General features: G+C 39.9%; 5 protein-coding genes and 1 pseudogene across 6 annotated transcripts; 3 read left to right on the top strand and 3 right to left on the bottom strand.

Moving 5' to 3' along the window:
* The first annotated feature begins 12,718 nt into the window (after nucleotides 1–12,718).
* LOC144707027 (ninja-family protein AFP3 pseudogene) lies at nucleotides 12,719–13,634 on the top strand (annotated as a pseudogene).
* A 1,261-nt stretch (nucleotides 13,635–14,895) lies between these two features.
* On the bottom strand, nucleotides 14,896–15,605 carry LOC144707028 (ubiquitin-ribosomal protein eS31 fusion protein). Its single transcript, XM_078580141.1, has one exon. The coding sequence runs from the start codon at nucleotides 15,532–15,534 to the stop codon at nucleotides 15,058–15,060; it is 477 nt and encodes a 158-aa protein (XP_078436267.1). The 5' UTR covers nucleotides 15,535–15,605; the 3' UTR covers nucleotides 14,896–15,057.
* Nucleotides 15,606–22,599: 6,994 nt separating this feature from the next.
* Nucleotides 22,600–25,122, bottom strand: LOC144706544 (putative LRR receptor-like serine/threonine-protein kinase RPK1). The gene is made up of 2 exons (XM_078579545.1): nucleotides 24,508–25,122; nucleotides 22,600–23,920 (listed from the first exon to the last, which is right to left on the bottom strand). Exons 1-2 carry the CDS (start codon nucleotides 24,533–24,535, stop codon nucleotides 22,821–22,823), a joined length of 1,128 nt encoding a protein of 375 aa, XP_078435671.1. The 5' UTR covers nucleotides 24,536–25,122; the 3' UTR covers nucleotides 22,600–22,820.
* An 18,794-nt stretch (nucleotides 25,123–43,916) lies between these two features.
* LOC144707030 (putative inactive purple acid phosphatase 1) lies at nucleotides 43,917–53,633 on the bottom strand. 2 transcript variants are annotated; one of them, XM_078580144.1, is made up of 13 exons: nucleotides 53,375–53,633; nucleotides 53,093–53,280; nucleotides 52,075–52,166; nucleotides 51,696–51,762; nucleotides 51,484–51,606; nucleotides 51,136–51,228; nucleotides 50,169–50,298; nucleotides 49,641–49,722; nucleotides 49,392–49,524; nucleotides 48,471–48,676; nucleotides 48,205–48,330; nucleotides 45,181–45,490; nucleotides 43,917–44,449 (listed from the first exon to the last, which is right to left on the bottom strand). In XM_078580144.1, exons 2-13 carry the CDS (start codon nucleotides 53,264–53,266, stop codon nucleotides 44,144–44,146), a joined length of 1,842 nt encoding a protein of 613 aa, XP_078436270.1. In that variant the 5' UTR covers nucleotides 53,267–53,280; nucleotides 53,375–53,633; the 3' UTR covers nucleotides 43,917–44,143. The 2 variants fall into 2 exon arrangements, with proteins under 2 accessions (XP_078436270.1, XP_078436271.1); XM_078580145.1 differs by having other exon boundaries at nucleotides 53,093–53,274.
* A 4,603-nt stretch (nucleotides 53,634–58,236) lies between these two features.
* On the top strand, nucleotides 58,237–60,096 carry LOC144707032 (asterix-like protein). The gene is made up of 3 exons (XM_078580147.1): nucleotides 58,237–58,488; nucleotides 58,680–58,780; nucleotides 59,834–60,096. Exons 1-3 carry the CDS (start codon nucleotides 58,336–58,338, stop codon nucleotides 59,901–59,903), a joined length of 324 nt encoding a protein of 107 aa, XP_078436273.1. The 5' UTR covers nucleotides 58,237–58,335; the 3' UTR covers nucleotides 59,904–60,096.
* Nucleotides 60,097–60,231: 135 nt separating this feature from the next.
* LOC144707031 (UDP-glucose 6-dehydrogenase 1-like) lies at nucleotides 60,232–63,496 on the top strand. Its single transcript, XM_078580146.1, has one exon. The coding sequence runs from the start codon at nucleotides 62,005–62,007 to the stop codon at nucleotides 63,337–63,339; it is 1,335 nt and encodes a 444-aa protein (XP_078436272.1). The 5' UTR covers nucleotides 60,232–62,004; the 3' UTR covers nucleotides 63,340–63,496.
* Nucleotides 63,497–72,089: the final 8,593 nt, after the last annotated feature.

The following is a 72,089-nucleotide window of genomic DNA, read 5'->3' as shown; positions in this document are numbered from 1 at the left end:
GTAATGACGGGTGACGGGTGACGGGTGACGGATGAATACAATGATGGATGACGGATGACAGATGACTGTAAGCACAAATGACTGATGAATGTAAGGAAAGCTGACCGATGATTGTAATGATGGGTGACGGATGAATACAAGGACAGATGACGGATGACGGATGGTATATGATGTTTTTTTATGTCTGCCATTCATCAGAGAGTCTGCAGTTTTGTAATGTCGGCTCTTACCCATCCATTGCAATATCCGATTTTGGATAATGGATATTGGATATTGGATAATGGTCTGGACATTGATGATGATATTGGATAATGGTCTGGATATTGGCACTAAAGAGAATCTGCAGGATAACTTAGAAAAATTTCTAAATTAGCCTTATTAAGATCAAAAATAAAATAGTGACTAGCCCTTCACACATTATTTAGGTGTTTCTGTTTAGGGTCAATTATGAAATTTCTATCAAACTAACGTAGTGGTGAGTTTTTTTCCCATATCAGCAAAATCAGATGCCAATATAAATTTTAGGTTTTCAAACCATGATCAAACAATCTATCTTAGTGTCCCATATTCCCCATTAGGCCTTGAGCCCACGACTCAGCGTCATCATTGTCTTGTCATCAAACTCTGTCAGGTTGTGTTAGTTGTTGTGATCCATGCTGAATATCCAGAAGATGTGTATAGATGGCTGCAGACTGGCTAGTCATTTCATGTTATAAATGCCCATCCCCTTTTTCATCTCAAAATTTAAGAAATTCCCTATTTTTCTCATTAAATAAATAAATAATATGTGCCTTAAGGCTAAAAATATTACGAAAAAATGGGAAACTAAAATACCTTTTTAGACCTTCATGAGAGTTTATGCTCTTTGATCTAAAAGACTGGTCAATCATTTTTTTATAAAAAACGTATGTCACAGACAACCACAAAATAACATTTAGCTTTTATCGTGATTAATATATTTGTTTTTCACTTTAATAATCAGAAATGCATGTTATTAGGGCTTCAAATGATTTCTTACATTTTTTCTAATTAAGTTCAGATTTTTCTCAAATTTATTGTATTTCGTCATCATTTTGTGACACTATATTCGTAAAGAAAATACTTTTATGCGAAATAAAGTATATATATATTTATTGAAATATTTCTAGGGTTTTACTATATTTTTCTGAATGGACATCTAATTTTTCCTGATATTCCATATTTCTGGTTCATTATAGAATTTGTTGACATTAAATTTATAATTCATCATTAAGTAAAAAAGTTTATAATTCTGAAATTTATAATTTTTCATTTGTTTTAATATTTAATGTACTTTTTAACTTTTTTCTGTATTTTAAAAAAAAATTCAGATTTTAGCAACTAACACATATCAATGAGGAGAGAGAAAATTGTAGGAAAGAGAAAATTAGATGACTCAAATTATTCCTACTTTGAATGAAGATATATAACGATCTGGGAATTTTGAGTTGAAATTTTGAGGGTAGTTCCATCTTTACCGCCTCTACCCATTCACCACTTATATCTGTAAATAAAACCCTATCCTTGAAAAAAGGAACCCTTTGATTGTGTTCCGAATTATGATTTGCAGTTTTTTTCTCATTCAAAATCTCATTTGGGGTTTGTTCTTGCGTTCCAAGAGAAAATAATTATATGAGTGTCACTCAGATCGAGACTCATGAAGAAAAACATCACTTGGCCCCGTTGAGCACATGAGGACGAGGTTAATGTGATCTTCATCTTTGCTAAACATATCTTCATCATTTTTCCTAGGTTATCATCATCAAAGGTAGCATAAGTTTTCACTATCACTCACCCCGCCACTAACGCCACCACTTGTTGTTGTGCATCTGCCTCCATCTTTGTCGCCACCACCAATAGTAAAACATGCATCATTGTGTTCCACTGCTTACTGGTGCATTTTCACATCCATCTCTGCCACAATTTTCAAAGATAGCATAGGTTTCTGCTCTTTGTTCCGAAAGACTGGTCAGTCATGCTTGTATAAATACTGTATGTCATGGACAGTCACAAATCACATTCTAGTTTAATGTAATTTCATATATATATATTCATCTAAATGATTATAAATGCATTTTTTTATGGCTTAAAATGATTTCTTACATCTTTTAATGAATTCCATATTTTTCTCAATTTATGGTATTTTATCATAATTTTATGACATTGTACTTATAAATAAAATATTTGTATACGTCATAAAATATTTATTTAGATTTATTGAAATATTTAAAGAGGTTTACTGCATTTTTGGAATGAAATTCTAGTTTTTCATTTTTTTCCCCTATGTTTGGTATTTTATAGAATGTGTTGACATTAAATTAATAGATAAAATAATTTTAGTAATTCTCAAATATATAATTTTGAATTTATTTTAATATTTTAACTTTTTTTTTACTTTTTATTGTGTTGTTTTAAATTTTTTCCCATATTAACAACCAGCACACATATCGATTGGGAGAGAGAAAATTGTGGGAGAGAGAAAACTAAATGACGCAGATCATTCCTCTTTCGAATGAATATATCTTAAGATCTATAAGTTTTCAGATGAAATTTTGAGGGTAGTTTCATATTAACCTCCTATGGCCATACACCACTCAGATCTATAAATAGAACATCTGTCATTGTGAAAAGGCACCCTCGGATAATGTTCCAAATTACTGCTAGCAGAGTATTTTGCTCATTAAAAATCTCATTTTATTCCATTCTTGTACTCCAAGAGCAAAGGATTAAATAAGTGACATTTAGATCAAAACTCATGAACAAAGCACCACTCAGCCCGTTGTGCACATGAGGGTGAGGTTAGTGTGATCTTCATCATTTTTCCAAGGTTATCACCATCAAAGATAGCACAGATTCTCACAACCATGCACACTACAACCGACTCCACTTGGCAATGTGTATCGGCCTCCATCTTTTTCACCACCAACAACAGTAAAATATGCATTGTCCACAATTCGCAATGGTTAAACTCATCCACTCACTACACATGTCATTCCTATCAATTGTCACCTGGCGCTGTTAAATCACCGGCTAAGGTATTTATTTATATTAATAATATATTTATATGAAAAAATTCTGTTAAAATAACCAAAATAATTTTATAGAATTTTGAATAAACCAAGTTAATTGTGAAGTGTATTTTGGATTATTTTTCACATGTTGATTTTATTATAATAAATTTACTTGTTTTACTATATCATAAAATTAAAATTAGTTTTATAAAATCATAAAATTAAAATTGAAATGAACGTATTCAATATTTTATCCCTGTTGAAGAGAGAAGTTGATCAGAATTTTATTTCGATCAGGATATCAACATGATCGGAGTTATAATATGACTTCTATAAAAGTTTTTTCTGATACCTGTTCTGATTATAATTCAATTACAATTAGGATTCAACTTTAATTTTAATTCAACTTTAATCAGACTCACATTATGATTTAAATAAGTACTTGATCAGAATTTCTTATCGGGATCAAATACTCATTAGGATCTGGCTTAGTCTAGAGATCCTTATTAGACTTTGAATCTAGTCAATTTGTGAATGTATGTTTCAGATTATTAGATAAAAAATTATGATCAAACATTTGATCTGATCAATATTTACCTCTTATAGTATTTGACCTGATATAGTTGGGATTTGACTCTGACGAGATATCTTGATCATAGTTTTTATTCAATCTATGATATAAAAATAATGTTTTTATATTTTATTACTCCAACTTTTTCTACATAGAGGACGATTCAAGTTCCATGGACAGTTGATCCTCATTGAAAGTGCTAGATTCATATGAAAAGCATACATTTGTTGTGATGGATATTATGTGGTCAATAGGCCAATCATACTTCTGTGTCATATTTATTTTTTATTTACCAAAATATTTATTTTTTATTACTCGTGTGATGTTTATAATAAAGTCCTTGAATACATCTAATGAGTTAGAGAATTACAATAAGATGAACCTACATTGATTACTTGTCTATAAACATGTATGCTAAAATATTCCTATTCAATGCATTATCTAGAGGCCACTGATAACACACATTTTAGTATGTTAATATCACCATAATTACATGTTTATTTGCATTAAGTAAATTATATATGTGTGTTGTCAAGCCTAAAATGATTCAATTTATTTTTAGAACAATATATTAAATTTTATAGAATTTTAAGTGTTTTTTATGACAGCAAATTCTGAAGGAACATAATATTTCTTGAACTTCATGGCATTATATTCAAAGAGATATGATTTTTTGAGTCAGAATATAACTTTTCTTTAACTTCATGACATTATATTCAAAGAGATATCATTTTTTGAGTCAGAATATAACTTTTCTTTAACTTCATGGCATTATATTCAAGGAGATATCATTTTTTGAGTCAGAATATAACTTTTCTTTAACTTCATGGCATTATATTCAAGGAGATATCATTTTTTGAGTCAGAATATAACTTTTCTTTAACTTCATGGCATTATATTCAAAGAGATATCATTTTTTAATTCAATATATATATCTAACATTTTTATGAATTAATATATATATATATATATATATATATATATATATATATATATATATATATATTGGAACTATTTAATAGATCTTCGACTTTCCTGAAATCGAGGAGAGAGAAATTCAGAGGGTTGAGAATGATCCAAATTGAAATCACGATATCTGAAAGAGTTTCAGGCTGAAATTTTGAGTGGGGCTTCCTTTTTACGGCCTCTTCCATCCATACCGTTGTATCTATAAATAGAGCTTTTGATTTTTGTAAAGACCATCTTTGAATCACTTCCTCGTGGAGAGGCTGAATGAAAGAGAGTGAGGGTTTTGAAGGTCTGTCAAGGTGTTATTGGTGTTTTGAGTGATTGGGGAAGATCAGCAGAGAAGTGGAGAAGCTTACCTGTAGTACAAAATCACCTTGATCCCAGCACAATATATGGATCTAAGGTTAGTTTCTTGCCTTACATTGTTTTCTCTCCTTCACATCCCTTTAGTTAGATCTACAACCGTATTTTCATCATCATCTCATCACCATCTCCCATCATCTCACCCTAAAACATCCATCTCTGATCTCAATCTCATGACCTTCATCTCAAATAATAACCCTAAATCATCTAGTCCATCATCATTTTCTCGATATCACAACCACCTATCCATTCTTCCATCGCATCCATTGGTTAGATCATTATCATTCATTCTTGTGCCATTCTATTTCACCAGAATACATCCACATCCATTCACCCATTTCATTATCCCATCTTATACTTATCCATCATCACTTTCACATCTTCATCTATTTCATACTCTCATTTCCATTTAATATATCCACTTCCTCCCACCTATTCATCATATTATTATTCATATCATCCTTATTAAATAATTATTATCACCCTCTCAACACCTTGAATTTTTCACGTCATAATCTCCTAACTCACATGTATCTCCTATTATCCCTTTTGAATCATCATTGAAAACCTAATATATGTTCCCTTTGGAGACGACCCTTGATCACCACTGATAAGCCAAAAATAGGGGTGAATTTTGCAATATTTAAACCCCTTGTCGTTGTTAATTTTAGCTTATACAATATAATTTATAAAACCCTAACTTAAGATGCATAGTGATAAGTAAAGGGTATTGTCCAAGGGAAGCTAGTAAGTTAATTCAATTGATGATCTAAATGAATAATTTGACACTAATTAAAGTTAATTTGATCTTCAATGAAGATCAAATCACCCTAATTAGATGAGAAATTTAGAAAGGGAGGTAGGAGAGATGAGAGGAGTAGATGAAATAAGTGGGCTTTAAGTTGAACTAATTGATCCAATTGAAAGGATTAAAGAATTCAATTAGAGAGATTAAGAAGAAAATCTAGAAGTGTTTTGGTTGGTTCTTTAGGTTTGACAATTCAGTAATAACTACTCTATTGGATAATGAAATGGAAATTTAATATCCTAGAATGTTAACCCTTTTTATAAGTTTTTTAATAGTTTTCTTTGATATGCACTTGGAATACCTAGGAAATCTCTCAATTTCTCCTCTCAATCCTAGTCAGGGCTTGTACATTCCGCTCACGCCAAGCGATTTAGAAGTTCAGACAGGGATCAAGAAGAAAGATTAAGAAATTCAACTAACAACATCTAAAATACACTAAAAGTTCAAATACAAAGAAGAAAAAAGTACCAAATAGGTTGATCCAAGCTGGATCTCCTCTCTGTCTTGCAGCTGTGATAGAGCACCATCAAGAATGAGCTCCCCCACTCGAAATTTAGCTTTTATACTTAGGTTACATGGTAAAAATCATCATTTTACCCCCGTTTAGTAATTAATTTTTATCTATCAATGTAGACTGGATCTGAATGATCCAATCATACATATAGAAATAGGGGATCAAGACGAGCAAATCCATAAAAGAATCGTCTCAATAGGACTTCAGGATCAAAAGTTATTAATAAATGAATTTTAAACTAATTTAATCCATTGGATTAAAATTCATATATATATTTGTTTCTTTTTTTAACACGCCATGATGTGTCGCTCTTTCATTGGCTGGCGCATTTTGAATTCTCCTTTTTGAAGAAAAGTCCTTAAAAAGTCTGGAATTGTTGCTGGACGCCGCCCAAAAGTAATTGTGTATATGCCCCTTGCGCGCTCTCTCTCCTCTGGTTTCTCCTAAAAACATTAAAACAAATATTAAATAATTGCAATAGAACCCTGGAACAGTTTAAATAATATCTTTACGCCTGCAACCAAGACCGAGAGCTGTTTTTGAGGGCAACGTTGCAACTAAAATTTACGAAAAGCCCCTCAAAGTTTGAAAATAATCTGAATACTCATTTTTTCCTTATAAATATATCCTTTTTCTTCATAAAATGCATTTCTTCCTCAAAAATCTCAGAAAATTCCAATAACATCCTAAAAAATCCTAGAAAATTCTAGAAAATTCCTTGATTCATCCTCGTACTAATACATCTTGAAATTAAATATTAAACCAAAAATAATTATTTCATGCTCAAATAAATCCCTTAAAATTCATAAAATTAACAGAAAATTATGAAAAAATCAGAAATCACTTGGAAACATTAAATTTATGGAAATATATGACAACAACCCAATTTTAAGTTGTTTAAATGCATAAAATTGTGCTAATAGCATGAAATAAAGAGCGAATTTAGGGTGTTATCAACCACTATGATGGCGCGACACAGTCCGAGACCGTAGGACCATCACTCAAGGAGTCGACATTGTCATCAACCCCGCCACCGAGTCGCGTCCAGCCCGCACGACAAGCCAAAGCGACGACGCGCACACCCGGATTCAAATATCCCGGGTAACCACGCGCCATCTTCGACCCCGTTTACCGCTTTCGTTTCCTGCTTTTATGTTTCCTTTCATAGTTTTCTGTTCTTCGTACCTGCGTTGTAGCGAGGGGAAGTTCCCGTATGAGGATTTCTTCCCCTCCCGCTAATGGGCCCTAGCCCTTTAGTCATTTCCCCTTTTATTTTTGTTTCAAGCGGCCCATCCACCTATTTCCTATAAAAGGTGGGGGTGGGCGCCCTCCTTTAGACACTCTTGAATTTTAAAGTTGAAAATTAACGTTTAGAAGTTGAAGAGTCCATCGCTGAAGAAGGAGGAAGAAGGAAGAAGGAGGAAGGAGGAAGAAGAGAAGGAAGAAGGGAAGGGGAAGAGGGGAGCTACTGCCGCCGTCGCTCGCCGCCGCCTCCGCCGCAGCCGCCGCCTCAGCTCGCCGCCGCCAGCGCCGCAACGCCTCCCTCTCCCACTGCCATGCACCGCCGCCACGAACCGCCTCCGTGCGCCAGCCCGCGCGTCGCCGCCTCGGGAGTGACCACACCTACGCAAGCCGTGCCTCGTGCACCATCGACGCAGGCCAACGCGCATTGTCACCACTCGCCTTCGCGAGGTGTCGCGACCCACGCTCTCGCGCGTAACCCTTGCGTGCCAGCGCGCGCCGACGCACCCCGCGCCGGCGCGCACTGTTGCCTGCGCGCCTCGCAGTCACATGCAGCCGTGCGCCCCCGCATCGCAAGGGCACGCCGCTGCCTCTGCGTCCGCGCGCCCGCGCGTGCCGACGTGCCTCGTGCCCACGCACACCGCAACCTGCGCACACCCAGCCGTGTGCACTCGTGCGCCTCGCACCGCCAGGGCGCGCCGTCGCACTCCGCGCCCGCGCACCGCCCTCTGCGCGCCCGCGCGCGCTACCGCCCGCCTTCGTGTTGATGATTCCCCCGTTATCATCCTCAGTGGTACCGCCGAGATCGTTGTTGCTGGAAGCGACGAAGGTACCCCTTCACTGCCCTTTCGTCTCTCATCTTTTTCAGTATACTTTCGATTTGCCTCCACCGTGCTCGGGTTAGACGTAGGTGAGAGGGACAGATTGAGAAAATGACGCAGAATTACTCGAGAGTCTTACCTATTTGGTACGAGTCAGGTTCGCCTGTCGCATATGAGCATCTTGGCGGGATATTCCCGTTCGGCCTCATAGTCGTCCTTGACCCCCCTCGGAGGAGGTTTGAGAAGTCTGGACTACCCATTCCTAGGCGACCCCGTTGAATCCTGGGAACGGCACGCCTCGCGAGTCGGCACTTGCACGTACCACATCTAGGATTGTTGCATTTCGTCTTATTTCATATCTGTTTATCGGCATTATCGGACGATGCTCATCTCCGTGGTCCGATTGAGTTTCGTTATCGATACCGAGCCACTATCCTCGGTGACGACCAGACAACGTTTCAACGACGTCCGGCATCACACTAACTAGTCCAATTATTTTATGACTAAAGGTTTATAGATTTTTATTGATTAACTCAAATATCAATGACAAATCAATGCCCTAAATTTGAGTTCTTCAAACACCCGACTAACTGAAAAGAATAACACTAAAGATACTACATATACAATTAGCATGGATGATCCTATGAGCATTAGTATAGGAGTTCATTAAATTGATCCATATGAATCCTTGAATTGTATTATTTCTAAACATCAATAAGGTGGATTCATTTGATGGTCCATATACCGAAGACATGTATGGATGGCTATATGTTAAGTATGAATATATGGCTCCCTAATCACCAGACTTAAATAAGTATTTTCTCGGATATGACAACAAGTACACCAAGGTGACTGAATAGTCAAGATGGAATCATCCACCCTCGGTATAGAAGAAGATTAGCTCAAAGAAGAATATACATTGAATCCTTGGATAAGGTAGTAGAGATATTGAAGAAAATGTTTCCAATCATCCCCATTACACATTATTTCTAGCTAGAGTGGAAGATTAAGTTTTGAAAACTAACCATACCATAAGTCATGAGAAAATGGAGTCTTCAGAAAATGGAACCTTATATGTATACAACAATCAATAATGGTAAGGGTTCCATGGCATAGTTTATTTACTTCTCTATATCTTTTATGCATCGATATAATTAATTAATAAGGTTATTGAAAAAGTATTATTAGGCAACTGAAGTCACACACAAAAGATATATGGATGTTAGTGGATATATCTAAGTTATAAGAACTTTTATGAAAAGTTGATAAAATAAGCAAAAGTAAAGGAGGGGCAACAATTTTAGGTGCACATGCCAGCCAAACTTGGGTGCCCTCTATTCTTCAAACCCTTGAGTCTGACTCGATGGTGAAAAGATCTACGAGATCTTCAAGAAATTTTGGAGAAACTAAAGAGGAGAGCAGTATATAATTGATCACATGGATACATCTAGATACTAGACATGTGAATGACTTGAAGAAACTATTCAAATAAAAAATGAGTGTGGAAAAATTTCCACATGACATGATATGATCTGATTTGTATCATTTTTTAATGATCAATCAAGCCTATGAATACTCCAATATGTTGATCATAGTTAACGATCTAATTAATGTGAAGATAAAGACAACCGACAAGGTAAACCACATTGCTTAGGATCAAATCATGTGACCTGATGATGTGATCCATATAGATGCACAACTATCCATGGATGTGCCACAATTCTCTCAATAGCTATCTCTCATCATTAAGGATCATTGTTTGTACACCCTCGTTGTGCAAGTCCTCGAAAACTCAACAAAATCGTCCCATTTCTCCATAGCAGTTTTGAGCATGTTATGAGTTGATGAACCAGAAATTAGGGTAAAAAATTTCATTTACGGCTTATAATTTATACAAAAATAATAATATTCCTTACAAGTGTAGGGCGAGTAAGGATCAAATCCACAGCGAGTAAGTAAAATAAACAAAACTGTTTTTTTAGTTCTATTTTTTGGTTTTTAGATTTATTTTAAGAATTCAATTTAATTTAAATAAATAAAAATAGAGAAAATTTCATAAAATTATAAGAAGGTCATAAAATATTAATATTATTTAACCTAATTCATTCAAATTTTGTAGAATAATTTTGACTATTTTAATATGATTTATAGTATAAAAATAATTATTAATTTTAATTTAAAATACCTTAGGTGCTTTGGGAATGTCCAGTGATAGTAGACGAAGATGCACATGAGTGGAGTGGAGCAAATGAAAGAGATATCGTGCAAATTGCGACAAAGATGATGCCAGGTACGAATTGACGAGTGGCAGAGTGGGGGCTAGTGATGATGATTTGACTGTCAATGGTGCGACAGAGAGTGGCAGAGTGGCAGAGTGGAGTGGATACACGCCGATGAGTGGTGGAGTTAGAGATGCTGTGTGTGATAGTGAAACATACATTACCAATAACGATAACTAGGAAAAAGGAGGGAGATATGAGCTAGAAAAAGACAAAGATCATACTATGTTGTCGTGCGCCCAACAGACCAAATGGTATTTTTCTTTACGTGTCTTGACCTGAACATAACTCCTTTAATCCTTTGTTATTAGAGTACAAGAATGGACCCATAAGAGATTTTGAATGAGCAAATCACCCTGCTAATTGTAATTAAGAACAAAATCCAAGGGTGTCTTTATTGCAATTATGGGGGGTTCTATTTATAAATTCAACATAACGGATGGATAAAGGAGCAAAATGTGGAACTACCCTCGAAATTTCACCCCAAAGCTCCTTCTAGATCATTACATATCTTTATTTCAATTTGGACCAATCTAAGCCATCCAATTCTCTCTCTCCTCCGAATTGTCAGGGATTTCTAGTACGGCACAAACTTCTCAGAGCAGAAAAAGTCAATTAATTCATTAAAAATATTTAAATAAATTCAAAATTATATTTTCAAACTTATAAAATCATTTTCATTATGAATTTAACTTTGGGAAATTCCATACAAATACTAAAAAATCCATAAAATTCATAATATCATATTAAAAATATAAGAAACCACTTAAATATTTCAATAAATCTAAATAAAATTTTGATGACTTGTTAAATTATTTTATTCATGAAAGTAATGTCAGAAAATTATGTTAAAATATCATAAAATAAATAAAAATTGGAGTTTCATTTTAAAAGTTGCATTAATCATTTAGATTTTAATCAGTTGTCATGTTTTGAACAGTCTCTGTGTGACCTGCTCGCGCTCTGTACTTTTATTGTGAGGACTATTCTTACTAGAAGTGTTATATGTCATCATTGCATAGACCTGAAAAAGTTGTCGGTAATGCAAATTTAATAACTACAGAAAAAAGATATAGTCCTCTAATAAATAGAGTATTATTGAATATTGTCACAATTGTGTCCGTAGACAAGCTGCCAGGTGGCTAGAACTCGCGACACAATGTTTAATTTAACAACAACCTCGCAAGCACTTAAGATTTTAGATGCTTTTAGCTGGCATATCAAAAATTTGGGCATGCCTTATTCAGATCCCCTCACTGATGGTCATGTTATTAATGTTGGCCATGTCACATATTAAGGCCGATGGTTTTCAAGCTGATGTCAGATATCTGTTGCTACAGTACCGATATCAGGCATATGCCTCAGATATCTAGTTTTGGTTTTGTCATATGTTGTTTCTCCCCCTTCAAATATCCGATACTTGAGTTGGGCAAATAAGAATTAAAAGTCTAGAAGACTGCATTTACGGAGGATGGTTGTAAGTCTAGAGTAAATCACCAGCACCCGATGACGAATCCCTTGTTGGTTTGGTTCCGTCATCCGTCCCGAGCCCTAAAGTTTAGTCACTTGTTGGGCCCCACGGCTTCGACCCAATCCAAGAATTAGGTTATTTCGACCCGATAACCCGTTAACGAGAAAAAAAACTCATAAATTAAATACCAAAAATAGATGCATTTATTCAAAACAATTATCTAATAGAGACAGTATTCAACTTCGCATCCTCAGGTCTCACTCCTAGCCATGCATTCGGATAAGATTCAACTCCGCCCAGTCATCGCCCAACACCTGGAAAGCACATTTTAAACAGTTACTAAATAAATAAAAAGGCCAAGTGGACGATGGTCCAATCAGACAACGCCACGTCAATCCACCCGCAGTCCCAGCCAATTACAAAATCAGCACGTGGCCGTTTGTCAACGGAATCCCCGGCCGACACGTAAACCGCTGACGTCACCCGACGGCGACGTGGCGGGAGAAGATGAGGAGATGACACGTTCCCCCGGGAGACCCCTTCAGGCCGACACGTGGCCACGTACGGATGGCACTTTCCGAATTACGAATCTCCCCCAGGGGCAAAACGGGAAGAATCCCCCCACAAAAACGATAGAAATTAAACGGTGAAACCCTCTCCCCCCCCCCCCGCTCTTCTTCTTCCTGTTCTTCGTGTTCTTGATCGGCGATGGCGATTGTTCGAGACGCGGAGGAAGACGATGTTCATTAGCGAGATCGGATCGGCGATGGCGGAGGCGAAGGATCTGCTGCGAGGATTGTCCGGAGATTTCTGCAAGGCGATTCCGGCTTCCGAGGAGATCGCCGGCGAGATCGAGCTCTCCCTCGGCCTCTCCCTCGGCGGAAACCGCGAGCACGACGCGAAGAGATCGAGATCTAGCCTCCTGCGATCCTCCTCCTTCTCCTACCTCCCTTCCCTGCAGCACCGCGAAGAGGACGACTGTAGATCGGGAACCGCGCTGGCGAGGACGAGCTCGCTGCCGGTGGAGACGGAGGAGGAGCAGAGGAAGCGCAAGGAGCTGCAGTTCCTCCGCCGGCTGGAGGCGAAGCGGAAGAGATCCGAGAAGCGTAACGGCTGCTCCGGATCTCGATCGTCGGTGAGGAATCGGACGGCCGACGGCGAGGAGGAGACGACGAGCAAGGGCCAAGGTACGATCCATGGCGATTTCGGAAAGGATTTCTCGCTGCGGAGTGTAGGATCGGAGGTGAAGGGGATGATGGAGGAGATGCCGTGCGTGTTCACGGTGGGAGGCGGCGGGAAGAGAGTGGAAGGATTCCTCTATCGCTACGCCAAGGGCGAGGAGGTGAGGATAGTCTGCGTCTGCCATGGCAGTTTCTTCTCCCCCGCCGAGTTCGTCGAGCACGCCGGCGGCGGCTCCGTCGCCCACCCGCTCAAGCATATCGTCGTCAACTCTGGATTTTGAGATGATGTTCTTCCGGCGAGATGAGATGCTAATGTATTAATTTGTTCGCTGTCCATTGTTTTCAGAAAAAAATACGACTCGGTATCCCAGATTTTCTGTTCGGAATTCCATCTTGTTTCGTGGTTGGATCAAAAACATAATTGAATTTATGATGTCTTGAAATCCAAAAAGATGATTAGAGGAGTTTTATCATCATCACAAGGATAATCAACGATCACAAGTTTCATCCTCTTTCACTTTAAACTAAGATCCTAGTAAATATGCCGCAAGTTTATTGTACGTTAACAGGATTGATCGAAGACGGTTATAATCATCATCCGAGACCGACGTCGAGGATAATCAACGATCACCCTGAAGATATTTTATTAGACGTTATATTAAAATCCAACCTTAAATGTAACTAGTTCGTTACATTGACATGATTGATCAGGGTCAGAAAACATCATCCAGGAGCATGGTCGACAATAATCAACGATCACCCTTAAGTTGTTTTATTTATCATTGAACAAAGATCCAAGATAAATGTAACAAATTTATGACATCAACAGAATACACCAGGGGCAGTAAGTATCATCAAGGATCGTCGTTGAGCACAATCAATGATGTCCCTTTAATTTTTAATTTGACGTTAAGTTAAGATCGGAGTAAATATTTAACGGTTTAGTTACATCAAAAGGATTAACCTAGGACCGTAATAATCATCAAGGACCGTCGTTGAGAATAATTAACTATCACCTCAAAGTTACTATATTTGACGTTAAATTAATTTTCGAATTGGAATGTAATCAGTAATGTTCCATAATTGTTTCAATAATAGGATCAAGGGTTCTCGGATAGCGGCGTCGAAAAGCACAGTAACTATTAACAGGGGTTAATTGCTCAAAAATCTGCACAGTGATGTATCAATCACAATCCAGATGAAAAAGGGGATATAATTGTTTCGTTTGTGGACGAATCCCCTCTAAAACGAAACCAGTTGATGTCAAGGACAAATCATTGCTCGTAAATCGGATTCTAATCCGAAGGAGTATATAACAATACTTAGGCAGCGAGTACCAAATTAGATTCTAATCCGAAGGAAGGATACCAAAGGCATGATTCCGCATAGAACACAAACAAGTTAATTAACTAAGAAGAATATAGTAGTTGCTTTCATATTATAGAACAGACACAATCGACATCATTGAAACAAATTATATCTTGGAATCAAGTCACAGATAGATCACTGATAAACAGTTAAGAGACTGATCAACAAGACTAGGGCAAGAAATATAAATCCAATTGACTGACTTAGAAGTGGAAAAAAAACCATAACTGAGATCAATATATGAGAAAACGGACCGCAAGCAATCTGACACATTCAAAGTTACAAAAAGCACGATAATAAATATATGAGAGTCTGGATCAAAAAAAAAGGAAACACAATTGACTAAGATTTGAGAAAATCGTCTCATCTAAACATGGAAAATAACATGCTCAAAATCAAAATCCAGGGATTATAAGTTCACCACATCGTCCTCACCAGACTCTACTCCGCCGTAGCCTTGTTCCCCGCGTACACGTACGTGAGGCCGCACTTCCCGCAGTAGTATCGGTCGTGGTGGTGCGCCATGAAAGTACCGGCACCGCACTCGGGGTTAGGGCACTCCTTGCGGAGCTTCACGATCTTCCCGCTGTCGTCGACCTTGTAGAACTGAAGAACGGCGAGCTTGACCTTCTTCTTCTTGTGCTTGATCTTCTTCGGCTTGGTGTAGGTCTTCTTCTTCCTCTTCTTCGCGCCACCGCGGAGGCGGAGCACGAGGTGAAGAGTGGATTCCTTCTGGATGTTGTAGTCGGCTAGGGTTCGTCCGTCTTCGAGTTGCTTACCGGCGAAGATGAGACGCTGCTGGTCGGGGGGGATTCCTTCCTTGTCTTGAATCTTCGCCTTGACATTGTCGATCGTGTCGGAGGATTCAACCTCGAGCGTGATCGTCTTCCCCGTCAGAGTCTTCACGAAGATCTGCATCGCAACAATCCTCTCCAGCGGCCGCTGCCGCCGCTCCCCGAGAAAATATGAAATTAGGGTTCTTCGATGAAGGAAACTTGAGGTATTTATACCTTCGGCGGCGTTCTGCGGCTCTTTGTGCGCTTTTTAGCTTAACCTGCGCCGGCCTGACCTGACCCGAATCCAACTGTGTACGATATTTTATGCCGACTACATGTGATGAATAAATTAGAAATAAAATTATAGTTCAAATGTTTTGATTATATCGGTTTGATGGATTTTCAAGCTTAGACTGCTTGGTATAGACCCACATACCTCTCTCTAGAAGATTTATGCAAACTCTATCTAATAAAAGAATTATCAATAATGTTATAGGTCTAAGGTTTTAATTATATGGGTTTAATGTTGTTTCAAGATTAGACTGCTTGGTATAGACCCAAACCCTACTATTCTATAGGATATTTGTGCCAACTATATCTAATGAATAAAATTATCTATAAAGTTAATAGTTCAAAGGTTTTAATTATATGGGTTTAATGTTGTTTCAAGCTTAGAATGCTTGGTATAGACCCAAACCCTACTATTCTATAGGATATTTGTGCCAACTATATCTAATGAATAAAATTATCTATAAAGTTAATAGCTCAAAGGTTTTAATTATATTGGGTTTAATGTTGTTTCAAGCTTAGAATGCTCAGTATAGACCCAAACCCTACTACTCTATGGGATTTTTTTTTTTGGCAAAAAACACGGTGCCGAGTACGGCCAACCCTGCGGTTGTGCCTGTAGACCGATCCAGACGTGCCCTAGACACAACACAAGGGGATTTTATTTATAAAGTGAAGTGTTTATCAATGTTTATAGGCGTGGAGCGAGTATAAATATCCTAATTACACTCGGATCCCACTCGTCCACGCCCATGTGCAGGAAAGGAAATGATACATAAGTGATACCTTGTAGGTGCTCGGAGAAGTGCTCGCGTCGACGCCCCACCGGAGCCCCCCCCATGATGATGGTGGAGAGATAGTGGAGCTGTCCCCGCCTTTAACAAGTGCATCGATGAAGTGTGTGGCGAGGACCTCATCCGAGGTGGGCATATTTCACCCCGCTGTCGTGATCGTCGGATCAGGTGTAAGCGCTCCCACCTCGAGTGCACCACATGACCCGCCTCTCCCGCGGGGCCTCCTTCAAAAGTGTGCAGTGCGTGCGGAGGTTCGGCAAGCCGAGACGTTCGACGCGATAACACCACCTAGCGGTCGAAGGGAGCGACTGCCAAGAAAGGAAAAGGGAGGAAGGGAGTTGTGTGTGCACCGCGTCGTTGGCGAGGGCATCTGCTCTCTAGTTTCCTTCTCGCAGCTGATGACGAACGCTAGTCATGCGAGGGCGGCACCGCATGATATCCTGCAATACATTGTGTAGTCAGCACTGGGAGCATGTACTTGGACGAAGCATGTTGACTAACATTGGTGAGTCCGATTCTACGACGATATTATGAAGGTTTTGTTCCTCACAGAGGAGTAAACCATCATGTATCGCCATAGCTTCGGCTACTGTGTTAGTTTGTACGCCATAGAAAGAGGAGAAAGAAAAGAAAATACTCCATGTATGATCCCGAAGGATACCACCTCCCCTGCTGGCCCCGGGTTCCCTTTGGACGCACCATCCACATTTAGTTTGAGGCTGCTAATTAGTAGTGGGTGCCAATGGATGTGATGGCGAGGATGCCAACATCTCATCGGGAGTCAACCGAAGTCAACCCACCACGGTCAACTGGAGTCAACACTAAAGCCGACGCGCCACAACCGCCAACTTGCACATCTCCACCCGCGCACGCCTCTACGCGCGTCATGACACGACGCCAAAGGCAGATCCACAATTGCCCTTTGGCGTGACATGGCGCACGTCTTTATTTTCTCGTCTTTACTTTCTCGTCAATTTCTCTTTCCTCCAAGGCCTATGTAAAGGCCATTGTTTTCAAGAAATTCTTAGGCAGTCATTAATTCAAGAATTGAGTTTTGTTAACTCTTCTTGGAGGACTGCCCAGCCTCCCCTATCCTTCTCAACCCTAGCCGTTGTCGCCGCCGCCGCCGCCGCTACCGCCGCCCCGCGACGTCGGCCTCACATCTCTCTCTACTCCCTCTCTCTCTCTCTCTCTCTCTCTCTCTCTCTCTCTCTTGTCCGCCAACCTTGGCCGCCCAAGCAACCCCGCTAGGGCCGCTCAGGCAGCCCCGACCAGGCCGCCCAGGCCGCCCCGACCAGGCCGCCCAGCCAGAGCCTCCCAAGCAGCCCTGACTAGGCCGCCTAGGCAGCCCCGACCAGGCCGCCCAGCCAGAGCCGCCCAGGCAGCCCCGACCAGGCCGCCCTAGGCAACCCTCGCTAGGGCTGCCCAAGAGCGCCCAAGACTACCCAAACCGGGCCGCCCGAGGCCGCGCTGAGGAGGCCCGTGTCCGGGCGTCACCCGCGCCGACCGCGCGCACGCGGCGCTGCGCGCGCTCGCGCGCACTCCGCGCGCGCGGGTGTTCGCCCACGCTTGACTCTGCGCCCACGACAACTGCCACTCAACCAGGGTCGTTCAATGCCTGGAACGTCCATCCTCGTTCTCGTCCAGTGGGCCGCTCAACGCCCGGTCTCCCCCAGATTCGTCACAATCAGAATTGCCCGCGACCTCCTCACGCACTACGGTGTCGAGGTACGCCTGAACTCTTTGGTGTCGAAGTGTTCCTCGTTCAGTGTTTTCTCGAAAATTTTCCACCGCCATCAGAAATATATTTGGTTTGGATTTTCACATTCTTCTCCCTCTTTCTCGAGTGTTTCCTCGCGACACGAGTTCGGATATTGATTTTGGTGCTTAGGCATTGTTGCGGTGGGGGAAGACAGTACTCCCGCCCTCGAAAGCGTCGGAGCTGCACCACCTGATTTTCATCGATTTTTTTAAATCCGAATCCAACCGTGAATTTATGTGGATTGTTTTATCCCTCACACACCCATCCTACCCTTAGCCGGTACATCCTGTCTTCCCGCCCTTCCTCGCCTACCCCATAGTCGTCCTACATCAAGATGACTTGTATCTGAATGCGGATAGGGGCAAGGGTCACCGGAATGCCCCAAGCACGAAGCAGATCGCATCCGAGTGCTGAGCGTAGTCGCGAGTGGGGATGAGATGGTGGATGCGTTGTATCCGCAGCTTGACGCAACGCATGATATCCATGGCGCGCATGGGAGTCCCTGCAAAACGAGAAGAATTTTTCCCCTTCCATATCTCCCATAGTAAATAAGCTATAGTGATGTGTAGGATGGGGCTCCATTTAGAGCATATTGGCAAGAGAAATATCTTGCCAAAACACTCCAACGGGGTCAGTGGAATATGAAGGATTGGGCGCCAAAGGTGCGTGATTTTGCTCCAACATTCTATGGCTGTCTCACAATGGAAAAAAAATGTTCCATAGTCTCAATATGTGGAAATAGGGGACAGTAGTTGCAACGTGAGGTGACAGAGTGGCCTAGACGGATCACCCGATCATCAGTCGGGAGGCCACGGTGTAGGAGTCTCCAAAGGAAAAAGGAGATGCGGGTAAGGATCGCTGGGTGCCAAATGCGGCGACCCCAGTGCTGGATGGGGGATTTCTCACGGAAATACTCCCAAGAAGAACTGCATGAGTATGCGCCGTCGAGTGTGAGCGTCCAAATAGCACGGTCGGAAGCAAACCTGATTGAAGTGTTCTGAACATGGGGTAACATGGCAGAGGAGAGGCCATGTTACTCCCATAAGTGTGGCGTGTTGCCCATAAGCAGCTGGGCCTCTATGAGGCACACTCGATGTGGTACAAAGCGGGGATGGCGAGCAAAAGGCTCGTCAGCGTGCCAAGTATCAAACCAGGCGCTAATCGTACCTCAACATATACGCCAACATGTGACTTGGGCGATCTCAATCCACTGTCGCTGCCACGCCCGCCATCTCCGATGGCCCCAGATATCCATCTCTCGACGAGCCCACTCGTCGTACTTGGCGGAAATAAAACTTCCCAATGGGGAGTGTGTGGTGTGCATACACCACACGAGTTTCTTTTGAAGCATGTCTTGGACATCTCAGACATCTGAGAGGCGACATGTCCGATGGCCCCAAATATCCATCTCTCGACAGGCCCACTCACCGTATTTGGCAGAAATAAAACCTCCCAATAGGGAGTGTGTGGTACGCATGCGCCATACGAGTTTCTTTTGAAGCATGTCCTGGATGTTTGAGAGACATCGGTCGACGGGCCCACTCGGCCTTCGGCCGACATGCTTTCTCCAAGAGACACAATGATGGCGACGCTCGCCCTCGAGGTGACCGGACCATAAGAAACGTGCGCATAGTCGTTCCACTGAGCGAAGGACTGTGAGAGATAGTGAGTGGACCGCAAGGGTATGCAGCGGGATACTCATGAGGACATGTCGAATAATTTGGATGTGTCCACTAGGAGAGAGAAAACAGAGTTTCCATCCCTCAAATTTCTTTCTCAATTTTGCCAAAAGGGTCCAATAAATTATGCCAACTATGTCTAATGAATAAATTACAAATAAAGTATGATTCTAAGGTTTAAATTCTATCGGTTAAATGTTGTTTTGAGCTTAGACTGCTTGGTATAGAACCATACCATACTACTCCATTGGAGATTTATGCCAACTATATCTAATGAATAACATTTTAGTTCTGATGTTTGAACTATCCCGGTTTAATGTTGTTTTGAGCTTAGACTGCTTGGTATAGAGGCATACCCTACTATTCCATTGGAGATTTATGCCAACTTTGTCTAATGAATAAAATTATTGTTATAAGGTTCAAAGAATCCTGTTTTAATATTATCTCCTGCTCAGAGTGCTTGGTGTAGACCTAAACCATACTCTAGAGGATATTGATCCCTGCTATATCTAATTAATGCAATAATAGTTATAAGGTATCTTCGTTTAATATTCTTTCAAGATTCGACTTGTCTGTATAGACTTGTTAAATGCCATTGAGAGTGGAGATCAACTCAGGGGCATTACAATCAAAGGTTAAATTAAATTTATTTTCATTACAAAAATGAGTGCTATCACTATCCTCACTAGTATCTAGGGAGTGATCCTTCTGTCTTATTTATTGATTCAAAATCAATCTGTGACATTAGACAAAAAATTACATGGTTTTTTGAAGGTCCCCCATGTTAGTTAACAATAGGTTTGAATCTTATAATTGTTGATGTATTTTTCTCATAAGTTACTAGTGAGTCAAAAATTATACATTCTCCTTTTGTGAACAAGTGTATAAACAAAATATGTAAACATTATAATTTTAAACTTTCTATGATGATGCTTTTTATTGATGAATCTTTTATTTTGAAGGACTCACCAGTATCCCCTGGTTAACAATGCAATTAACACATGAAACAATAATGTACGCCAATCATGCTGCACATTTATGGATATGCGCTTGAAATATGGGGCTCTTTGGCTCAATTCTCTTCATGGGGCAGTTGCATAGAAAAGTAAAAACAAAGAAGGAATGGAAAACCTGTATAAATATTTTGGGTTTTGCTCATATACAATGAAGGAGTTGGGAGTTTCCTTTTGGAAAAAAGATGCCAGAGTCAACATTGGGCTCATGGTCATCATATAAGCAATAAGTCGCTACCTATAAATAAAGCAATGGTAGTTAAATGTACCATTAATATTAGATGCTCAACACTAATAAGATCATGAGAAAACTTAACATCACACATGCCATCACTATATAAATGAAGAAACTATTAAATTTTTGAGTAACCTCCAACATTCTGAAATCTCACCAGGGGAAGTTTAACAAAAAAGGTAAATGTTTTCCATGTTGCTCTATGCGACCCACTATTAAGGGATCATTAATAGTTATGAAAAAATAGGAAGGGTAATATCATGCAAATGAATAAACCAAAAACTGACTTGATTACTCTATTGAATAACAATATTGAAAATATGGGAAGACTTTGGGACTGTAGCAATTATAATACATTGGAACAGATATCATCATCCAAAGACCATGACAGATATTGAACATAATATGGGATATCAGATATCAAATATAATATCCGAATATTCGAATATGGAAGACAATTGGTGAAACATGTCCCGTATTTTATAAGGTTGTAGGGTTTAGGGTCCTTTTGACAATATATATGCAAATAGTTAATGGACAAAAAGTTAAACATGGCCGTTAGAACATATCTTGACCTAGTATATGTTAGCCGAGCACTGCATATGTTTCTCCATCTCTCTATTTTTTCTATGGTCAACACATACGTTGACTTAATGCTGTGGAGGACTTCAACGATTATATCATTGGAGAGAGACAGAGCAAGAGCCATATAAGGGGGCAGGGGGTTCCTCCAACCCAACCCAAGGTAAAGATTATGAAGCATGAACATAAAATGTAATATCACAACATTACTGAAACATAATAAAAATTATACTTTGTATATTGAAAATTCTGATATGTGAGTTGTTATCCAGTGTCAGGATGTATATAGATATTGGATATCAGTACTGTAGCAACCGACCTCCGATGTAGGCATCCAATATCAGGATATCAGTTTTCCCCAATCCAATGTCTATTTCATCTTCCAGAGTGTCGGTGTCCAACATTGGCATTTGGGACGAGTGAACACTACTATTAAACAAAAAAAGTAAAAAAATGACACACAAGACGTCTGCTGCTGTTAATTTGACCCCCAAAAACATGGGCTTTGATCATCATTTCATTGAAAAATAATATTCAAGTATGAACAGTTTTTTTATATCGCAATTAATTAAGTTTCATTTTGTTATTTGTGAAAAATAATTCAGCTTGCTATCATGTTGAGAACTCAAGATTCGGGAAAATTTTATAGGTTTTAACAAAAAAAAGGCGATGGATACTTCCAAAATGCAGAAGCTCACTATGGTCCAAGGATCTACAAAAGCCAACACGCTTAATCATGAGTCAGCGTTTCCTTCTGGATTCAGAAAGCCACGAAAAGTAAATGCTGTCAATTACATAAAAACAAACACAAGGTCAAAACCCTGCTGGTGAAGAAGCTAGAAAAGTGCTGGATGTCCTCTAAAGTCCAACTACTACACAATAAACAACAAAAGTCGCTCTACAATTCCAACAGCCATTAAAAAGGTAGACTGTTTCCTCAAAGTCAGAAGTCAATACATGGTGACTAGAGACCAGGGAAACAAACACTAGTTCTAATAACACACAATTGGCAACAACAACACCTATAAAACAAAGATTACCATAAAATAAAGAGACCTGACTCAATCTCTTAAAATCATAAGCCAAAGTCAAACAGGGGGCCTAACAAGAGCTGCTTCAGCCGCTGAACCACTGTCTTCATCGTCGGCCGGGCAGAGGGCAAAGCCTCGGTACACTCCACCCCCAACGCCATCACCTCCAGCATCCCCTGCTGCGGACCCAGCTTCCACATCTCCGCCGCAAAGAACTCCTCCTCCCTCTTATCCTGCACCAGCATCCTCACCCAGCTCACGATATTAAACCCATGCCCGTATGCCGAGAACGAAGGGTCCAGCACCCTCTTGCTTGACACCAGCTCCAGCAGCACAACTCCATAGCTGTACACGTCTGCCTTATCCGACACCCTTCCCTGAGTTGCATACTCGGGAGCGACATACCCAAACGTCCCCTCCACCCCAGTGGTCAAGTGGGTCTCAGAACTGTTCAGCAGTTTTGCCAGCCCAAAATCCGATAACAGCGCATGATCATCATTATCAAGCAGAATATTACTCGGCTTCACGTCACGGTGTATAATTCTGTCGGTGCGGTGGTGCAAGTACTTCAACGCGCGAGCCACGTCTAAGGCTATCTTCAAGAGCACCTTGAAGCTAACGCTGCGTTTGGACTTCTCTCTGATGAGCTTCTCGAGATTGCCGCCGGGTAGATAGTTGTATATGAGGAAGGTCTCTGCCTCGCTGAGGTGGTAGCCGATGAGGGTGACGAGGTTGGGGTGGCGGCGGCTGCCCAGAGCTCTGATCTCTGCATGGTAATGGCTGATGCCTTGCACTTTCCCCACAGAAAGTCTTTTAATTGCAAAGATGACACCGGGGGCAACTTCTGCCTTGTAGGTGGCCCCGTAGCCGCCATTGCCAATGCAGTTGCTTCCAGTGAAGTTGCCCGTGGCTCGGACGACTATCTCGTAGGTTAGTGGCACTTGGGTTTCCACGAAGAGCGTGACTTCTCTTCTCTCTGAGGACTGGACGGCGCAACGGGGGAGGCATTTGCGCGTGTAGATGTAGAAGGCGGTTAAGGCCAGCAGCAGAGAGAAGATGACAGCGGCGGCGGCAATGGCGGCGATCTCAATTGCATTGAACTCCGCCTCGGCTTGAGAAGATTCCAAAAGAGAGTATCTTACTCCTGGTGAAATTCAAGAATCTGAGATTTCGTGTGTTGCAAAATGAACTTACTTTACAATCAGCTATAGCTTTTAGCACAGTGGTAACCACTCTAATTATAACAAGGAATTAGCGCAAAAGTTGCAAAAACTATGCACTAAGCATCTGAGCATGTACAGTCCAGCGTAAATGCAGAGAATTGAAGTAGTACAGAGGTAACAGTTCGGATTCTAACACGGTATTAAGGCTGAAGAACCTACACACCAAGTGCTGGGCTATAAACAGGAAATCATCCAGCCTAAATGCTATCAGTTTTTAAGGAATTAGCGCAAAGGTTGCAAAAACTATGCACTAAGCGTCTGAGCATGTACAGTCCAGCGTAAATGCAGAGAATTGAAGTAGTACAAAGGTAACAGTTCGAATTCTAAGATGGTATTAATCCTGAAGAACCTACAGACTAAGCGTCTGGGCTATAAACAGGAAATCATCCAGCCTAAATGTTAAAAATTGAAGTGGCTAAATGCTATCAGCTGCAGTTTTTAAGACAGTGGTAAGGCTCAAATTCCAATTTTTTTGTTCTAGTTTGTTCTAGTTTGAAAAGGATCTTACCCCAGAGACGATTCGATTCCATGATCATCCGATAATGAGAGAGATCCAGCAACTTGAGGCTGCGAAGATGGCCAAAGAAATTCGAAGCTTCGCCTTCGATTCGATTATGAGACACATTCAAGACCTCCAGCAACAATCATCTTGAAAGAGAGTCAGGAATCTTTCCCCCGATCTGATTAGACGCCAAATTCGAAACCCGTAATCCAGGCGGAAACCTCGACGGCAGCGATCCAGACAATCCGTTCCCCCCGAGATTAATCAGCTCTGGATTCTTCAATTTCCAGATCTCCGCCGGAATCTCGCCGCGCAGGTCGTGGAATGGCAGGGACAGAACCTTGAGCTCCGTCAACAACGCAATCGAAGAAGAAAGCCAACCCTTCAATCTCGACGATCGCCCATATCGATTTCCTTCGCCAGAAGCATTAATCCCAACAATACGACCTCGCCGGTCGCAGAAAACCCCATGCCAAGATCAATAATCTCCCGATTCCGTCCACCCGCGAAGAATTGCAGCGTAATCGGGCTCGATTTCTCGCTTGAACTGTACCAATACTTCAAATTCAGAACCGGAGAAGCAGCAGATCGATAAGACGAACAGAAGAAGAAGAAGAAGAAGAAGAGGAAGAACGGTCGTATGCGGAGTCCATCGAGTTGATCTCATCCGTCAAATCGGTGGACCCTTTAAATTGCACGGCGCTGAGCCCGCCACGTCATCGTCTCGTCTTAATTGCGCTTGCTGACTTAAGTCACAAAAGAAATGGTTTTTAATTAGCTTTCTTAAATTGCATTTATATGGTTTTTAGTGTTGTCCCCCACCATCAATCTCTCACTTGTTGACTCTTGGTGTAAAATAGCCTATCTTTTGTCATAATTGGCGGCTCATCTCTATCTCCCTCTGCTTGATCTTTATTTCTGCCTGTCTGTTTATCTGGAAAATGTATGGACAGATGTGGGTATGTACATTAATTTGTATTTACATCAGTACATCTGTAGGTATACACCTATGTGTGTATTTAGGTATGTACATGTATATTTATTTGGAACTGTTCAGATCTAGGCATGTACATTTATGTACATGTATGTATATACATATGTAGTATGTCCATACATCTGTATTTTCATATGTACATATATATGTGTGTATATTTAAATTAGTGCAGATGTAGGGATGTTAGTATGTATAGATCTACTGATAAAGATATGTATATACATATGTAGGTATGTCCATACATCTGTATTTTCAGATGTACATATATGTGTGTGTGTGTATTTCGATCACTACAGATGTAGGGATATTAGTATGTATAGATCTACTGATAAAGATATGTATATACATATGTAGGTATGTCCATACATCTGTATTTTCAGATGTACATATATGTGTGTGTGTGTATTTCGATCACTACAGATGTAGGGATGTTAGTATGTATAGATCTACTGATAAAGATATGTATATACATATGTAGGTATGTCCATACATATGTATTTTCAGATGTACATATGTGTGTGTGTGTGTGTGTGTTTAGATCACTACAGATGTAGGGATATTAGTATGTATAGATCTACTGATAAAGATATGTATATACATATGTAGGTATGTCCATACATCTGTATTTTCAGATGTACATATATGTGTGTGTGTGTATTTCGATCACTACAGATGTAGGGATATTAGTATGTATAGATCTACTGATAAAGATATGTATATACATATGTAGGTATGTCCATACATCTTTACATCTGTATGTACATATGTGTATATTTAGATCAATACAGATGTAGGTATGTACATGTATTTGTACATACATAATTAAAGGTGTAGTTATGCCTACATATATGTATTTATATATGTAAGTACAGTGCATCTATCTATCCACCCTTAAATATAGGCATTGATGATGCACATAATATGTGCTTCGTGCTCATTGGGTTTTAGCATGGAGAGATGTCAATTCTGACAAATTTAGTTAAAACAACAACATCTACCATTATATGAATTTTTGGTGAAGCCCTTGATTGGTACTGATTTTGTTATTTTTGTCAGTCCCTCCAGCTGGATTCTTCTTTTAGGGAAAATTCTACCATTAGACTTCCATCTCAGTGTGTCCAGTCGTCGATGGTTTTTTGGTGTCTCCATTACCTACTGGCCAGTCCATAGTAGTTTTGTGGCTGTATTTTGATTTAGTTATTCGGTGTCTAAACTTTCAGTTGTCAATTTTTGAACAGTTTCTTTGTGATCTGCATTTAAAAAAAAAATGAATCTCAAGGCTTATGTCGTGGATGCATTTCTCAAAATGTAAATCGATATCAGTTGAGGTAGATTAAATTTTTTCTATTCTATATTTGTGTGTGATGTTATCCTTTTTTGAAAATAATATAATGCTCGAGATATTGTGTTTTTAAAATTTATGAGTCTAGGAGATATAGATATGAAATACAAAAGTTCTAGTAAAAAACCTCCAGCTTGCAAATGTAATATCCCTTTTATATATTTTGTAGTATTCTTTAATATATTCATATTTCTCCTCATAACTATGATTATTAAAGGCACTTCTAAGGTATTCTTAAAAAAAATTACAAAGGTGAAATTGCTGTTGGTTTTTCTGTGAACCTTCTATTGTGCCACCTGATGTCTCATGATTACATGTTGCGGCTTTTAATATTATGTACTAAGGGGTTCAATTTTATGTGTCACTTGTTCTCTTTTTTCATATATACTTACCTTATTATTTTTTAAATTTATGAATCATGCTTTCATGGAATAAATGTGATCCTTGAATCCTTGAACTTTTTTAGAGATTACCTTTCCCAAACCTAAAATCAGACCTATGATATCTATAAAGGATTTTCTTGTCTCAAATATTTCTAGGAGTTTCATCCATCTTAGACCATTGGTGATTTGGTGCTTGTGTGTGATATCTATCACCTGGTCTCTATCCATTTTACCCAGTGTAATTCATACTAACATGAATTGGTCTTGTTTCTTGATAAACAGTGTTTGGGTAGTTTGATATGAAATGCACATTCTATTTTTATAAGAAAAATATGATGGAAGTATACTTGGTTGGCATGCAATTCACACATACCATTTCTTATTCAATGTTCATTAATACAACTGATACTTAGCGCACATGTGATGGTTATGGTAAAATCGGTTAATGCATGATCCAACTTAGTGAACAATGATAAGATCAATTCATTAACCCAACCGACTCAATTAAGGCATTTGCAGTGTGTATTCTATAGACAAAAAGATTGTCTTTTTAAATTTCATTCAAATAAGATATATTATACAGAATATTATGATTCAGTGGAACCGGTGAATAGATTTCCTAGCAGTGAGGGAATCTGGGACAAAGGGCTTGTAGTACCCGCTAACGCAGCTATTCAGTGGAAGGGAAGGAGCCTAAACCCTAATTTTTTTAGAAACAAAAGCAGTAAAACTCATACTTAGCGCACATGTGATGGTTATGGTAAAATCGGTTAATGCATGATCCAACTTAGTGAACAATGATAAGATCAATTCATTAACCCAACCGACTCAATTAAGGCATTTGCAGTGTGTATTCTATAGACAAAAAGATTTTATTTTTAAATTTCATTCAAATAAGATATATTATATAGAATATTATGATTCAGTGGAACCGGTGAATAGATTTCCTAGCAGTGAGGGAATCTGGGACAAAGGGCTTGTAGTACCCGCTAACGCAGCTATTCAGTGGAAGGGAAGGAGCCTAAACCCTAATTTTTTTAGAAACAAAAGCAGTAAAACTCATATGAGACTAAGCAGTTACCATTCCGACGCTCCCCTAATGATTAAGACCGAACTCTAAAATGGAGCCTAGTTGAATTGAAGCTGTCATTAAAAATCATAGAATGTAAAAAAGGAAAATGGGTGGGATATGGATGCAAATATGGAAGTCAAAGACGAAGAAGAATGAATGCAAGAACGACTCAATTAGTTTGATATGAAATGCACATTCAAGGTTATGTTAATTTTTGCATAAAACGTTCTCTAGGCGTGAGGTGCAAATTTATGAGTAGGAGCGAGGTACCGACAACACCCTAAATTTGTTCTCTAATTCTAGTAATTAGCACACATTTATCCATTTAATGAGTTTAAAATAGGGCTGTTATCATATATTTACATGTTAATTACTACTCCAAGTGAATTATGCTTTTTCCTAATTTTATGTTAATTCGTGAATTTTATGAAATTTATTTAAGCTTGGAATAACTATATTTAAATTGAAATGGCAGTTTTAAAAACTTAATTTAAGTTTAATTAATGTGGAGATGAAGTTATGAACTTTCTAGCATTTTATCAATTTTTAGGGAATTTATTTGAGAAAGAAATGAATTTTTAAATAGAAAAATGATATAATTATAAAGAAAATAGGATTTTAAAACAATTTTCTAAAGTTGGAGGGACTTTTCTTATAATTTGGTTACAAATATACCCTTAAAACAACACTCGGTCGCGCATTGCAGGTGTAAATATCTAATTAAAATTTTTAGAGTTTTATCAAATTAATCTAGATTTTTCTATGGTTTTTTCAGGGAAATATGGAGGAGAGAGAGAGAGAGGAGGGGCATATTTCCAATTACTTTTGGGTGGCGTCATTTTACACGAGCGAATACAAGCAGGGACTTTCGGGCGAGATGTCAAGAAATGACAACACCACATGGCAAAATCTCGACCATCGGAAGGGAATCTGACGGTCTTAATGCGGATAGCAGAGGTGTCTCTTGAGGGCAGTAAGTGCACCGCCTGTGCTGTGCATACAAGACACACACACAGGAGGTGATGTGGCGATGCCTGAGTGGGTGTTGGTGATAAAACACATAAGTGAAAATCAAAATATATTTGTTTATTTACTCAATTCCTGGATGGGTACGTGGTACGCCGAGAGAGGAGCCACCAAAAGTCAGTACGATACATCAGCCAATCGGAAATTACCACAAATTTTTGGTACATAAAAATTTAAATTAAATAAATGACATATTGATCCAACGGCTAGGATTGGTCAATATATATTTATTAATTATTCTTAAAAAAGTCAGATTGAGCTCAAATTTTATGGGTTTGCTTATCTTGACCTCCTCTTTCTATCTACAAGTTGAATCAATCAGATCAAGCCTACATTGATGGATAAAAATTCATTAATTATTGGGGGTAAAATGTTAATTTATACCATTTAACCTAAGTATAAAAACCAAACTTCGAGTTGAGGAGGTCATTTTGGAGGAGGCTCTTTCTCATCTGCAAGATAAAGAGGAGCTCCAGCCTGGATCCACTACATTTGATATTTTTACATCATTGTATTTTAATTTTAGTGTACTTGAAATTATTTGTTAGCTATATTTTTATTTTTCTTCTTGATCTTAGTCTGAAACTCTATATCGCTTGGCTTGAGCAGCAAGTGCAAGCCCTTACTTGGATTAACATGAGTGATTATTGAATTGAGCTAACTGTTCCACTTGCACACTAAGAACAAAAAAATAACAAAAAAAATAGTTTGATTTCTATGTAAGAATAGATTAATTTTATGAAAAAGTAGTGAGTTAGTTTAGATACCCAGTTCCCTAAAAAATAAATGAAAATTAAAATTTCTTCTTAACCCCTCTACTTGACTCCTTTGATCCTTTTTATTGGATCAAAGAAGTCAATTTAGAGATCCTTAATTTTTCTATTCTTCCCATCTCCTCTAACCTCCTTTCTAAATTCTTCATATAATTAGGGCAATTTGATCTTCATTGAAGACTAAATTAACCCTAATTAAGGTCAGATCACTCAAGTGGATCAATAATTGAATTACCTTACTAGCCTCCCTTGGACGATCCCTATACTCATCATTATACATCTTGAGTTTGGGATTTTAATAAATTTTATTGCATAAGCTGAAATCAACAACGATAAGGGATTAAAATTGGAGAATTCACCCCTTATTTATGGTTTATCAATTGGCGCCATTGCGGGGGAGGTAACGCTAAGGAATTTCAATTTGTTTTCATTTCTATAAATTGAATGTTGTAGGATGTATTTCAAAATATGGATTTAATTGTTTAGAAAGTTCTAATCATAAATCTAATATATTCTTGCATTATATTTTATTTCTTATAATAGATAATCATTTCTAAGCATATGAAGCAACCATGTCTTACTATTATGGGCATAGTTCTCATTATCATGAGTTGCATCAAAATTATCACCATTATCAATGTTTCTATGAAAGTTCACAATCTGAATAATTTCTTGATCATAGAGATTCGTTGTATCATGGTGAAAAATTACATTATGGCATCAGTCCTTATTTTATGGTTATGAACATTCATACGAGGCCTTCCCCAATTATCATGCACTTTCGTATTATCTGAAATCTACAGAGGCAATAATCCCTAAATCTTCATTCTATAATACCCATGATCATGGCTTCCACACTCATGTCATGCCCCTTTTTGACCATCCACACTATGAGTGGGGGAAATCACCATCATTAGGATCTTCCTCTACAATTCATTGCAAAATGCTTCAGCTTCATTTGCCAAAGAGCATCATGTATTTGGTAATGACTTTAAAGTGATACAAGAGAAAATTTCTCAGCTTGATGACTCAGAGGAGAGTGACCAGTTTTTGAAGAATTATTTTCTTGAATATGAGGATGAGTTCAAATATGAATGTCTTTCCAACATGATGCAACTCCGTAATATGATTAGAGAATTTCCTCCTAAAATGAATGATTTATGGAGAAAGATGTTTGTAAAATTTTGAAGGATTCATTAGCAGAAAGTGATAAGCTTGAGGAACATTATTTTGTCAGAAAAATAAAAACTATTAAGATGAAGATTTCTGAAAATTATCATTTACATTTTAGTGAGGAGGAAGTACATGGGAATGAGGAATCACAATCAGAATGTTATACTGCTTCTGAGTTAATGTTTCAGGATGATATGGAAGAAAATGTGAAAAGAGATGAGGAAGTGGTGAAAAGGTCAGGTTGAACACACCCATTCTCAGCTTGAAGAATATTAACCATATCTTCCTTTTCCAAAAGCACTGCAAAATGGAATTGTATGTAAAGCCACATATTATATGAGTGGAGAAGAGATGAATGAATTTTCAAGACATGATTCTTTTGTCAAATCATGGAGGAATAATTTTAAGGAATCGAGCATCTAAATGGAAGAAGTGGACGAAATAATCTGTGATGTTTACATGTTGTTTCGTGAAGACAGAAATCATGTGAAAGAAAGTATCAATGAACAGGCTTCAATGAGGATGATGATGATAAAAATAGAAATGGAAAGAGAATTTTGCAGCGCGCCCAATGAATTATTTAAAGTTCAACCTAGGACAAGGATGAAAAAAATTTGTAATTAAGTTGAGGTTGAACCTTTTTTGTGCAAAATTCTTTTCACATATTGGCATTATCATTTATTTGAATGGAAACGAAAAATTTTAGCATGTTTTCTTTATGTCAGCTCCTGTTAACATTTTACTCTTGTGGGTCAAAATTACAAGGAAACCCATTCTTAAATATAGTTATGTATACATGGGCATTGAGTTTCTCATACATGATGCTTTGTAATTAGCTTTATGCTTTGGGATAATCTTCAACTTGCCTTATTTTCTTTCCCTATTGGGAACTGGGATCCTTTTCCAGTTCCCCTTCATGTCTTTTATCCTATTTTCTTTAGTTGTCATAACAAGTAGGTGGTGCCCACATGGAGGAATTGAGGGATGCAACCATACCATAAGGAGGAGTGGTTTGGAAGAGCTATCCATGGCCTGATCTTTTAGGACCCAAGTCCTCAGCCTAATTTCCCTCTAGATTTTCTCTCTCGTCAAAAACTTGAAATATTTTGTTCATGTGGAGCCTCAATCAGTCTAGTTTTTGTGTTTTTCATTTTTTAACAGGATGGCATCCCCAGCTGCATCCACAATGTATCCAGGATCTTTATATTTACCCTCTCAACGGCGAGCCACAACTTCCATCCCCACTGATTGCCATCATCTCTCTCAATTTTCCTTGCTCTTATTGGTTCAAATCTGCATTGAGGACCATGCTTGTTCTTGTGTGCGTGTGGGGGGGGGGGAGCTAGCTCACTTTATACGGCAAACTGTGATGTATGCATTTAATTTTGAGGAATATTTCATGAATTGAACATGCCCATAACCGTAATCAACCTTCATCAAAATTTTCATCCATTGGCTTGGGAACATGTGTAGAGAAGTTAAGCTCCTAGAGCGGATAAAGAGCATGTTTCAGGTGGAACAATGTGTGATTTTGAGCAATGTGGGTTCAATTTCAAAAGGTAGAAGCTCTATGCTCCAAAGGTAGAGTGATGAGTGAATTGAGGTCCCCCACTCCATCAACTCAAATTTACCAATCCCACTAATGTATCTTATCCCACCACTAGCCTACTCTTATTTCAAGATAGGAGTGAGTCATTCTCCAAGTCCTGTGCACGTAATACGTTGCCTTCACCAACCTCATCATTCCCACACACTTCACATCTTACCCATAATCAACATACTTTCACTACTGAGGATATATCTATCTCCCAAATACGTCTATCTTCCTTTCCTCGATATCACTCCGATATTGCCTCTCCGCCTATTTTTCTGTCCATGATTCACTCTGCAATATATCAATCTTACTCTTCTATCCCTTCTCTCTTGACCAATGTGATTGCATTCCCCATTTCCATTTATTACTTTTTCAAGAGGAGATTGTTATGTCATTCATTGCTAGTTGTGATGAGATCTTTAGAAATAGTTGTGATAAGGTTCTATGATTAATTATGGAACTTCAATAAATAGAGTTTTTTGAAATATAAGGTAAATCAAATTAGTATTTTAGTAAGGCGATTTCTTATTTCACACAACAACAAAGCAGATCTCGAGGACACACCATTGTCCGAGGGCACCCTGTCTTTTCCTCTTTCTTTTAAAGAGAAACCCTGTTTGGTTTTTATGGATTCGAGAATTGAGTTGATATTTAGAGATTTGGTTCAAGGTGAATTTTTGGATTCTAAGGGTGGTAGTCCTCCTATCATAGTTCGAGGGAACGAGGGGGTCACGTTCATTATGCTATGCTAAACTCAAGCGATCCTATCAAAGTACAGAGATTACTGAATATATTGTGGATTTTTTCTCTATCTTTTTATTCCAAAAAAAAATTCAAAAGACGTGAATAATAGATAAATTACATAATTAGGATTAAAAATTCCATAAATAATAATAAAATATTTATGCTGAAGCACTGAAGATGAAATTTTAAGGTACCCAACTTGAAGAATTGAATTAATGTAAACATGTACGTCAAATTCTTCATTTTGAGGGAGAGAATGATATATATCACTTGATGTTGAGAAAAAACATAAGAATGTACAGTTTGTGGAATCCCTTTGAAAGGTATTTCCACCTTTAACCTATAATTAAGATTTTTAGTCTAAGTTTAACTAGTAACTTTTTGGAAGCGCTGTAAGTTTTATTTTTCAATTTGTATTATGGGTAACACTTTCCATTGTAAATGATGGAAATATATGTGGACGACAAGCCAATCACACATTCCACATCTTTTTCCATGTTCATTAATAGAAAATGTTCATTATAGTGCACATGTGATGCTTATAATGATGCCCATGAATACATGACCGGACTTAGTGAATTATGATGAGATCGTAACACGGAGATCACTAGTATTTAAGCATGTGTTCTAAATATTCCTGTTTGAAGGATACTCGATAAGGACATCGAAGTCCCCATGGCGCCAACATCGACGTCGAACCCTCACTACTCGCCATCATAATCCGGCGATGTCGTCCAGCGACCTGGTAAAGCACCAGCCAAAGATAGCTCAGAGTTCCAACCGCCTCCCAATGTGTCACCTCAACCGTACGAGCCACCAATGTGCCCCTATCAGCCATGGCAGATGCCATGGGAACAGCAACCACGACGACAACCTTCGACTGGACGATATCATCCTCCACGATGCAACGAGGACCGATACTACTACCAAGAGCGAACACAGAACTATCCGGAGTGGTGATTCCCGCCCTGACAGGAGGCATCCACTACGGCCGGCCATCGTCTGAAAGGACAACATCAGGATTATCAGGGCCGACCTTACGAGCCGGCCCAAGCTCAGTACTCAACGCATGGTCATCCTCCGGCATGAGAGGAGCCTTATTAACCGCCAGTGTCCCATGCGAACCTGGCACCGTATGGATCCGTGCCGACCCATGCGTCTACCTATGGCCCTCACGATCACTACGGGACACCTAGTGCACCAGTGGCGATGATGCAGCCGACTTATGCCTCGGCGTCGACCCACGCACCGGCACCGACGTATGCCTCGACGCTGACCTACGCACCAGCACCGGCCTATGTGCCAGCGCCAACCTACGCGTTGATGCCGACTTACGCGCCACCGCCAACTTATGCACCGCGTGAGCCTTATACCACCTCGGCACCCCCTGCCGCACCACCGGTTGCTCCCGCAGCCTACGTACCGTGGGTGGGCCCCACACGACATGGTCAATATACGCAGCAGGCACCACTGGCCTTGAGGACAGTCGACGTACCACCAGGACCTCTTGCGCCACAGGATTATTGTCCCGACTCCCACCTCGGAACCCTTAGATCCGTACAGACCACACGACATTCGTTGACATCAGCCAGCCCATTGTCATTATGAGAATGATGATAGAGATCATAGACGGGAGGCCCACCGAGCCATGGTTCAAAATAGTGTTTGAATCAAAGTTCCCATCTACGAGGGCACGCGGAATTCGAAGGATTATACAGACTGGGAGTCCAATCTAGAGAGTTACTTCTAGTGGTATGATATGGATGACGACTTTTGTGTCGCATATGCCGAGGCAAAACTTGGAGGCCAGGCCAAGATATTCTGGAAGAACGAGAAGAATGCCGCGAGATGACGAGGAGATCCACCTATCACTTGGGAAGTCATGTCGAGAAAGCTTAAGGATAAGTATATCCCTAAGCTTTACATGACACATCTCCTTCTCAAGTGGATGGATCTCAAGCATGGCATGCGCAAGGTTAGTGACTACATCGAGGACTTCGAGGAGTACGGTGTGCGCTGTCGCTTTGTCGATAGCCCACATGTTCAGATTGCGCTCTTCATGCACAGACTACGTCCCGAGCTAGGAGCAAAGGTGTTGGAACAGAACCCAACATCAGTAGATTAGGCGTATAGTATAGTGGAGAGCAACTCGTACTCTGTCCACTGCCACAACCCACACTGCGAGGCCCACCTCGACTATCGGATTACCGAGAGGAGCTCCGCCTCCCACTAGGAGCACCACTCCTTCGCCAACGATGGTTTCTGCGGTCCCAACTGCCTCGTCCGTCGTCTCAACTGCTCGCGCTCCGACTACAAACCGCGAGCAATTATAGTGTATCAAGTGCAAGGGATTTGGACATCGACGGTCTGACTGTCCATCCCTACTTTTTTTGGATGTTAGTGGGAACCCTATCGATCTACCACCTGAGGATGACATAGAGGTAGATGTCTATCCAAGCGAGTGCCCCGAAGAGGAAGCCTACGAGGAATCGTTAGGGTATATCCAGATTACCCCTGTGATTCTGGCGCCCGTTTCTAAGGTAGTGAACTTTAGAATTCTGTAGAACACTACACTTCGTGATGTCCCTAGGGCACCGATGACTACTCTGGTCGAACCAGCTGCACCACCAGCTAGGACTCCATCGATGTCCGCACCGACACAACGAGTGTCCCAGACTCGAACTTTGACTCCGACAGTCATCTTACACCCTCCGCATACACAGTCGGTACCCAACCCCAATGAACTTGTGCAGCGCACGTTGATCTTTTACGTCTATGTAAAGATCAATAGACGAACGTGCAAGTTGATTATAGATAGTGGGAGCTGCATCAATGCAGTCTCCGAAGATACCGTGGCCAAGCTAGGCCTTACTTTGACACCACACCTTACTCCTTATAGTGTATCATGGATTGACGCTTCGACCCTTCCGGTACGATCGTAGTGCCACGTGCCATTGAAGATGAGCACCTACAACAAAAAGGTGCTATGTGACGTCCTGCCTATGAGGATCGACATTATCATATTGGTTGTTCGACAACGACGTCCAACTGTCAGGATGAGAGAACACATGTTCATTTATGTATGGTGGACGTCAATTGATATGGTACCCAGAAGTACGTGCACCTACTCAGCTAGCGCCGATCGTATCGACACCGGCTCCTCAGCCGAAGACACTATTGATCACCAACGGTTGTATATTCCAACGAGAGCTTGAACAGGAACAAGAAAACTTACCCATATGTTTCGCTCTCGCGCAAGTTGTTCCTTTGGAGGAACCATCACAAACGCTCGGCGTACAAGAGGCGCCTGAACTGACTGAGCTCATGACTGATTACGGGGATGTTTTTCCCGAAGAACTCCTTGATGAGCTCCCACCTATGCGTAGCATACAACACGCCATTGATCTCGTTCCTGGAACCTTGCTCCCAAACATAACGCATTACCGGATGGACCCAGTAAAATATGAGTAATTATGTCGCCAGGTAAAGGAACTCCTGACTAAGGGCCTCATACGAGAGAGCCTCAGTCCATGCACCGTCCCCGCACTACTCGCGCCGAAGAAAGATGGGACGTGGCGTATGTGTTGCGATTCCTGCGCCATCAACAAGATAACGTTGAAGTACCGTTTTCCCATCCCTAGAGTGCAGGACTTCTTTGATCAGATGGCCGGAGCGACCATATTTTCAAAAATCAATTACGTAGTGGATACCACCAGGTCCGCATTCGACCAGGGGACGAGTGTAAGACGGCCTTTAAGATTAAAGATGGCCTTTTTGAGTGGAATGTTGTGCCATTCGGGCTCTCCAACGCCCCAAGCACGTTCCAACATTTGATGAATGAGGTCTTACGCTTGTTCATTGGTAGGTTTGTAGTCGTATATTTTGATGATATATTGATTTTTAGTGGGACCCGTGAGGACCACCTACGACACCTCCGAGAGGTGTGTGCTGCGCTTTAGAGAGAGAAGCTCTATGCCTACTTGAAGAAATGTAGTTTCTTCATGGCCGAGATTTTCTTCCTCGACTTCCTCATATCAGCTCACGGAGTTTGTGTAGATCCAGCCAAGGTCGAGGCCATCACGTCATGGCGCAAGCCCAAGGACGTTCGTGATGTGCGTAGTTTCATGGGCTTAGCAACTTTCTACCGACATTTTGTTCCCGGGTTTAGCGGCGTCACTGCCCCTATCACCGACCTTATCAGACTCAATAAGTTTGAATGGATGAAGGCGGCCGACAAGGCCTTCGAAGAGATTTAAGTACCGCATGACCCGCACTCCCATCTTATAACTGCTTGACTTCAACAAGGTGTTTGCAGTCGCTTGCGACGCTTCAGGCGTAGGTATTGGTGGCGTCCTTAGCCAGGACAGACATCCGATCGAGTACTTCAACAAAAAATTGAATGATACGAAGTGTCGTTATGATAACTACGATTGAGAATTTTATGCCTTAGTCCAGTCGCTTTGACACTGGCGACATTATCTTCTTCCAAAGGAGTTTGTGCTCTACTCAGACCATAGTGCCCTCCGGCACTTGCATGACCAGAAGAAGGTCAGCAATCAACACGCCTAGTGAATTGCTTACTTGCAGGACTATACGTTCGTGATACGACATAAGAAAGGGAAGGACAACGTCGTAGCCGATGCTCTCAGCCGGAGACCAGTCATCCTAAACATGATGAAGACCCAAGTTTTGGGATTTGATCAAATCCCACACGACTACGATGACTGTACCGACTTCGGGAAGATTAGACATGCCAATAGTGATGGCCCGAAGTCTGAATACCAAGATTATTATATCTCTGATGGTTACCTTTTCCATGGGAAGAGGTTATGCATACCTCGTACATCGCTACGAGATTTCCTTATTTGGGAAACACACGCTGGTGGTTTGAGCGGACATTTTGGTGTCAACAAGATCATCCAATCGTTGGAATATCAATTATACTGGCCGTCGTTGAAGAGGGACGTTGGGAAAATTGTCTCCCGTTGCTTGGTTTGCTCAAAAGGCCAAGATGACGAAGTAGAACACTGGGCTCTATACGCCCTTGCCCGTACCGATGCGTCCCTGGGATGACGTTAGTATCAATTTCGTTCTTGGCCTACCAAAGACGGCCCGACAACACGACTCTATTATGGTCGTAATCGATCGATTCTCCAAAATGGCCCACTTTATACCGTGCTCAAAGACTGCTGATGCATCACGCGTAGCACATTTATTTTTTGACAAGATCGTCCGTTTGCATAGTGTACCACAGTCGATCGTGTCGGATCACGACGTGCGATTCACTAGCTATTTCTGGAAGACCCTATGGGTCTTGATGGGGACGAAGCTTAAATTTTCCACATCCTATCACCTCCAAATGGATGGGCAGACTGAGGTAGTGAATCGTAGCCTAGGGAATTTACTACGCTCGATCGTCGGAGAAAATCTCTCCGCTTGGGAACGTGTCCTACCCCGGGCTGAAAGCTAGATCCACGCACCTTGCGCTCAAGATTTTCCATTTCCGAAGGTTTTAATTTTTTAGAGTAAAAGTTCAGTACGTCTAAGAAAGATGGGCTTGACCTTTACGATCTACACTGAGATCTACACTAGTCCGGATTGCCGCTTGGCTCAACCACAAGTCCATTCTTGCCTCCGCCATCAACTCTGCTGAACGTAGAATGCTCCAAGCCTACAGATTCTAACCCACATGATCTATATCCAACTCCTCTCCGTAAGTCTACGGTGTTGTTACATCTTTCAGTGCTGATGTCGATTGCTCCTTTGCCTAGCGAGAATTGAATGTGAAGTTTAGGATAACCACCAACTTCTGTGATAGTTAATTTTCTTTGTAGTAATTGATCAGTTCGTAATCGACGACGGTGTGGATGTCCACGGACGGTAACATTCCCTACCTCGTCGGCCTCGAGCTGAAAACTCAGATTATTGGGAGCTTGGTCATGTCAAAACCTGTCACATGTCATATAGCTGGTATGCTTCTCAGGTCATTCGACGATCGTCGTATTTCTCATTAAATTTTTCTCATATCATATACGTTAACTCTCATCATTTCATTGCATTTAGAATCCACCTTCCGGGCGTAATACGAAGTGTCGATCCCGACTGTCATGTTACATCAAGTTCACTGAATTGATCTGTACGAATCCCTGAATGGTATTATACCGAACTGTCAATCAGGTTGATTCACGTCACAGTTGTGTAAGTGATCCTTAGACCTGGGACACCAAAGATGTCTTGTGGACAAACAGTTGTACCTTGACTATGACTTACGCGTCCCTAATCATGGGATTCTAAATAGTCTTAGTCCGGGTACATCAAAAAGTTCACAAAGATGATTAAGTGGTCGAGATGGGATCGTCCACCCTTGGTATAAGAGGTGACATCTCAAGGAAGATGATGCAATGAAGTCCTTTCCCACGGTAGTCAAATATCAGAGAAGAGTCCTCCTATGATTTCTTAATGCGTTAGTACTAACTCAGATGACCGATACCCTAAGTCTTCCAAGGAGGATCAAGTGGATGAGGGATTATACTACATGGTAATCGATGATGAACATGTTCCATGAGTGAGTTGATACACAATCCTTTGTATCTTCTAAAGCACAAGGTGTAGCTTGGCACCCCACACGTTGGAGACTCAACCTATCGATTGGGTAACCGACGTTAATTAATCTATATGATGATATAATATATTAATTTGGAAGGCCAATAAAGGTTATTGGGCCACTAGAGTCGTTAACTAGACTAGAGGGTCACACGCAATTGGTCTTTTGGACGTTGGAAGATATACTTAAGTTTTGGGGGTTTTATGAAAAATTCACACATAGTATAAATAGGATAAGGCCCTGAACAAAATTCACCTAGGCTAGAATTGTTCAGGGGCCTTCCCCTTCTTCTCCCTTCTCCCCATGACTCTTCTCCATGCTCAATGCGATCGGGATGCATAATGACGATGATGTATGGTATAACGGGGCTCGTTAAGAGAAGGAGGAGATCCAAGGTGCCGAGGACCACGTGGATACGTCTAGAGGCTATACACTTGAGCAGCTTGACTCGTATCACTCCGGGATCTAAGAAATCATGGATGAAATCCAGGCAGAGGTACTTCATTTCAATGGTTTTATCGATGTCGTTGCGATTTTGCTGAAGTCTTCTACTGTAGATCGTTTTGATTTCTTCATCCATGTCAAGGCCTATAGAGCCCAACAGTAAGTATATGCGGCTTGCAATACAATCCCATATTCCACCCTTTGTTTAATATTCATTAATATAATATATTAATTATAATGCATGTGTGATGCTTATAATTGAAGTCCATAACTAAGTGAATTATTATGATATAATAATATGTGGATCATTAGTCTATAAACATGTGTTATAAACTTTTCTATTGGAAGAATACTCAAGAAGGACATTGACATATTTGGATAGAATAACATTGTCGATCCCTACTCATATGACGAGTAGCCATTAGAGTGGAGATATTATGTACAAATAATGGGGGCTCTTTGGGGAAAGGTTTCACTAAATTGATCCATTTGAACCCGGAGTGTTATTAGGCATAGTGTCATTCAGCTTTATTCATGTCACAAGTATGTAAGTTGTCCTTAGACCTGAGACACTATAGATGCCTTGTGAATAAAACTCTATGTACTAATTATGACCTTCAAGTCTATAATTAGGGGATTCCAAACCATCTTAGTTTGGATGCAGTACCAAGTTGACAAATGTGATTGTGTGGTCAAGATGTAATCATTTTCCGCTGATATTAGATGAGATTGAATCGACGAATATGATGTCATGATGATGGAAATATTGGAGGAAGTGATCTTCGATGATTGCACCACACATTATTACTAATATGAATGATTGATTGTGATTTGTTGATTAACCATGCCATAAGTCATTTGGGGGGTCTTGTGCGCATGAAGGATTATACATACATGATAACTAATGACAGTAAGGGTTCCATGAGAGATATAACAAACTTCTTTGTATCGTCTAGGGCACAAGGTTTAGCTTGGCACCCCATGGGCCCTTGATAAAGTCAAAATTTAGGTAAATATTATGTCGTCGAGAATTTGAGTTTAATCAATAAATTTAAACCTATAATCATAGATAATTTAATTAGATAGCAATGAGTAAGGGTCATTTTCACAGGGAACGGATACTAATCTCAATTGGGTGAAGCACGAAGATGAGAAGAGTTACATAGACGTTAGTGAATGTGTGATGAGAGTGAACGATAAGATGAGAGATGGTTGATTAGGGTTCTACTAATTAGGTTTTAAGATAGATGAGGATGGAGAAACAAGATGGGGTCGTAACGACGACGTGTTAGGTGGTGGATATGATGAGTGAAGTAGAGGTATCTAGAAGGGATGATAAGTGAATAAGGAGAAAGTAATGTAAGCTTAAATGGGAAAGATATAGGTAGGTGATGAGATCATCACTATGTAAGATGGAATATGAAATGGGTGAGAGTGGATGATAAGGATGATGACGGAGTGGATGAAGGTGATAAATTGTGAAGATGATTAAACTAACTAAATGTGTTGGAGATAATTCAATGTAAGGCGAAAGGCTAACCTTAGATCTCTATATTCTGCAGGGATCACGACGTATTCCTACTGCAAATCAACCTCCCCACTTCTCTATTGAACCTCTCCAAGCAGTTGAGAGACCAATGAACACTTGATGGGCCTTCAAAACTTCACTTTCTTTCAATCAGCCTCACTTGGAGGAAGTGAGTTTAAAGATGTTTTTTATAATTATCGGGGCTCAATTTATCGCATGAACGGATAGAGGACAAAAAGATGAAGTTGCCCCTAAAACTTCAGCTTGATCTGTGTTTTGGATCGTCAAATATTAAACACGGAAGTTGGATGATTTATAGATGTCGATTTAATTCAAATATTTCTCTCTCCTCGTCCTCGTCAGCGCCATCACATCATTTGGTTAGAATTTTGTCTCGTCTCAGCATTAAATGTGATGATTGGGTGAAATTCCTTCTCGTCATCTGCAATTGATGGCTCTCGTTGCGCCACGTGTCGCCCTTAAAAAAAGACTGAAAAGGATATACTAATATTTTATTAAAATATATAATAAAATACTATCTCGCAGCTGACATAGCGGTGCATCAGCTCGCGCCACGTCAGCCATTTGCCCATTTTTATCCAATGGAAAATTGACATGTCAGCTCGCGCCACGTGCGTGCCATGTGTACATGTGGCGCTATGTGGTGGTGCCACGTCGCCTAGCCTTACCATTCCAAACAGAGAGAAAGAGAAAGAAATAATATTTTAATCATCTCTTACTCGGTCCACGGAGCACATGTATTATGAAAAAAGACTTTTTTGTGATTAGTCCACGTCACTTGCTCTGGGAAAATGAAAAAAAACCAAAAATTATATTCTAAAATTCATATTTAATAAAATAAAAGCCAAAAAATACAAATAAATATATATTTTGACTTAGAAATATCATATCTTTCTGAATTTAATGTCTGAAAATTTCCAAAAAATCACATTCTGACTCATAAAATTGTATTCTTTCAGAATATGCTGTCAGAAAAATCTTCAAAAATACAGAAAATTCAGAATATCATTCTATAAATGAATTTAATCATTTAAGCTTGCACATATATAACTAATTTAATGCAAATAAACAAGTAAATATGGTCATATTAAGCTACTAAAAATCCATATTATTATAACACATGTATATTCTATCTCAGCCTTACCCATTTTCTCTATCACTTCTTTTCACACAATCAGCTCAAGGGCAGTCGATCAATGTCAAGGCACCATAGATGACAAAGGCTGCTATGCAAACTCTCTCTCATATTTTCCTTACCCATTCTCCCTATCACTTCTCATCTCACAAGAAGCTCAAGGGCATCCCATCAAAGTCATTTGACCATAAACAACAAAGGCACCCATGTAAACTCTCTCATATTTTCCTTACCCATTCTCTCTCTATCACTTCTCATCTCACAAGAAGCTCAAGGGCAGCCCATCAAAGCCAATACACCACAGACAACTAGGGTTTGACAGTCCCCGTCCGGTTCAGGTTTTTAGCAAAGACCTAAATCTTACCTAAAATCGGTTTGCTCCGTCCCGGGCCGGTCTGGACTGGTCCGGTCTAGTCAGCTTGACTAGTCAATGCCAAAGTGAAAGTAGAAAATTTATGTTCATAGTAATGTTAAATTTTTTTTGAAGACAAAAAATATCCTCTATATCAAGTGGGTGCCCCCAGGTGAACAAATATATGGCATCTACGCTGAGCTCAATAGAGACCTCTCCGTTGAGTTGGATTTGATATTTTTATAATTTTATAAAAAACATTAAATAATATACTTCCAGTTCTGGTCCAGTTTGACCCTTGGACCTAAACCTGTTTGACAAATTGGTCCACCCTCAAATGGAGGACCTACGGTCCTGGTTTGGTTTGGTCAAACCGGTCCTCCATCTTAAATGTCCAACCCTACAGTTTTAACCGTAGGGTTAACAAAATTATAATTGTAGGGGGGTGTCTCAATTCTCAAGACGCGAGAGTAGTGCTGGAGCAGCCGTCATGAATGCAGGCGAGGATATTGCGGTAGTGGCGGGAGATGGTGAAGGAGTCGTGGACCTCACCGTCGCGGCTCTTCAAGTAGTGAACGCGGAGAGTGGAGCGATCGAGCGCAGTCAACTTGACGAAACCAAAGTCATAGTCTCGGACAAGGCTCCACGACGTTTCCACGGCGGCGAAGTCGGCCAGGGAGGCGCCACCGCCACCGGCGACGATGTGGATGGTGCCATTGAGCGCGCCCTCGTAGTGGGTCCTCTCCTTGCTTGTGCACATGTTCTGCATGGCCCGGATTGGAGATGGGACTGAGAGAACAATCATGGAGAGGGGGAGAGAGAGTCTCGAAAAAGAGAGAGGAAAAGGAAGAGGAAGAGGGGGAGGGGGGAGAGAGAGGAAGAGAGAGAGAAGGGGGCAGAGAGAGTGTGTAGAGAGAGAGTGTTCAGAGAGGTAAAGAGAGAGAGAGTTCAGGGAGATAGAGGGTTCAGAGAGATAGAGATAGAGAGAATGTCCAGGGAGAGAGAGGGTTCAGAGAGATAGAGATAGAGAGAGAGAGATGGTTCAAAGAGAGAGAGACAGAGAAAAGTTAGTCTAGAGAGAGAGAGGGTTAAGAGAGATAGAGATTTAGAGAGAGAAAATGAGAGAGAGTGTCCTGAGAGAGAGAGAGGGTACAGAGGGAGAGAGAGAAACAGAGAGGTTGGTAGAGATATAAGATAGATAGATAGAGTAATAAGAAGAAATAAAAAAAGAAAAAGATTGATAGATAGAATATATATAAATACTGAGAGAGGGGGTCCAGAGAGAGAAGGTTAGACAAAGAGAGAGGAAGAGAGACAGAAGGTCCACATAGAGAGAGAGAGAGAGAGAGAGAGAGAGAGAGGAAAACAGAGCGGATGACAGGGTGAGGAAAAGAGGTAGAGAGGAAGAGAGACACACACGAAGAGAATGAGAGAGAGAGAGAGAGAGAGAGAGAGAGAGAGAGAGAGAGAGAGAGAGAGAAGACGAGATGAGACCTGGTAGATGGGGCAGGATCTCTCGTAGTTGTGGACGTGGCCGTAGACTGCGAGATCGACGCGGTAGCGCTGCCAGAGCTCCTGAAGCGACTCCCTGCCCATGGGCTCCTCAAAGGAGCCTTCTTCCACGTAAAACGAAGCCGACGAGTAGCCAAGAACGCGGTGGGCCAAGAAGACCAGCCATGGCTGTTTCTCTCGGTCTACGCTCGCCATGCAACGCTCCAAGAACTCGTACTGCTCGCTGCCCCGTCGCCAGTCCTGCTCCGTGTCTGCCACGCAGAACCTAAACATCCCGTAATCCGCCACGTACCTGAAAACCAAGAAATGGGTTGATATTTATCAGAGATGGAGATAGAGATTCTGTGATATCATGGGACAAATATGAGATAATGTAGAGATGGATAGAGAGATTGAGATGAGGTCGATAGATATTGAGATAGAGATTGACAGATATTGATGTGGGTGTAGAGAGTGATATCATGGGACAAGTATGAGATAATGTAGAGATGGATAGAGAGATTGAGATGAGGTCGATAGATATTGAGATAGAGATTGACAGATATTGATGTGGGTGTAGAGAGTGATATCATGGGACAAGTATGAGATAATGTAGAGATGGATAGAGAGATTGAGATGAGGTCGATAGATATTGAGATGGAGATTGACAGATATTGATATGGGCGTAGAGAGTGATATCATGGGACAAGTATGAGATAATGTAGAGATGGATAGAGAGATTGAGATGAGGTCGATAGATATTGAGATGGAGATTGACAGATATTGATATGGGCGTAGAGAGTGATATCATGGGACAAATATGAGATAACGTAGCGATGGATAGAGAGATTGAGATGGGGTCGATCGATATTGAGATGTAGTTTGACAGATATTGATATGATTGTAGAGAGTGATATCGTGGGCCAAATATGAGATAATGTAGAGATGTATAGAGAGATATTGAGATGAGGTCGATCGATATTGAGATAGAGATTGACAGATATTGATATTGAGACAGAGATACATAAATTGGGATGTAGATAGAGATAAGAGAGTGATATCGTGGGCCAAATGTGAGATAATGTAGAGATGGATAGAGAGATTGAGATGAGGTCGATAGATATTAAGATGGAGTGTGACAGATTGATATGGGTGGAGAGAGTGATATCGTGGGCCAAATATGAGATAATGTAGAGATGGATAGAGAGATTGAGATGAGGTCGATAGATATTGAGATAGAGATTGACAGACATTGATATTGAGACAGTTGCATAAATTGGGATGTAGATTGATAGATATATATATGGGTATAGAGATAGAGAGATAGAGAGATAGCGATAGATATGGAGAGAGTGATATCGTGGGCCAATTATCAGTTAGTGTACAGATGGATAGAGAGATTGAGATGAGGTCGATAAATATTGAGATAGAGATTGACAGATATTGATATTGAGACAGAGATGCATAAATTGGGATATAGATTGATATATATATATACACATATGGGTATAGAGATAGAGAGATAGCGATAGATATAGAGATAGAGGTAGCTTGAGATTATAGTTTCGGATCGTCCCAGACATGGACGGGACGGGACGAATTTCATCCCGTCCGACCTCCGGATTCAGTTTAGGGACGAAGGACGGGACAAATTTTCGTCTGACGGTTAGAAAACCGTCCCGTCCAGTCTTCCTGGGACGAATTTTTGTCCCGTCCAGTCCTCCTGGGACGAATTTTCGTCCCGTCCCTCGTCCCGGACGAAAAAAACCTATTTTATATTTTTAATATATTAATATAGACTTTTCTAAGTTTTTTAGGGAATTATGGAGGAGATAGAATGCGAAGGGCCATATGTACAATTATTTCTGAGCGGCGTCCGTTTGCACGCACGTAAAAAAACAGGGACTTTGATGCAATTTGTCATTGCGCGGCCACGTGACTACACCTCAACCATCAGATGTGAATCTGGCGGTTTTCCGTCCAGATTCGTCCGACCAACATCCGAGACCTCTGGACGGACGGTTTTCTCGTCCCATGGGACGAAAACCATCCCATCCACTGGTCCTCGGGACGAATTTTCATCCCGAAATTCGTCCGTACCTTTGGACGGGACGTTTTTTTCGTCCCAGGACGAAAAAATCGTCCCGTCCGCGTCCCTGCACTATACTTGAGATCATGATAGATTTGAGATAATATAGAGATGGGTGTAGAGATTGAGATGAGGTGGATAAATACTGCCATTGATATATATACTGCCATTGATATATATATATATAGATAGATAGATAGATATATATATAGATATATATATATATATATGTATATATATATCGATAGAGATTGATAGATATTGATACTGAGAGAGAGATACATATATTGGGATAGAGATTGATTGATATTGATATCGAGATAGAGGTAGAAATATTAGACATAGTGTTAGAGATAGAAAAGAGAGATATAGAGATTGAGGTACAAATAGGTACAGAGCTAGAGATTGAGATGGGGTTAGAGATAGAGATATAGCAATATATATAGATAAAGTTAGACATGGAGCTATTATAGAGATAGAGAGAAAGAGAGAGATAGTGATAGAGAGCGAAGTAGATTGAGACATTGAGATATGGATGGTTATAGAGATAGACAAAGAGAAGGAGATGGCGATAGTGATGTTTACAGAACTAGATAGAGAGAGAGAGATAAAGATAGAGAGATCGAGATAATGAATAGTTATTGAGATAGACATAGAGAAGGAGATGGAGATAGTGATATTTATAGAACTAGATAGAGAGAGATAAAGATAGAGAGATTGAGATATGGATAGTTATTGAGACAGACAAAGAAGGAGATGGAGATAGTGATATTAATAGAGAGGGAGAGGAAACAGAGATAGAGATAGAGATAAAGATTCGATAGGAAGAAATTTATAAGATTGATTTATATACAAGTAGATGGCGATACAGATAACTTTGTATCCAACTAGAAAGATTGAGCGAGTTATAGAGATAGAGATAGTGTGAGAAAGTATACCATGGCTTCGCCCTGTTATCCGCAGGGACATAGAACATGGTCTGGGCCAAGACGCCACACTCACCGCCAGAATCGGTAGTCGCGTAGAAGGAACCGCTTCCCGGCCAGTCCCTCTCATGATTTCCGCTGCAGATTCCAGAAAAATATATCACAGAAAAACCAAAAAAATAACCGAACCCGAAATTCTTGTTGACATCGATAGAAGAACTGTTCTGTGAAATAAGAATCATGGCACATTTTATGGCCTTAATCAGTGAATTCTAAACCTGGCGATCATGTAAGGCACGGATGAAGCGATGGGCACGATCTGCTCTGTGAATTGATCCCACTGAGAAAGATACCCATTTGCATAGACGATGTCCCCAATGTGAAAAACCATGTCGATATTTTCCAAATCACGTACTAGTTGCCGGGTAGTGTTCAGAGATCCAAATTGAAAGGCGTTGTATTCATTGGATCCATCCTCCTCTCCCTGAAAACAACCCAAAAATAAACAAATAAATAGACAAATAGACATATAATAAATAGATAAATAGACATATAATAAATAGATAAATAGACAGTAACAGATGAACAGACATAGAATAAATAAATAGATAGAGATATAGATAGGTAGAGATGTATAGATAGATAGGGGAGAGTGATGGGACGGGACGAGCTGCAAGCTTCGTCCCATGAGAAATTCTGGATGACCCCCAAAACTTTAAATATAATATGGATAAAAATAATGTGATGTAGGCTTGTGGACGGATGACGGTTAGTCATCCGTTCAGTCCCTTACTGTCATCTGTCATCTGTCCTGACCTAGGAAGGGAATGAAATGAAAGCATTCATCCCTTCCTTTCCATTCCATCATCGGATGTTGGTGAATTATTATTAGTTTACAACAGTCTTCCGCCCTTCCCATCATCCGTTCAGTCCAGCCCCTCGAACAGAAACACGACACTGCAGACTCTGTGACTGATGACTGACCTAAATGATGTTCTTTCTTGTTCCGTCCCACCCCATCTGTTTCTGTCATCTGTCCCGACCTGTCCCATAAAAAGATGTGGATGTGATGAGGGATGGGACGTAATTGGAAGTATCCTGCCCCGACCTGTCCCATCCCGCAAATCTCGGCGAACATCATTGTATTTCTGGGTTTCACTCTTTCTTTCTCATAAAAAGATATAGAGTGAAATTACCACCTTGCCCATGTCCCCAAAGATGATGACTTGTTGCAGTGACTCTTGTCCAGGGAAGGGAAATGCCTTGAATCTGTAAGTCTGACTCCAGATGTAAGACCCATCCCCCAGTCTGTGCCCCAACTTGTATTCATATCTGCATTTTGCATGTTTGATGAATGAATATACATGCAATTTTCCATGATTCTTTTCTGGTGTTCAATAATGGAACTTAATGGTGTTTTTTTTTGGAAGAAGATGAATAATTCTCACACTTGATTGGGCCACAAGTTCTTCAAGAAGCTACTGTGAATGAAGCCTGGATCTCTCCAGCCCACTGTCCTTGCTGGGGGACCTATTTTAATGTTCCACGGATCACAAAATAGATTCATTGTTATTTGGTTTTATGACTCATGAAATTCGAGGAAATATTTGAATACGAGTAGATTAATTAAGGAAAATGCAGCCAAATATTTGAAGAAAAGAGTTTTTTTCCTTATTATAGAGAAAATTTATTCACACATTCCTCTTTTTGAAAGCAACATTATCTGTATTTGAAAGATATAGCGTCTCCAAATGATTGAATCAAGTTGAATCAGCTGGCGCAGCAATTGAGGAGATCACGATTTAGATAACATAGAAAAAACTAAAAGAAATCTGACATCTACTTCAAGTATTAACGAAATAATACTAAAAATCAACTAAAAAATAACAAAATAAAAATGATCGAACAAATATTAGGAAAATTCATTGGACGATGTATTTATCAATAAAGCTTGTGACTCCAAAATTTTAACGTACCGCACATGCTACTTCTTGTGAAAGTCAATGTCCCAGCCGGGGACTGTGTTGTTATTCCACCTTTGAGACCCCATTCAACAAGTGGTATTGCCTCGTCGATATTGTACCCACTAGTCCACGTCACAACCATCTAGAAGTCAACAATCAAAAGTAAACACCTGGTATAACGTAAGCAGTCGAATGATAATTGCAGCATAAGTTTATATGCTTAATGTACCAAATGAAATTTCTTAGACGTAAGTGACCTTAAAATGCAGATATTTTGTTTAGATGTCAAGGACTGGGTTAAATCTTCTCACGATTACGAATTTGGGCCCTATAGCTTGGGTGATTCCTTTTTACCCAACTTCGTGCAAGAAGTCCAAGGAAAATGGAATTATGAATTTTCTTTAATTAAAATATTTTAGTTTATGGTTTCAAATTCAGGAATTTGCCCAATTATTTCTTTGTCGAAATTAAAAAAAAAAACATGCATTTGCCTTATTACTCGTCTGTTTCTCCTCGAATTGAGAAATAAATGACAAATAAATCCTCATTACTTCAATTTCAGCCTCATGGTTCAATAACTTCAAATAAAGTTCTGATTTCATATATAGCACGAGAAAAATATAGACCTGAATTTTCTTTAGCTGTATAACTTTATGATTTCAAATTGGAAATGTGACCCATTAATTCTCTGTTGAAATAAAGAGCATGCATTCACCTCGTTAATTGCCCGCTGATTCATAAATTGAGAAATCTATGCTTAATACATCGTCATAGTTTAAATTATACGAAATTTCCATCTCATGGTTCAAGAACTTCTAATTAAATAATTAAAAGCAATATTTATTTATCTCGTTTCATCTCTGGCTATTTGATGTTACAATACATATCTCAAATCTTTGCAAGATAATGTAAAAAATAAATATAGAATTGCCAAAAAAAATTGGAAAGACAGAAAACATGCAAGGACGTTTCTGCTTACTTCGTTCCATTCTTTCCCTTGAGACAGACGTGGGTAAACAGGAGCTTTGGGGTTCGCAAAGCTTATTCTGCTGGATGTTCCAAGCAGCTTAGGCTGAGTCATAAAGAGAAAATATTAATACTGTAGTTAAGTTAGATTGGTGAGTATGAAGACAAAAAATGTTATAAAATCTTACAGCAACCGAACTGGTTATTATTACCATAAATTTGGCATTAATATTAATGCATCTTTAATATTTTTTTAAGCATAAGAATGTTAATGCATTTTGACGCCCTGACATCCACCAAACACTGATGGATGTAAAAAAGGTAAAATAACAATAACATAAGAAAAAAATGGAATACTTGCATCGTGTAATCCTCCAGAAAACAATGCAAAGGCAAAGTCTTCTCTCTGATTTATCAATCTGAACATCAACCTTCCCCTCCCTGTGATGACATAGTTCCCATCTGATTTGTTGGCATACTGGTACTGCATGACGATAAAAAACCAAAAAAAAAAAAAAAGAATAAAATAAAATTTTCTCTGAGAAATACATATTTTCCTATATCTCTACTAACCTTTATAGGCGCGGTACACAGGAATGGAGGATATTCTCTTTGGTTTTCAGTCTTACAGATGGAGCCACTGGAGAATTTTTAAAAGATCATGCAGAAACATTCAGTTTGCAAACATATTAAGAAAATGACGGTTATACCTAGTCTTGCACATCTATTTCATGTTTTGAGAAATAGCCCTATTTCCTTTCTTTTTTACCAGTTGTCTCTAAAAATCAAAGTTTTTATTTAACATTATGCGGCAATAAAATACATTCCAAACTTATGAGCAATTCAAAAAAAATATGAATAGGATCATTTTGCGCAATAGTATAATTAGGCAAATGTACGGGAATCAATGAAATTTGTTTTTTTTTCCAAATACTTGAAGCAGGAATAGAACCTGAAATTTGCTGGAGAAAATACCCCAATCCAGTCCTCATTCGATGGGTTTGCATTGGTATAATCCAATGTAACCCATTCAGAAGTTTCACCCTGGAAACACCAGAAACCAAATTACCTAGGACAGCCTTAAAAAAATAAAAAATAAAGGGCAACCTTTACAATCTAATGTGTCGAAAGAGATGAAATGATAATCTCACAGTTCTAAAAAAATATTTTGAACGCTAGATAAAAATCCAAGTATTTATTTCCTTTGGGGATATTAAAATATTTTAACTATTTGTAATGAATAAAATGACGATGCAAAGCAAACAATGGAAGCATCAATTTTGAAAATAATAAAAATTAGACGAACAGATGAATAAAAAAATTAGATGAACAATTCACGTTACCGAGAAGGCTTCCGCAAAACGGGAAAAAATAACAGCCAAAAAAATAACGCTCAGAAGAACTATAAGAGATTCAGTTTTTCTGGGGAATCTTTCTAACCTAATGATCCAAAATACAAAGTAAATATCATAATATTATAAACGGAAATGTTAGAAATGATGAATAGTTCATTATAGAATTCGTATTTAAAGTACATAAAATGATGATAACAATTTGAATGAGCCGATAGACATACAGTGCGCGTCTGAATTTCAACAACGGAAGTAATTTTATAAAATTTAAATAACACATGGGTCAATTATATATTCAGGGCGATCCTGGCCGCTCAGTGTGGCAAGAGATGCAGAAAACTTGTGAAAAATCGAATAATAACAAGGAGAAGAAAAGAAGAAACGGCTCATACAATTGAGTTTCCCCAGGATTTACATCTGGTAATAACGATGAAAACAAATAACGCAATAATACAGATCGACCCGTTCGGTTTTTCACCAAGAATTGTGCAATACACAAATAACCACGGACAAAGTTCCCAATTCAAATGTCTTTCATCATCATAAGAACACGGGACAATGGAAAGATTGGGTTGATGATTTATAATTCGGGTTGAAGGCGGGATGCGGAGGATGAACCTTCACCCCGAGCACCGGCGGAGAAGCCTTCAGAGATACGGAAGCTTGATCGGCAAGAGTTATCCTATGGATCGCGATTTTGGAAAGAGCCTGTTCTCCGCCCTTGTGAGCGCTCACAAGCAGTGACAGCGCCAAGCATATCAGGATCAAGATCAATGACGAGACCCGGATCATGATCGAAACTGCAACTGGGTTCAAACAACAATGCAATACTGTTCAGAAAATCAAAGCCCAGGGAACGCAAATCGGGAAAAGAATGTTTCTTGGGGATGGTATCACAACCCGTCTTCGATTTTCAGCACAAATTGAGAAGATTTAAGGGAATGGAAGGTTGAAGGGCTGGTGGGTTCGGATCAACAGGACAAGAGGAAGGAAAATAGCGGGTGAGTCGAACATGTTGGAGGGATATGGAAGGTGGGCAGAACTGATGGGACTTGTCTGGGATCAGTGAAAAAATACTCATCAAAGGGAGAATATTCCATTGCGCTGGTCACTTCCCCGCATTGGTTGTCTCTAGCTACTGGCTACTCTCTCTCTCTCTCTCTCTCTCTCTCTCTCTCTCTCTCTATCTATATATCTATCTATCTATTTATTTTCCTCTCTCTCTCTCTCCCCCCACTATCTATATATCTATCTATCTATTTATTTTCCTCTCTCTCTCTCTCCCCCCACTATCTATATATCTATCTATCTATTTATTTTCCTCTCTCTCTCTCCCCCCCCTCTATCTATATCTCTATCTATCTATTTATTTTCCTCTCTCTCTCTCTCCCCCCACTATCTATATATCTATCTATCTATTTATTTTCCTCTCTCTCTCTCTCCCCCCACTATCTATATATCTATCTATCTATTTATTTTCCTCTCTCTCTCTATCTACCTATCTATTTTCCTCTCTCTCTCTCTCTCCCCCTCACTCTCTTTTTCTATCTATCTATTTTCCTCTCTTTCCCCGTCTCTCTCTCTATCTATCTACCTATCTATCTATCTATCTATTTTCCTCTCTTTCTCTCTCTCTCTCTCTCTATCTATCTATCTATTTTCCTCTCTTTCTCTCTCTCTCTCTCTATCTATCTATCTATTTTCCTCTCTTTCTCTCTCTCTATCTATCTATTTTCCTCTTTCTCTCTCTATCTATCTATTTTCCTCTCTTTCTCTCTCTCTCTCTCTATCTATTTTCCTCTTTCTCTCTCTATCTATCTATTTTCCTCTCTTTCTCTCTTTCTCTATCTATCTATCTATCTATTTTCCTCTCTTTCTCTCTCTATCTATCTATCTATTTTCCTCTCTTTCTCTCTTTCTCTATCTATCTATCTATCTATTTTCCTCTCTTTCTCTCTCTATCTATCTATCTATCTATTTTCCTCTCTTTCTCTCTATATCTATCTATTTATCTATCTATCTATTTTCCTCTCTTTCTCTATCTATCTATCATAAAACTCATTATATGAGCTCATTTCCCTATTGCTTTCCCAAATATCATGTTCTCATCCCAAATTTTATTATGCATTATCCTATCCTCATCCCTTGATTTTCCTTTACTTTTTTATGCTTCCTTCTTTATATGTTGGAACATTCTTGTTTGATCATTATTGCGCTCCTTATTTATTAATTACCTTGAATACGTATTAATAATGTACTTCCCTCATATTATTAACTTCACATATTCTCACTCTCGTTCATCCCATTCTACAATTTTCTTTACTCTCTTATCGTTAATAAAATATATTTTATTCACATTATCACTTTTCATGAGTTCCTCTTGAAGATCTATGGTTATATATAAATTCCCTAGTCAGTCAACCTGAACTCACTGTGCTACTTATTCATCTAAATAATCATTTTATGCTTCATGGATTATTATATTCATATTAACTTACTTAAATGTTTTTGAATGACCGCGAAATCAATTTAGCAGCAACACAAATGAAAAAGAAAACCATGGGTTTGAGGAGAAAACAAATATCAAAATGATCAAGACCATATGTCTAACTATAAATTTTTTTCCATATTAGAGATTTTGAAAGTTAATGAAATGAGTTAGTTCCGAAAATGTTTGAGGTATATTTCTATATAAGAATACTGTAAGGCTGTGGCAATCACTTGGTGATTTATACCTAAAATGAGATTTTCCCTGAGTTTTTTGGCTCATTTTCCCTTATCTCCTCACTATTCCAGTGCCCAATATATATTCTAGCCCACGTAACCCTTATCTTCTTTGATAAGGAATCAAATAAACCATATAAGACTAAACTATATTGCATGTGTTGTCTGCATATGAAAATCATTGGTCTCTTTTATCTAGGCCTTCATGGATTGGATCTCACTGCTTCTCTTCTCTGAGCACCAAGCTACCCAGTTGTTTCCCATCCTAGCGTTGGTTCACTTTTTCCAACCCTTGACTCATTTATCAAAGTATTGGATACTAATTTCTATTATGCGAATAACATGAGGGTTGGTTTAAGCAAATGAAAACTGGATATTTATTTAGTAGGGTTGCATCCTATCTTGGTAGTGGATACATGAGGCAAAGTGTGTAAAATAAAACTTTATAACATATTCATGCTATTTCACAATATTATATTGGGAATTCTCATGTCCTACATAGTTATTTGGGAGCACTGACCCCAAACTATCACACTATCAGGTTTCTAGGCCTCCAAAGCCAAATCCCACTAAACTAGACTAACAAAATATAAGGAAAAAAAGAAAATTTATCATTGACAGTATACTTCCATGATTTAAGTTTACTTCTACTCATCATCCTATTCCATACTACCAAGCTTAATGGCTGATATCTTCTTCCGCCCCCATCTTGATAAAACATGTTAGTAAGAAAAATATGCGATGTGATAATAAGTTGATCCAAACACTGGGTCACTCTCCACTTTGTTCCACTTTTTCATTGTAATCCCAAAATTTGCGCTTCGCAAATATATACTGATTACATTAAAATAAATATAATCGATATAACTTTAATAATTATCAAGTCAACTTTAGTCCGTCCCCTCTTGAAACTCAGATATGTTACAAAGTTCAATTCAGGCTCAGATGAACTTCAAAACAATTTAATTGATTTTAAAATGTCATAAAATTTTTTAATGAAAATATTTTGATTTTGGATCCAATCTAAGCTGATTTATCTTCTCTCTCGATTGTTCATATAGTCACATAATTCAATGACTCATTGGTAACACATTTTCAATTTTTTTGACCTTGATCATGCCAATACAACAAAATAGGGAGACCACTGATCATTAAATTAAAATCTACCAAGTGGTGATGCAGATGAGAGAATATCTATAACTTAAACCAATTTGATATTTTAATTTACGGAGGAGGTTAACTGCCTTTGTCTGGTCATTCTAGGTTAACCATTAACTGTTTGTTCATTGTCCAATTATACATATGGTAAAATTTATCATGATTATCAATTTTCTGAACAACAAATTATTATTGAAATTAGATGAGTCAATGTCTAAGCCAAATTGGGTGCAGTGACAGCCCACCAACAACCAGAACCTAATTAGTCTATAACAGGTCAAGCCAGTTAATGCAATTTCCAGAGGTTTTTTTCGAGGGGCCCATGTCAGTGTTTGTACTTATAACTCATCTAAAACTAAATTTAAACCATTTTCTAGATAGAAAAGCACTCAGACATAATACTAACCCCCAAAAGGCTGTTACCCTTTTGGAAACTAAGAGATCTTCAATATCAGGGATGCAACAGTTTGCCCATGAACATAGACGACAAACCCAATCCGTCGCAGGTCCTCTCCATCAACCATGTTTTGTCTATAAAAGACAAACACTGGCTCCATCATCTCATTGTTAATCCTTTGATAATCCAGCCCCCAGAACCCATCCCACTCCATCAACACTCACACTGCATGTGCTCCGCTCGCTGTTTGTGTCCCGCGCCATCACCACCGCCACCACGATCTGGTCCTCCGTCACCAGCAGACTGTAAACCGTCACCACCTCGCCCTCCGCACCAGCCCCTTGCAAACACTCGGTTGTCACCGGTGTCGTTCTTCTGCAAACCATTAATAAATATTTGGACTCATCAAACCATTTCTGATCTCCCAACTACTAAATATTTTCATATTGACTTTTCTTCTTTAACTTTGACATTGACTAGTCAAGATGATCAGACGGAGGCACGACCGCAACCAGACCAAAGCTTATGGTTACAGTGCAGCAACGCTGACGGGACGGTTTACAATATGCTGTTGGACGAAAACCTGGAGGGAAATTCGTCCCGAGACGAATGGAAAGGACGGTTTTCTTCCACTCGGACGAAAAAACCGTCCCGTCCGGAGGTCTTGGACGAAAAAACCGTCCCGTCCACGTCCCTGGACGGATTCCGGACGTCACGTCCGGGACGATCAGAAACTAGGAAACAGCACGTCTGGGACGTGATGCCTCGGATGTGACAGGATGGATGATGATCCGTGACAGATGTTGACGTGACGAATGTTTCGTCCCGTCACCATCCCGTTACATGTCTGAGGATTTCGGAAAAATCAGTCACGTTCGCGTCACCGTCATGATTTGTGGTGTCCCCGTCACGTCCCCGTCACCGGACGGAGTCACCGTCACATGTGACGAGAAAAACAACCATACGGAAGAGAGAGAATTGGAGGGGCATATCTCCAATTATCTATGGACGGCATCCTTTTGCATGCGCAAATTAATGCAGGGACTTTTCTGCAAAATGCCAAGAAATCATGTTAGCGACGCCATGTGGCAAAATCTCGGCCATCGAAAAGCTTAAATCTAACGATTTTTAAGCTTTTTTTATCATTCTTAAGCTTAAATCTCGGCCGTCCCGTCACGTCACTCGTTCGAGGCCCTTCGTCACCATCATGTCACCACCCAGTTCGCCGTCTGTCACCGTCACCGTCACCGTCACAGGCCCCTAATTTCATCACCGTCACCTTCACCGTCATGTCATCTCTCACGTTGCCATCACCGTGATGTGTGACGGATGACAGTTGCCGTTCTCTATCCGAAACTATACTTATGGTATAGGTTTAGGTATGTGTTAAAGGCACGGAGTGGTTAATTAGGTGTACATACTTTCTTAAGATTATAGTATTACTATATTTTCGATGTTTTCTTTATATATTTCCGGTTAAGTTTACCACGATCGTGGAGGTTAATGAGGGAATTGAATAAGAGAAGAGGAGGCCGCATCGGGAGAAATTAGGGTTGATCGCGGAGGGATCTTGATCGTGAAAATGAAGGAAATTTCGTCGTCGTCTGCTTCCGATCCGAGGCAACCTTCTTCCGCCAAGCCTTACGTCCCTCCGACGGTTTCCCCGCAGGATCTCCCAGTCGATTATTCTGGATTTCTCGCCATGCTTCTCGCCATGGCCGGAGTTATGTTCCGGGTAATCAATTTCATAATGTCTGGCTTCTCTTTGATCTGAATTGTATCCCCTTTTTGATTTCACTATCTGCGTAATCGTCAACTTGCCTCCGAATCGTCGTTCTGTATTTCTACTATTTGCACGACTTCTTTGTGCGTATTTAACTGGTTTACTTGCGTCCTGATTTGTTTTCTGGTGCCTTTTTTGCGCAGTACAAGGTTTGCTCGTGGTTGTCGCTGATTTTCTGCGCTCAGGCGCTTGTTAACATGAAGAACCTCGAAAGCGATCTTAAGCAGATATCTATGGCCGTGATGTGAGCTTACTGTCATGTACATTTCCTTTGTTTTTTTGATTTCTGAGGTGGGCAATTTTCTCCCACTGTGCTCAATTAACGTTGTCCTTTGCGCTTTAGACCGAAACTTGTATTTTCTTGCAAATCCATTCATCACATTCGTTTCTTGCTTCTCTATGCGTTGCAATGTACTAAAATGTTGGGATGGATATTTAATAAAATATATACGTGAAATCGGCACATTTCAAGCTCTTGATGACGAGATCTTCTGGTACATTTGAATGAGAAACAGAATCATGATGGAATCTTCATTATTTAGTACGTTATTTTCCTCATCGACCATCTATATTGTAATTCCTTCATTTAAAGAATTATCCTCTTGTCGAACCATTGGAATGAGTCTGAGCCGTGATTGACTTGTCTCCGAATCCCTTGCCTGTTAAAAGTTTCAAGACATTTTTTTTACCTTTTACTTTTTTAATCATGTGTCTGAAAAGTGTATAATGGAGTAGAATAGCGGCATGTTATATCCTTAAAATTAAGTGAATGGATAAAATTAAGGGATAGATGAACATAGAGTTTGGAAATATGAAAAGGATTTGTACTGATTTGATAATATGGACGTCTATCGCCTAGGATTGATAATTTTTTCAAATAATCTGCCAAACGAAGATTCTGACCTTTCTTTTATAAAAGAAAGGTCAGTTAAAGGGCAATATAAAAGAAATCCCAAAACACTGGAGTGAACATCGAGTTTTGTCGTGATAAAAATTTGTTTTTTCGGCCAGGAAGTCTATTTTCGCGACACAGCCTTTTCTGCTGAATGAATGTGAAATAAATGTGGACATATCCTTTCGTGGACGCTTAATTGCCCTCTTCTCACCTTAAAAAAATAATTTATGCATGTATTTGACTTGTTTCTCGGCAATTCGTTGCATTTATAGTTCAGCAACATGGCTTCAATTATCTATCTCTGTGACCTGCAATTTTTTTCGTTTACGCCGATACTGATTAACTTGATAAATCTCATTTGCTCTTACTTACTGATATGATCGATCATCCGAACATTGGCAGGTTTGTCATCATGGGTTTTGTGACAAATTACTTGGGTACATCTCGTTCCTCCTCCTCGACAAAAGGTTAAAAGAGAGAGACATGGAGATCATCCTCCAATGATTAGTCTGTTGCAAAATAAGCTCACTGAGAGATATCATGTTATGAATGATAATGCCTAGTGTTCTTTGCTAAATCCATGTAACTTATTTTATTTCTATTTCAGGTTTTATTTCTCCAGAAAGATGGTATCCCCGTGATAATTTGATCCTACATTTTTTTTCTATGCAAAATAGCCTTAAACTTCTCATTCACCCTAAGTTGAATTACACATGATATAATACACATGATCTTGTGTCGTTCTCGTCATCGACGAAGATGGCTACGTCATCTGTCGACGTTGAATTTTGTCCTGACGTGGATAATGATATAGTACACATGATATAGTTGCGGATTGTACCGGACGTGGACGATGGATGGGACGGGACGAATTTTGTCCCGTCCGACGTTCAGAGTTCGTCCTGGGACGAAGGGCGGGATGGTTTTTCGTCCAACAATAAAAAACCGTCCCGTCCAATCATACCGGGATGGTTTTTTCGTCCCGTCCAGTCCTCCCGGGGCGAATTTTTGTCCCGAAATTCGTCCCGGACGAAAAAAACCCATTTTATATTTTTAATGTATTAATATATATTTTTCTAAGGTTTTTAAGGAAAATATGAAGGAGAGAGAATGCAAAAGGACATATGTACAATTAATTCTGAGCGGCGTCTGTTTGCACAGACGCAAAAAAACAGGGACTTTGATGCAAATTGTCATTGCAAGGCCAAGTGCCTACATCTCAACCATCGGATGTGAATCCGGCGGTTTTTAGTCCACATTCATTGGACAGTTCATCGGATGTGAAAACCGTCCTGTACGGTGGTCCCCGGGACGAATTTTCGTCCCCAAATTCGTCCGTATCCTCAGACGGGACGATTTTTTCGTCCAAGGACAAAAATTCGTCCCGTCCGCGTCCGGTTGAATAGGCTACTAACCGTCGTCATATGAACGGACGACGTCAATGTAAATGACGTTATTCTTACGTCATCTGAGTAATCTGTTAAACGGCGGCCAATGGCCAGGCCCACGGTTTTACAGCCCAATTTCCGCGAAGGTGGCAGCCAGAGAGAATTAATGGAATCAGTTCTCTTAGTACTGGCCTTGTAAGATAGCGGTTTCAAGACGGTGGGCCCATAAATCCATCTCTCTCTCTTTATCTTGTTCTGTCCATGCATCTATCTCTCTATTTATGAATCTTTCACTTATGAACTGACCTATCTATTGGTCTACCCATCTATCCATCTATCCCTAAACCCATCTATCTATCTATCCATCCATCTATCTATCTATTTATCTATCTATCTATCCATCTATTTTTCTATCCATCCATGGATCCATCTGTCCATGCGTACAGGAATATCAAATTATACGATCATCCATCAGTACGATGACATATCCACCCAATGATGACATCTGGCTCTACCTCTTTCTCACTCCCACCGAATCGCCAGCGCCCAGTTGCCCACAGGCAGAGAACGCGGAAGCTAGAGAGAGAAAGCGCGGCCTTAATTCAGAACCTGTTGGCTCTGTACAGTTTCTCCCATACAACGCGCCTCCCCCCATAAATCCCCCCCACCCTCTCTCCTCTCAGCCCATACTCCCATACTTACCAGTTCTCCATTCGCCCATTTCTAGAGCGAATAGTACTAGCGGTAGAAGAAGAGGAAGAAGAAGAAGTGGAAGAAGAAGAAGAAGAAGAAGAAGAAGAGGAAGAAGAGGAAGTGGAAGAAGAAGTGGAGGAGGAAGAGGAAGAGTAAGAAGAAGAAGAAGAGGAAGAAGAGGAAGAGGAAGAAGAAGAGAGAGAGAGGAAGAAGAGAGAGAGAAGAAGAAGAGAGAGAGAAGAAGAAGAGAGCGGAAGAGAGAAGAGAGAGAGAGGAAGAAGAGAGAGAAGAAGAAGATAAAGCGGAAGAGAGAAGAGAGAGAGAGGAAGAAAAGAGAGAGAAGAAGAGAAAGCGGAAGAGAGAAGAAGAGAGAGAGAAGAAGAAGAGAGAGAGAGGAAGAAGAGAGAGAGAAGAGAGAAGAAGAGAGAAGAAGAGAGAAGAGAGAAGAAGAGAGAACAGAAGAAGAGAGAGAAGAAGAAGAAGAGGAAGAAGATGGTGAAGCTGTGCTGTATAGGCGCAGGATACGAGGGGGCCCGGTCAATGGCGGTGATAGCGCTGAAATGCCCGTCGGTGGACGTCGCCGTGGTGGACGCCAACCCCGCCCTCATCTCCGCCTGGAACAGCGACCACCTCCCCATCTTCTCCCCCGCCCTCGCCGCATTCGTCCGCCTCTGCCGCAACCGCAACCTCCACTTCAGCTGCGACGTCTCTCGCCACGTCTCCGAAGCCGACATCGTCTTCCTCTCCCTCACCACCCCCACCAAAACCTCCGGCCTCGGCGCCGGCCACGCCTCCGACCTCTCCTCCTTCGAGACCGCCGTCCGCCTCATCTCCCGCGTCTCCTCCTCCCACAAGATCGTCGTCGAGCGGTCCACCGTCCCCGTCAAGACCGCCTCCGCGATAGAGATAATCCTCAGCCAGGACGGAGGATCCTTCGACGTGGTCTCCAACCCCGAGTTCATCCCCGAGGGCTCCGCCATGGCCGACCTCTTAACCCCCGCCAGAGTCCTCATCGGCGGCCGAGACACCGCCCGAGGCCGGGCAGCCGTCCAGGCGCTCAAGAACCTCTACCTTAACTGGGTCCCCGCCGAGAAGATCATCACCACGGACCTCTTCTCCGCCGAGCTCGCCAAGATCGCTTCCAACGCCTTCCTCGCGCAGAGGGTCTCCTCCATCAACGCCATGGCCGCGCTCTGCGAGGCCACCGGCGCGGACGCGGGCCAGGTCGCGGCCGCGGTCGGGCTCGGCGACCGCGCCGGCGTCGGCTTCGGCGGGCCCTGCCTCAAGAAGGACCTCCTCGGCCTCGTCTATCTCTGCGAGCGCCACGGCCTGCGCGAGGCGGCCGAGTACTGGCGCCAGGTTATCGCCATGAACGAGCACCAGAAGAGCCGCTTCGTGAGGCGCGTGGTGTCCGCCTTGTTTAACACTGTGGAGGGGAAGAGGGTGGCCGTGCTGGGGTTCGCGTTTAAGAAGGATACGGACGAGGCGAGGGGGTCGCCGGCGGCGAGCGTTTGTGAAGGGTTGGTGGCGGAGGGCGCGGCGGTGGCGGTGTACGATCCGCTGGTGGCGGAGGAGCAGATATTGGCGGAGGTGGCGGGGGTGGAGGTGAAGGAAGACGCGTACGAAGCGGCGAGGGGAGCGCATGCGGTGTGTGTTTTGACGGAGTGGGATGAGTTTAGGGGGTTGGATTATCGGAGGATATTCGAGGGGATGATGAAGCCGGCGTTTGTTTTTGATGGGAGGAACGTGGTTGATGCGGAGGAGCTCGGCCGGATTGGGTTCGTCGTCTACGTTGTGGGGAAGCCGCTGCATCCCTGGTTCAGATGAGGGTGAAGTGGGTTGTGGGATTTGGTTTTAATCTTTTGTGTTTTCCTTGTTAATTCTTTTTGCATGGAAGTATTTTTTGCGTCCGTGTTGAGTAGAATATTGTACATTTCTCGGTCTCTCTATTGAAAATAACAGAATATGTTGAATATGTAGATTACATTTTGGTTTCAGATGAGAGTTAATTGAGTGGAGGTGGGGGATTTGTTTTAGTCTTTTGTGTTTTTCTTGTTCATCGCTCGCGATTGTTTTGCATGGGAGTATTTTCGCGGCGGTGTTAAGTAGAATATTGAACATCTCTTAGTCTCTCTCTTGAAAGAACAGAATATGTTGAATATGTGGATTAAATTTTGGTTTCAGATGAGAATGAGTTGGGTTGTGGTTAGGAGGGATTTGTTTTAGTGTTTTGTGTTTTCCTTGTTCGTCGATCGCGATTCTTTTTTGCGTGGAAATATTTTTACTTCGGTGTTGAGTAGAATGTCGGACATCTCTTAGTCTCTCTCTTGAATGAACAGAATTTGTTGAATATGTGGATTAAATTTTGGTTTCAAATGAGAGTGCAGTAGGTTGTGGCTGGGATGGATTTGTTTTAGTGTTTTGTGTTTTCCTTAGTTCGTGCGATTCTTTTTGCATGGAAGTATTTTTGCTTCGGTGTTGCGTAGAATATTTGAACATCTCTTACTCTCTCTCTTCAAAAGGAACATAATATGTTGAATATGCGGATTAAATTTTGGTTTCAGATGGAGCGAATTGGGTGGAGGGGAGGGGACTTTCTTTTAATTTTGTGTTTTCCTTGTTCGGCGCTCGCGATTCTTTGGCGTGGAAGCATTTGTGCTTCGGTGTTGAGTAGAATACTGAACATCTCTTAGTCTCTCTCTTGAATGAACAGAATTTGTCGAATATGTGGATTAAATTTTGGTTTCAGATGAGAATGAATTGGGCGGAGGGGGAGGGGGACTTTCTTTTAACTTTGTGTTTTCCTTGTTCATTGCTCGCGATTCTTTGGCGTGGAAATATTTTTGCTTCGGTGTTGAGTAGAATATTGAACATCTCTTAGTTTCTCTCTTGAAAGAACAGAATATGTTGCATATGTGGATTAAATTTTTGTTTCAGATAAGAGTGAATTGAGTGGGGGGGGGGGACTTTCTTGTAGTTTTGTGTTTTCCTTGTTCATCTATTTCAGTTCAATGGATTTAAAGACAACCAAATTTAGGAACCAATGTACAAATTTTCACTTGAAATGCCTTAAAAATTAAAAGATATGAATTTTAAAGTATAGTACTCTGTACAGTGCTAGAGGACAGGACTTTGTATAGTGCCAAGAACATGTAGCATGATTGATAAGGAACAACAAGTTGGGATCAAACAACTATTCCAACGTCAATTGTGCGGGGGAAATGACAATGTCCCGGTCATTGGGAGCCAATTGGCATATCCAGGACCCTCTTATCGTGACTTATTGGTTGCCAGTGTCTTTTGCCCACAAATCCGCACCGTCATCCAATAGTAATCATTGGGAGCCTATTGTTGCTTGCGCGCACACCCTCGATGATTTCAACCAATGACATATTAATAGAAATTCTATCTGGGAAGTTAATTGTACCTTTACCTACCCTAATCCAGGTAGTGGAGATGCGCTCGGGAGGTATTGAAAGAAATAATGAAATCGTATAACAAGGTGTGTGCATACCAGACTAGTTGCAACCTTGCAGCAAGGTGTGGCGATGGAGTGGCAGGGTTGGTTACTAGGTGGCGCAACGACCGGTCTTGGGGAAGGTAGGTGGCAGGGCGGTACAGGCGGGCGGCCGCAGGGCTAGCAGGTAGACAATCGGGTGGCTGGGCGGTCGGGGCCACAGGTGTGCGGCACAGGCAGGCAGCTGGGCTGCACGAGTAGGCATCCAGTGGTGCAACATTGGCTTCTGTGTTGGCAATGGCGGGGATCGCATTGGCGACGACGGTGGCGTCGTTATGGTTTTCTAAAGTATGCCATATTCATTATGGAAATCCTGTAAATACATCAAAAACAAAAAATAAAATAAAACAAACAATCCTTCTTTCTGATGAGGGTACCCCCTCCCTCTTACATAGGGGATCAGTGTGGCCTTCCCCTTTAGAAAATTAATGAAAAGGCCCACATAATTGGTCATAAGGGGCCCCGTACGTAGGGGATGAGTATGGCCTAAACACATTGGTCCGACTACATGAGCACATGGGTCCCAGTACAATACATAGGGCCGACACACAACTCAAAAGAGGTCATAAGCGCACAACAAAGATAATGTGAAGGCGTTAGATGAGACTGGACTTTGGTGCTAGATTATATTAGAACAGCTGAGTATAGTTGAATAAGATTAAATATTTAAAATATTTAAACAAAGTTAATTTAAGATATCCAAAATATGTTTTACTAATTTTTATGATATATCAGTGGAGGAAATGTAATTACTAGATTTACATGTTATGCATTATGTAGTGAATTTAAAAATTTTAATCATGCAAATTCCAAATTAAAAGAGTGATTGGGTATTATATATCTCTATTAAATCGTATGATTAAATGAAAATTTTAAATCCACCATTTTAAAAGTCCATCATTTTAATGATGCACATTTATCTATTTATTTATGTTTTATGCACACACTAGAAGTTCAAATGGCTAAGGCATGAATAAAAAAGAGTGAAATAAATTATTTGCATTTTATCTACTCCAGTTTAGTTGTATATGAGATACAATTTACTTATCTATAGAAGGAGATCGAGTTCATGGTGGAATAATCTTTTTATATTTATTATGCTAGTAATAAATGCTATTTAGAGGTATCCAGTCCCAAGTGATGAGAAAACCTTATTAAGTTTGTGTGAATGCCCCAGAAACTAAATACTTAAAAATAAGGTCTAACAAGGATATCAAGAAATAAAAGTGGTGAACGTCGAATGTCTCAAACATTCTTAAATCTTCCACATAAATAAAATGTCTGACCTCCCTCACCTCAGCTTCCCAAAGCCTTCATCTAGTTGATGTCTGATAATCACAAATAATATGCTAATTTTAATATTAGTTTCCTCTATTTTGTGTTTATTTTCACTTAAAACAACATGAATCCATATTAAAAACTTTAGAATGGTGATTGGATTTTTCTCAACTTTATAATATTTTAAAAAAAATTATAAAATTAATTTCATAAATAAAATATTTTTATAATTTAAAAATGTTTTTAGATATGTAGGGTTTATTAGTTTCTAAGTTTTCTGGTTTTTTGCAAAATTTCTGGTATATTATTTAATTTTAAAATTAAATGAATAAATAAAGTAATTTTCTAACTCATATGATATAACATTAAATTTTATTTTATATTTTAAGGAAACTTGGGACTTTTCTGTAATTCCTAAAATTTATTGCCATGTTGGCAATCCACTATACGGATCACCTAGGAGACAAATAATCAGATTGGTCAGATTTGTCCAACTTTAAATGTCTATAGATAATGATGTAGAAGTAGTTTCATTCTTAAATTTTGAGGGTAGTTCCATCTTTAACTCTTTTATTCATCCATTATTTTGGATGGATAAATATCCCCCCAATCCATATAGTAAGAAAATCTTAGAATTTATTCTTAATCATGATTAATAGAGTAATTTGCTCATTCAAAATTTAAATTTAATCTGTTAACGCATTCCAAGAGAAATGGATCTAGGTATTGACCTTCATATCAGTACTCATGAATAGAAAGCACCACTCGCCCCATTGTTCACGTGAGAAAGAGGTTAGTGTGATATGTCTCTTTTTACTCATATATTCAAATTTACTCTAGGTTATTTCAATTAATGCCTAATTTTTCACCATCACAAGCTCCACATTAGATTTCACCACTCATTAGCTCCACATTAGGCTACATCATTTGTCCCGTTCCCCTTGGTTGCTAACATGCAACCATCTGCCGACATATCCCTACAGTTCACAATAGTCAAACACATCCATTCACCATTAACACCACTGCCTTGAATAATTACTGGCAGGGTATAAATACCAAATAAGGTATTTACTTTGAGTTAACTAAAAATCTCTTACTGTATGTTTTTTTAATAAATCAATTTAATTTGGGAAAAATGTTTTATTACCATTTTTAAATTTATTTAAATCAATTTCCGTAGTAGATTTTATTAGATTATATATACTTCATTAATAAATATTTGAAAATAATAAAAATATAAATTAGTTTAAAATTCACTTATACAAATGCTTTCTATGTCCAATAAATTTAAAATTTTATATTTTAATAGCTTCTATATCAAACTAATGTGATGAACCAAATAGTAGGCCCGATGTTCGAGATACGTTGCCCCGATGTTGTTGAACCAAAGAGTAGGCGTGCCAGTTGTGTAAAATTGGAGCTCGTGTAAGAGCGACTGAATCCAGAGCAATCCTGACGTGCCATTTGTAAGGGATTTGTAATCAGCCTTGGTGCTTGATCGGCACATTGTGACCTGTTTCTTAGAATGCCATGAGATGAGATTTGAGCCAAGATAAATCAGGAAGCCGCTGGTTGAGCGATGATCATGACTGCCCAGTCAGCATCACTTACAATGCTTAAAGATTGACTAGAATAGAGAAAGAACATAAGTCCAAAATGAAGATTGCACTGTAAGTATTGTACAAGATCTTTTGCCACTTTCTAGTGGTTGAGCGATGGATTATGCATGTGTTGAGAAGCGCGATTGACCGCATAACAGATATCGGGTGTAATTATTGTGAGATATTATAGGGATCCTACAGTTTGGCGATATAATGTAACATCACATGATTCACAACTTTCCATAGAAGGAAGAGATGTGGGAGCTGGTGTAATTGTGGGATTACAACTAAACATATTTGCACGATGCAAAATGGTAGATAAATAATAAGACAGAGAGAGAATGAGAGCACTAGTATGTGGAATAAGATGAATACCTAAAAAATAACATGCTGGTCCTAAATCGCGAATGACAAAAGCTTTAAGTAAATACATGAGGAGAGAGGATACCCCACGTGATCTGAGCTGATAACCAAGAAATCATCAATGTAAATGAGAAGGTAGATGCGAGAGGTCAGAGCAATTTTAAAGAACAAAGAGGAATGAGTGTGTGAGCTGCAAATGTCAAGGTGAAGAAGATAAGTAGAAATTTTTTGAAACCAGGTGCAACGTGCCTGTTTGAGACCAAAGAGAGATTTGCGTAGAAGACATACATGAGAGGGGAAATGGGGGTGATGAAACCCTTGAAGTTGATGCATGTAGATAGTCTCATGTTGCAAATGTGCAATGTTGCAACGTGAATCTGATGAATGTGCCAATGATGCAAAATGAAAATAGATAGAAGAAGACGAATGGAAGTTACCTTAACGATGAGACTGAATGTTTCCGTGAAATCAAGCCCAGCGGTCTGATGATAGCCTTGAGTCACGAGGTGCGCTTTGTGCCAGTTGACAGAACCATCAGAGTTAAGTTTGAGTTTATAGATCCACTTACAGCCGAGGAGTCAAAGAGAAGGATGAAATGGTACAAGCGTTCAGGTGCCATTGTGCAGATGGGCTTGAAATTCGGAATGCATGGCATGTCGCCAAGCATGTTCCTTAGCAGCTTCTACAAACGAGCGAGGCTTGACCGAAGATGAAGAAACCTGATAGAATTGGGGAGGTGGAATTATGGTGGCCAAATGGTCAGCGCGAGTATATACTTTAGTGAGAGAGTGCAAGGGGTGGTCAACGGAGGAGGATGAAGGGGTGGCGAATGTAGACGTCATGACAGGCGGTGATGTTGGAGGTAGTGAGGAAGCAAGGGGAGATGCATTGGAAGGTGCAGACGAACGTTGGGCAGCGGAAGGGATAGTGTGTGTAGAAGTATTCAAAGAGGGCAAGGAACGGGGTCTTGAAGAAGGAGATGGGATGCAGAAAGGTGCTAAGGAAACACGAGAATGAGACGAAACACATGGCCGTGGAAGAGGGAAGTTTATGGAAGCAGGAGGAGAGGGGCCTAATAAACTTGGGGAAGTACTTGGAACGTGGGCATGAGAGAGTAGCAAATGGAAACACCTGCTCATAAAAAATAACATCGCGAGAAATGTACAATTTATTAGATACAAGTGAGAGGCATTGGTAACCATGATGAAGAGCATTGTAGCAAAGCAAGATACATCTATCGGATCTGTCTGTGAATTTTTTAATAGCATAGGCACGTAAATACAGAAGGCAAATGCATCCAAAGGTTTTGAGAAATGAAAAATCTGGTGGAACTTGATGAAGAAGTTCATACGGAGATTTATTTGATAAAAGAGAAGAAGACATACGATTGATGAGGTAGGTCAATGTTGCTGCAGCTTCATCCCCGTAGATTTGGGGAAGTGACACATCATTGAAGATAGCAAGGGCAGTTTTGACAATATGATGATGCATGAAGTGAACATTTCCATTCTGTTGCGGGGTGTGGGGACAGGACACCCGAAGCTGGATCTAAGTATTTTGAAGATGTCTCTGTAATGCCTAGAACTCACCGCCTTAGTCTGATTGAAAAGCAAGAATTTTTTCTGAAAATTGACGTTCCACGAGTGTTTGGAATTGAAAAAAGGTAGACATAAAATCACCAATTGTTTTAATGTATAAAACCAGGTGAAGTAGATGTAATCATCGACAAAAATCACGTAACATAAAAACCCAAATGTGACTTAAGTGGCGCAGGACCCCATAGGCCAGAGTGAATGAGTTGAAGCAGTCTAAGTGACTTAATATTCTAAGAAGTAAAAGGAAGTTTGAGTGCTTTTTTAAGAGCACACGATGTGCAAACACAATGTTTAGGTAGTTGGATGGAAGGTAAACCAAACCGACGAATATGTTGATGGAACACATAAAATGACGGATGACCAACGCGATGGTGACACATCGCTGGAGTTCCGCGCTCTTCAACGTAAGCCTGGTTGACACACGGTCAAATCCTGAGCTAGGTCTCTGGCTCAAATATGGCGTGTGCCGGCATCAACGTTCAGGGAAAAATGCTGAGCAGCCTTGATCTCTTGCAGCGGATGTCTTTGCAAATGCTTAAGATCGCATAGAAGGGGTTAGAGGAGATGGGACGCAGCCCCCTCAGGGAATAGGGTCATTGCATTTATATCATGAAAGAGTACATCGTCGTTGAGACTAGTACATGGGGGAAGATGAGGGGTGATACAAAGAACGAGATGAGGCGCCTTGCGTCGAGGTAGTGCCGATGCTCCACCTCGACGCCACCTTTAGTGAGACTAATCCAACATTTTATTGCTCCATGTCACCCTTGTGAATAAAAAATAAGAAACATGTCAATAACTATTGGGCATTATGGCATTATAAATTTTGATGCAATAATTGCACCTTTTTCGTATGGTTACTGTAATCATTGGCAAATCTCATGATTGGTTGCCATCCGATTGTAGAAAATGGCGACAAGTGGCAGGACGAAAATTTAAGACAAAATATATTCATAAATCATTTAATTTTTTTCACAAAATATAATTTATGTATATTCCAACTTATAAAATTAATATATTCATGAATATAATGTTAAAAAATCAATAAAAAATATATTTTGAATTTAAAAATGAATTTATTCAAGAATATGATGTTGGATAAATCTTAAAAATACCATTAAATCCATAAAATTTTAATATTATTCGAAAATCAGGCAATAATTTTATAGTTTGATAATATACATATATAAATAGTTTAATGCATACAAATACTTAAATTTCAAAGAAATAACCCAATAATCTGTTGGTTATCACCATAATAAAAATAACCACCCTTCAAGTTCTTCTTGATTTAGCAGAAACTCATTATTGGGATATTAAACAATTTGATATCTCAAATTTCTTCCTGCATGTGGATATCAGAAATCATTTTTATGCAACAACCCTTCGATCTTATCTCTTCCACTCATCCTTCTCATGTTTCTCAACTCAGAATGTCTCTGTATGCCCTGACGCAAGCTCCTGATGCATGGTTTCATAAAATCAGCACCTTTCCTCTTTCTCTCAAATTCAATAGCTCTCAAAACAATAAATTGATGTTTTTTAAGTTGTCTTTATCTTGTCCTCTTCATCTTGTTGTCTGCGTTGATGAAATTTTTGTTCTTGGGCTGTATCCCAAGGTCTACACAGTATCGTTAAGTCCCTCGAGAGTGTGTTTGCCACGAAGCACTAATGTCCTGCACATAATTAATATTTAGGTATATATATCTGTATTGGACCATGGAAAATATGCAGGTACCCCAGGGTATGTAATATCAACTCCTTTGTATCTAGCAAGTGAAGTCTCTTAGAACCCCAAAGGCCAGAACTCTACCTATCAATTGGCTTAAACTGAGCCTTAATTAATTCACACTTATTTTGATATAAATAGTTAACAAGGTCGACCATAAAAGGTTGTTAAGTGGTAACACACTAAGGAGTATAACAATATAATGAATTTTTATATGTTTATTTGCATTAAAATGGTTATATTTTTATGTTTTAAAACATAAAATAATTAGAACTAATTTATAATTATTTTAAAAATGTTCCAATTTTTGGTGTATTTTCATGTGCTTACATGACATCTTTTCAATGAAGAAAATAATTTTCATGACATCTTTTTACATTACATTTGAAGACATTATTTGAAATTCAATATATATAATATTTTTATGAATTAAAAATGCTATATTATTATTTAATACATTTTATGAATTTTTTGGATTTCCAAAAATTTCATGA

The sequence above is a fragment of the Wolffia australiana genome, chromosome 8, assembly GCF_029677425.1.
Source record: "Wolffia australiana isolate 7733 chromosome 8, ASM2967742v1".
Lineage (NCBI taxonomy): Eukaryota > Viridiplantae > Streptophyta > Magnoliopsida > Alismatales > Araceae > Wolffia > Wolffia australiana.
This window is presented reverse-complemented; position numbering and strand designations above follow the sequence as displayed.

Excerpts from the sequence above, each read along its gene's own strand:
- LOC144707028 (XM_078580141.1), bottom strand. The coding sequence starts at position 15,534 with ATGCAGATCTTCGTGAAGACTCTGACGGGGAAGACGATCACGCTCGAG.
- LOC144706544 (XM_078579545.1), bottom strand. The coding sequence starts at position 24,535 with ATGATCATGGAATCGAATCGTCTCTGGG. Across the intron at positions 23,921-24,507 it reads GGAATCGAATCGTCTCTGGG|GAGTAAGATACTCTCTTTTG; the intron begins GTAAGATCCTTT and ends GAATTTCACCAG.
- LOC144707030 (XM_078580144.1), bottom strand. The coding sequence starts at position 53,266 with ATGATCCGGGTCTCGTCATTGATCTTGATCCTGATATGCTTGGCGCTG. Across the intron at positions 48,331-48,470 it reads GTGCCTTACATGATCGCCAG|CGGAAATCATGAGAGGGACT; the intron begins GTTTAGAATTCA and ends TGGAATCTGCAG. Across the intron at positions 45,491-48,204 it reads GATAACAGGGCGAAGCCATG|GTACGTGGCGGATTACGGGA; the intron begins GTATACTTTCTC and ends CTTGGTTTTCAG.
- LOC144707032 (XM_078580147.1), top strand. The coding sequence starts at position 58,336 with ATGAAGGAAATTTCGTCGTCGTCTGCTTCCGATCCGAGGCAACCTTCT. Across the intron at positions 58,489-58,679 it reads TGGCCGGAGTTATGTTCCGG|TACAAGGTTTGCTCGTGGTT; the intron begins GTAATCAATTTC and ends TTTTTTGCGCAG. Across the intron at positions 58,781-59,833 it reads CAGATATCTATGGCCGTGAT|GTTTGTCATCATGGGTTTTG; the intron begins GTGAGCTTACTG and ends GAACATTGGCAG.
- LOC144707031 (XM_078580146.1), top strand. The coding sequence starts at position 62,005 with ATGGTGAAGCTGTGCTGTATAGGCGCAGGATACGAGGGGGCCCGGTCA.